Consider the following 72,089-nt stretch of genomic DNA (forward strand, 5'->3'; position numbering starts at 1 on the left):
TTCCCCTCACCCCTTTCCTACTCGATACCTCAGCTTAATTGAACTCTCTCCTCTGACATCTACCCTTATCTCTAACCTCTCCTCACTTTCTGCTTAAACTAACTATCTTGTTAACTTTTACAATGCTATCATCTCCTCCTCCTCCCTCCTCCTCCTCCCTCCTCCATCATATATATGCCCCTTCTAGGCTCTGACACACTCATCCCTCTAAGGCCATGATTATCATGGGCACATGCTTGGTCATCCACAGTGTGTGCGAGCGATGCAGAGCCGCCTCGGACCTCAGTGCAGGGATTGCTGCATACCCCCAGCATCTGTCACCCACAAACAATACACACACTAATACTCCCCACAATACACACTATAATACCTCCTCAATACTAATCTCCCCAATAATATTATAGCTCCAAACACAATATACACAACACCCTTACACAAGATACACAATCTAGTACTCTCCTCTGCACCTCTACACACAATATAATACTCCCACACACACAATATACACACTACCCTCCTACCCCCATAAAATACAACCAATAATACACACACACTTTGTGGATGTTGGGACCAGCTCCCGGCATGCACCAGTGAAAGAGAGAGGCCCGCAGAAGCTCGGAAGAACTCCCTCCATCCGTGCCTTCCTCCGTTTCACATCTTCTCCCTGTCTCTCTCTCTCCCTCCCTTTCCTTGCATCTCCCTGCGTCTTTACGTATACCCAGTCAGTGACGGCTCTGGTCACGTGATGCCTTAATATGGGCTTATCCATATATGTTCATCCACGTCACTAATGTGATGCCCGCACTGTTGCGGAGCTGGTACTTACGACGGGCACTTATTGTTTTATCAGTACTGCGTACCTGACTCTACCGGCCTACTTTCAACACTAGTACAATATGTGCTTCACTACGAGTGAGTGGGGAATATTGGCATCACACAGTCACTGTTGAATATGCCATTCAATCCATTTTGAAAATAGTAATGCAATGTGGTTTTGTTTTGTTTGCTTTTTGCAGTAATGAAGAATGGAAAAGTTATATTAAAATTAAATTGGAGGGGGACTAGATTCAGCATTTCATCATGAACTCTGCACTTGTGAGAATTTAACTTCTTGAATACCCTGACAGGTACACGCAACATTAAGACTATAATCTGCTGTGCAAGCTTTCGTGCTATACCTCCCCCTCAGGTTTTGATTTATACATTTGCTCCCTCAATTCATGTCCTCTAATATTTGAAAGCTCTCTCCTAGCATTTTCTCTTTACCACAGAACGTCATCCCAATGTAACCTCTCTCTTGTTCTTTCTGCTTGCTGTTTCCTCACTCCTCTGTTAAACTTTTCTAATTTCTCTAACTTCCACACTCCTGCTTTTATCCACATGTTCTCCTCTTTCCTTCCCCTACCTTTGCATGTGTCTACACACTGCACCATTTGTACAGACCTCTATTGCAGCTATTTCTGCACTGCTCAATGAAAAGCACTCTTTAATATCCTATTCTCTGTGCCCCCTCTCTCTGCGCCCCCTCTTTTGGCGCCTCCTCTCTCTGCGCCCCCTCTCTCTGCGCCTATCTGTCTCATTCTCTCTACGTCCCTCTCTCTCTACATAGAGCTATCTCTGTCTCTCTCTACACCTATCTCTGTGTCTCCTTCTATGTTTGCTGATGTGTGGGATATCTCTTATAATCTTGAACCTGCTCATATACACATCGGGCCTCCCTGCCTCTGCCTCCCTGCTAAGAGTGTTAACCTATCTAATGTAATCCACATTCCTTTCCTTACTTTTCTCTTCCCTTCTCCTATGCCATCTGGAATGTCCGTTCTCTGACTAACAAGGCTCTAGTTGTACATGACCTCTTCTGCTCTCATCATTCACAATCAGTCATTCCCCTCACCCCATCTTACCTGTCCCACTGATTTGCCTCTGCTTAATTAAACTCTCCTCTGACATCTACTCTAACCTCTCTGCTCTCTCTCTCTTTCCGCTTAAACTAACAATCTTATTAACTCTTACAATGCTATCCTCCTATCTATATGCCCCCTCTAGGCTCTGACACACTTGTCCCTCTAGCCCACACCCTTGGCTAAATTCCCAAACATGTTCATCACACTTCCACTCGCTGTTCTTAATGCCTATGAAGGAAATCACACAATTGATATTTGATTTTTCTACAGTAAAAATGTCTCCAGTCCTGTATAAAGCTGCTCTCTGTGGCCAAACCACACTACTTTTTTTTCACATTCATCAACACTCAAATTTAATTTACGCTGTCTTTTTTTCCCTGTATTTGACTCCCTCCACTAACCTTCTCCTCACACTTGCCATCCTTCCTTCACTTCTCCTCAAGCATTTGACTACTTCAGAGGCAAGGTGGATGCCACCCACAAGGAGATTCCTTCTGTCCCTTCCCCCTTCTCTCCTTCTACCTAATTCTCCTTCTGCATTTGACTCCTTTTCTTCTCTTACAGAGCTGGAAGCTAATCATCTTCTCTTCTCCCTCTACCACATGCCCTCTAGATCGTATCCCCTCACACCTTACTGCATCTCTTAGTCCCCACTCTCACCCACATCTTCAATTCCTCCCTATTCTCTGGCTCTTTACCCTCTTACTTTAAGCCTGTAGTGGTCACCCTTTTCTCAGAAACAACCTACACCCTATGTGCCTTACTAACTACCGCCCTGTATCCCTCCTGCTGTTTGTCTCCTAATTGCTAGAATGTCAACATTCTTAAATCACATTCCCTCCTGGATCCTTTACAACCTGCCTTTCGTACAGCTCGTTCTACAGACTGTGCTTAAAGCAAATTCCCAAGGTCACTTTTCCCTACTAATCCTACTTGATCTATCTGCTGCGTTTGATGCTCTCAATCACTCTCCTCCTTCATATTCTAAACTCTCTCTTGGTATCCGTAACACAGTTCTATCCTGGTTTTCATCATAACTTTCCTGTCACACATTCTCCATCTCTGTTGCTAACATGTCTTCGTCTTCTATTGATCTGTCTGTGGGTATACATCAGGGCTCTGTTCTGAGATCTCTCTTTCTCTCTACATACTATCATTTGGTGACCTCATCAACTCTTTGTGACAATCCTATAAATAACAAATACAAATATCAGGTCATGGGAATAAGTGATTTGGACATAAAAGTAACATTTCGGAAGTGTGGACAACTAATACATCTTGTAGATTGCCTTTACAGTGTGATGTCATTGATTCAGTAGATTGTGTGCAGACCAGGACTGCAGTACAGTGTCACTCACATGGATGACTTGCGTGGTAGAAGCTCAAGAACAAGGATGTCAAACTCCAGTCCTCGAGGGCAGCAAACAGGCCAGGTTTTCAGGATATCCCTACTGAAAACCTGGCCTGTTTGGGACCCTCGAGGACTGGAGTTTGACATGCATGCTCTAGAAGGAGCACCGCTGTGGGTGGGAGGTGGATTTGCTTTGCATCAAATGGTTTGGAGCAAGGTTTATTGTATGTATTATCATAATAACAATGCAATGCTTAACTTTTATTTCAGGAGGGATGACTGCAGAACAGAAGTGAATATTGAAGCCATGTGTTCCTTTTCTTGCAAAAGAGAAAATTTGAAGGACAGTTGAAGAGAAGGAAAATTACTACACCGAGACAGATAAGCAATGTGTATATTTCTCATTTACCATTTAGTATTTGTCGTTTTATTGACTCCACACAATCCGGCTGCTACGGGTTTCACATTGAATATTTTCATCTCTACTCTACCCCTTCCTGTGATCTGAACCATGCAAGTTTTCGTTGATTCAATACATCATGAGTAGAGGGTGGCTACAGTATGAAGTAAAGACCCAAGGACCACATCTACTACCATTCATAACAAGAACATGTGCAGTAGCGCACAGCTGCAGTTCTATGTGATTGTTATGAAAGGTTGAGGTGGTTCAATTCTATGAATCTGGAGTGGGATGGATCCTGTTTGCATCATATGGTTTCATCTAGGCCAGTAGATTATATAACTCTCAGTACAGGTTACACATGGCATCAGTATTAGTGATTTAAAGAGGAGGAAAGCTTCAATGTGGAGAACAAAGCCAAGTAATGTTGAAGTTACTCCTTTTACCATTTACTTGGTCAGTCTGTACTGTCTACTCCCCACACAGCTGCTAAGGGTCTTCCATTTTAAATACTTTCACCTCCTATTCTGCACTGCTTTGCTGCCCATTATTCAGAGATGCGTTCCAGTCATGTTTACCACTCTGAATCTCTCTGCAGTCATTGGTTCAGCACATCATGGGTAGAGCATGGCTACAGATACAGCAAGCTATTATTATTTTACCGGCTGATCATCCATAATATTGCATTAAAACATAGAATATCACTTAATTTCCAAAAGATTCAGTGATGCTGATAATGCAGAATCTCACAACATTTCCCATCATAATGCCATAATGCACCAGAGGAAGAAATAATCCTTGCTATATCTGTACATTGTGTGACGTATTACCTCCATGACCATTGATAGCAAGTACATCTTCTGTATAGAGCGGCTGTGTTATGATGTAGTTATTGATCATCATTGACATAATCACAAGAATCTTATGCAAAGGGAAATTGTCCGCAGCGAAGTGAGATTTCAGCCCCCAAACGTCTGTAATATTAATGCAATGTCTTACTTTTGTTGCAGTGAACACTGAAGAGATGGATCTACTACAACACTGCACAGGACGAGCATACACTACAAGCAGCAAAATGATCTTGCAGTTGACAGTATGTTGTTCTGGTAATGTGCACAATTATTATTTATGGGCTACACACCACAGTGCTGGACATATTCTGTTAACTTCAACTCTACCCCTAACATGGAGATGTCTTCCTGGTGTTACTGATTCAGTACATCATATGCACAATGTGGCTATGATATGATGGATTGATTTAATGAACCCACCAACAACTGATGACATCTGCATCATCTTCTGTAAAGTGCAGCTACAGCATGATATTATCAGCATTTGGTGCGGTATAATCAGAGGTATCTATGTGCTTTTGTGCCTGGTTTAAGTCCTCCAGATTAACGCCCCTACACCTCCCACTCCACAGGCATACTTACTTATGCATACACTGTCATCTGGCATACCTACACACACCCCAGGGCCACTTCCTTCCCCTGATGTCAGGGAGAGGATGGGCATGCAGAGTGCAGTAAGTCTCCACATTACTCTGGCCAACAGTCTTGGCCTACCCCCAGCATCTGTCACCCACAACATCTGTTCCCTCCTTGTAAAGTGCTGAACTATCTCACCTGGGTCAGTGCTATAGCTGGTCACAGTGCCCGATCATGATGTCACTGTGACAGGCAGCAGTGCAGATTGACCGGTCAATCAATGCAGTGCCGCAACATATGCACTAAATGAGATTTCCGTGCCCCCAGTCAGGTTACTCCCTGGGCAGTGACCCTGCTCACACCCTCCCCTAGTTCCACCTCTGATCACAATTATCTCTCTTGGAGAGTGTAGCAAATTGGAGTTGGGGGAATCTCACCTCTGCCATGCATGGTCACAATCTGGGCACAGGACCCAAATAGTGGGCAATGTGGCACTTCTTACAGTAGAGAATAAGTAACTATATTCTTTACTTGTGTATTAAGGACCTTATTTGCATTAAATTCAGTCCACATGGGACCAAGACTTTCTGGCTTACTGAACAAAGTGGAATTGTTTCGTAGAGGGTGGAGAATTGTATTTTATCTGAAATTACCCCCTCTGCACAAAATACAAACAATTATACCCATACAAGTACCTTGTGGAAGTTGTTGCCCTCTATCTTCCTGTGGTCTCTCCCTGTTTCTCACCGTGCCTCCTCCCATTTCCTTGCACCTCTGCGTCTCCGCATATATCCCTATACTCAGAGCCGGCTCCGGTCAGTGACATGGGATGCCCAAATATGAGCATACCCATATATGGGCATCCATGCCACTGACCGGAGCCCGCTCTGTTGCGGATATGGAGAGAGACTGGGAGATTTACATCCCCTTATAATTCATATGGTGCATAGTACCGGCACGTATTGTTTTACCGGTACTGTGTACCTTCCTACTTTCACACTGGTACAGTATATGCTGCAGTGGGACTGAGAGGGATATATTGGTAACACATAGTCATTGTTGGGGGAACTCAATCCATTTTGAAAATAGTAATGCAATGTTTTTTACTTTTCTTTTTTTTCAGTCATGAAGAATGAAAAATTTCTGTTAAAATTGAATTGGAGGTGAACTGGATTCATCATCAACTCTGCACCAGTGTGAATTGATGTTCTTTAATGTTCTGATAAGGTACATGCAACATCTCTTCCTCAACCCCTGCACCACTCTCTGCCTCTTGCCTCTCTCTCTCCACCTCCCTGCTAAGCGTATTAACCCATCTAATGTAATCCACATTCCATGTCTCACTTTACTCTTCACTTCTCACGTGCCCTCTGGAATGTCTGCTCTCTGACTAACAAGGTCTATTTGTACATGACCTCTTCTGCTCTCATCATCCACCACCTCTCATTCCCCTCACCCCTGTCCTACTCGATACCTCAGCTTAATTGAACTCTCTCCTCTGACATCTACCCTTATCTCTAACCTCTCCTCACTTTCTGCTTAAACTAACTATCTTGTTAACTTTTACAATGCTATCATCTCCTCCCTCCTCCATCATATATATGCCCCTTCTAGGCTCTGACACACTCATCCCTCTAAGGCCATGATTATCATGGGCACATGCTTGGTCGTCCACAGTGTGTGCGAGCGATGCAGAGCCGCCTCGGACCTCAGTGCAGGGATTGCTGCATACCCCCAGCATCTGTCACCCACAAACAATACACACACTAATACTCCCCACAATACACACTATAATACCTCCTCAATACTAATCTCCCCAATAATATTATAGCTCCAAACACAATATACACAACACCCTTACACAATATACACAATCTAGTACTCTCCTCTGCACCTCTACACACAATATAATACTCCCACACACACAATATACACACTACCCTCCTACCCCCATAAAATACAACCAATAATACACACACACTTTGTGGATGTTGGGACCAGCTCCCAGCATGCACCAGTGAAAGAGAGAGGCCCGCAGAAGCTCGGAAGAACTCCCTCTCTCCATCCGTGCCTTCCTCCGTTTCACATCTTCTCCCTGTCTCTCTCCCTCCCTTTCCTTGCATCTCCCTGCGTCTTTACGTATACCCAGTCAGTGACGGCTCTGGTCACGTGATGCCTTAATATGGGCTTATCCATATATGTTCATCCACGTCACTAATGTGATGCCCGCACTGTTGCGGAGCTGGTACTTACGACGGGCACTTATTGTTTTATCAGTACTGCATACCTGACTCTACCGGCCTTCTTTCAACACTAGTACAATATGTGCTTCACTACGAGTGAGTGGGGAATATTGGCATCACACAATCACTGTAGAATATGCCATTCAATCCATTTTGAAAATAGTAATGCAATGTGGTTTTGTTTTGTTTGCTTTTTGCAGTAATGAAGAATGGAAAAGTTATATTAAAATTAAATTGGAGGGGAACTAGATTCAGCATTTCATCATGAACTCTGCACTTGTGAGAATTTAACTTCTTGAATACCCTGACAGGTACACGCAACATTAAGACTATAATCTGCTGTGCAAGCTTTCGTGCTATACCTCCCCCTCAGGTTTTGATTTATACATTTGCTCCCTCAATTCATGTCCTCTAATATTTGAAAGCTCTCTCCTAGCATTTTCTCTTTACCACAGAACGTCATCCCAATGTAACCTCTCTCTTGTTCTTTCTGCTTGCTGTTTCCTCACTCCTCTGTTAAACTTTTCTAATTTCTCTAACTTCCACACTCCTGCTTTTATCCACATGTTCTCCTCTTTCCTTCCCCTACCTTTGCATGTGTCTTCACACTGCACCATTTGTACAGACCTCTATTGCAGCTATTTCTGCACTGCTCAATGAAAAGCACTCATGTACATCCTATTCTCTGCGCCCCCTCTCTCTGCGCCCCCTCTCTCTCTGCGCCCCCTCTCTCTCTGCGCCCCCTCTCTCTCTGCGCCCCCTCTCTCTCTGCGCCCCCTCTCTCTCTGCGCCCCCTCTCTCTCTGCGCCCCCTCTCTCTCTGCGCCCCCTCTCTCTCTGCGCCCCCTCTCTCTCTGCGCCCCCTCTTTCTGCGCCCCCTCTCTCTGCGCCCCCTTTCTCTGCGCCTATCTGTCTCATTCTCTCTACGTCCCTCTCTCTCTACATAGAGCTATCTCTGGCTCTCTCTACACCTATCTCTGTGTCTCCTTCTATGTTTGCTGATGTGTGGGATATCTCTTATAATCTTGAACCTGCTCATATACACATCGGGTCTCCCTGCCTCTGCCTCCCTGCTAAGAGTGTTAACCTATCTAATGTAATCCACATTCCTTTCCTTACTTTTCTCTTCCCTTCTCCTGTGCCCTCTGGAATGTCCGTTCTCTGACTAACAAGGCTCTAGTTGTACATGACCTCTTCTGCTCTCATCATTCACAATCAGTCATTCCCCTCACCCCATCTTACCTGTCCCACTGATTTTCCTCTGCTTAATTAAACTCTCCTCTGACATCTACTCTAACCTCTCTGCTCTCTCTCTCTCTCTTTCTGCTTAAACTGACAATCTTATTAACTCTTACAATGCTATCCTCTATATGCCCCTTCAAGCTCTGACACACTCGTCCCTCTAACCCACACCCTTGGCTAAATTCCCAAACATGTTCATCACACTTCCACTCGCTGTTCTTAATGCCTATGAAGGAAATCTCACACTTGATGTTTGATTTTTCTACAGTAAAAATGTCTCCAGTCCTGTATAAAGCTGCTCTCTTGGGCCAAACCACACTACTTTTTTTTCCACATTCATCAACACACAAATTTAATTTACGCTGTCTTTTTTCCCCTGTATTTGACTCCCTCCACTAACCTTCTTCTCACACTTGCCATCCTTCCTTCACTTCTCCTCAAGCATTTGACTACTTCAGAGGCAAGGTGGATGCCACCCACAAGGAGATTCCTTCTGTCCCTTCCCCCTTCTCTCCTTCTACCTAATTCTCCTTCTGCATTTGACTCCTTTTCTTCTCTTACAGAGCTGGAAGCTAATCATCTTCTCTTCTCCCTCTACCACATGCCCTCTAGATCGTATCCCCTCACACCTTACTGCATCTCTTAGTCCCCACTCTCACCCACATCTTCAAGTCCTCCCTATTCTCTGGCTCTTTACCCTCTTACTTTAAGCCTGTAGTGGTCACCCTTTTCTCAGAAACAACCTACACCCTATGTGCCTTACTAACTACCGCCCTATATCCCTCCTGCTGTTTGTCTCCTAATTGCTAGAATGTCAACATTCTTAAATCACATGCCCTCCTGGATCCTTTACAACCTGCCTTTCGTACAGCTCGTTCTACAGACTGTGCTTAAAGCAAATTCCCAAGGTCACTTTTCCCTACTAATCCTACTTGATCTATCTGCTGCGTTTGATGCTCTCAATCACTCTCCTCCTTCATATTCTAAACTCTCTCTTGGTATCCGTAACACAGTTCTATCCTGGTTTTCATCATAACTTTCCTGTCACACATTCTCCATCTCTGTTGCTAACATGTCTTCGTCTTCTATTGATCTGTCTGTGGGTATACATCAGGGCTCTGTTCTGAGATCTCTCTTTCTCTCTACATACTATCATTTGGTGACCTCATCAACTCTTTGTGACAATCCTATAAATAACAAATACAAATATCAGGTCATGGGAATAAGTGATTTGGACATAAAAGTAACATTTCGGAAGTGTGGACAACTAATACATCTTGTAGATTGCCTTTACAGTGTGATGTCATTGATTCAGTAGATTGTGTGCAGACCAGGACTGCAGTACAGTGTCACTCACATGGATGACTTGCGTGGTAGAAGCTCAAGAACAAGGATGTCAAACTCCAGTCCTCGAGGGCAGCAAACAGGCCAGGTTTTCAGGATATCCCTACTGAAAACCTGGCCTGTTTGGGACCCTCGAGGACTGGAGTTTGACATGCATGCTCTAGAAGGAGCACAGCTGTGGGTGGGAGGTGGATTTGCTTTGCATCAAATGGTTTGGAGCAAGGTTTATTGTATGTATTATCATAATAACAATGCAATGCTTAACTTTTATTTCAGGAGGGATGACTGCAGAACAGAAGTGAATATTGAAGCCATGTGTTCCTTTTCTTGCAAAAGAGAAAATTTGAAGGACAGTTGAAGAGAAGGAAAATTACTACACAGAGACAGATAAGCAATGTGTATATTTCTCATTTACCATTTAGTATTTGTCGTTTTATTGACTCCACACAATCCGGCTGCTACGGGTTTCACATTGAATATTTTCATCTCTACTCTACCCCTTCCTGTGATCTGAACCATGCAAGTTTTCGTTGATTCAATACATCATGAGTAGAGGGTGGCTACAGTATGAAGTAAAGACCCAAGGACCACATCTACTACCATTCATAACAAGAACATGTGCAGTAGCGCACAGCTGCAGTTCTATGTGATTGTTATGAAAGGTTGAGGTGGTTCAATTCTATGAATCTGGAGTGGGATGGATCCTGTTTGCATCATATGGTTTCATCTAGGCCAGTAGATTATATAACTCTCAGTACAGGTTACACATGGCATCAGTATTAGTGATTTAAAGAGGAGGAAAGCTTCAATGTGGAGAACAAAGCCAAGTAATGTTGAAGTTACTCCTTTTACCGTTTACTTGGTCAGTCTGTACTGTCTACTCCCCACACAGCTGCTAAGGATCTTCCATTTTAAATACTTTCACCTCCTATTCTGCACTGCTTTGCTGCCCATTATTCAGAGATGCGTTCCAGTCATGTTTACCACTCTGAATCTCTCTGCAGTCATTGGTTCAGCACATCATGGGTAGAGCATGGCTACAGATACAGCAAGCTATTATTATTTTACCGGCTGATCATCCATAATATTGCATTAAAACATAGAATATCACTTAATTTCCAAAAGATTCAGTGATGCTGATAATGCAGAATCTCACAACATTTCCCATCATAATGCCATAATGCACCAGTGGGAGAAATAATCCTTGCTATATCTGTACATTGTGTGACGTATTACCTCCATGACCATTGAGAGCAAGTACATCTTCTGTATAGAGCGGCTGTGTTATGATGCAGTTATTGATCATCATTGACATAATCACAAGAATCTTATGCAAAGGGAAATTGTCCGCAGCGAAGTGAGATTTCAGCCCCCAAACGTCTGTAATATTAATGCAATGTCTTACTTTTGTTGCAGTGAACACTGAAGAGACGGATCTACTACAACACTGTACAGGATGAGCATACGCTACAAGCAGCAAAATGATCTTGCAGTTGACAGTATGTTGTTCTGGTAATATGCACAATTATTATTTATGGGCTACACACCACAGTGCTGGACATATTCTGTTAACTTCAACTCTACTCCTAACATGGAGATGTCTTCCTGGTGTTACTGATTCAGTACATCATATGCACAGTGTGGTTATGATATGATGGATTGATTTAATGAACCCACCAACCAATGATGACATCTGCATCATCTTCTGTAAAGTGCAGCTACAGCATGATATTATCAGCATTTGGTGCGGTATAATCAGAGGTATCTATGTGCTTTTGTGCCTGTTTTAAGTCCTCCAGCTTAACGCCCCTACACCTCCCACTACACAGGCATACTTACTTATGCATACACTGACATCTGGCATACCTACACACACCCCAGGGCCACTTCCTTCCCCTGATGTCAGGGAGAGGATGGGCATGCAGAGTGCAGTAAGTCTCCACGTTACTCTGGCCAACAGTCTTGGCCTACCTCCAGCATCTGTCACCCACAACATCTGTTCCCTCCTTGTAAAGTGCTGAACTATCTCACCTGGGTCAGTGCTATAGCTGATCACAGTGCCCGATCAGGATGTCACTGTGACAGGCAGCAGTGCAGATTGACCGGTCAATCAATGCAGTGCCGCAACATATGCACTAAATGAGATTTCCGTGCCCCCAGTCAGGTTACTCCCTGGGCAGTGACCCTGCTCACACCCTCCCCTAGTTCCACCTCTGATCACAATTATCTCTCTTGGAGAGTGTAGCAAATTGGAGTTGGGGGAATCTCACCTCTGCCATGCATGGTCACAATCTGGGCACAGGACCCAAATAGTGGGCAATGTGGCACTTCTTACAGTAGAGAATAAGTAACTTTATTCTTTACTTGTGTATTAAGGACCTTATTTGCATTAAATTCAGTCCACATGGGACCAAGACTTTCTGGCTTACTGAACAAAGTGGAATTGTTTCGTAGAGGGTGGAGAATTGTATTTTATCTGAAATTACCCCCTCTGCACAAAATACAAACAATTATACCCATACAAGTACCTTGTGGAAGTTGTTGCCCTCTATCTTCCTGTGGTCTCTCCCTGTTTCTCACCGTGCCTCCTCCCATTTCCTTGCACCTCTGCGTCTCCGCATATATCCCTATACTCAGAGCCGGCTCCGGTCAGTGACATGGGATGCCCAAATATGAGCATACCCATATATGGGCATCCATGCCACTGACCGGAGCCCGCTCTGTTGCGGATATGGAGAGAGACTGGGAGATTTACATCCCCTTATAATTCATATGGTGCATAGTACCGGCACGTATTGTTTTACCGGTACTGTGTACCTTCCTACTTTCACACTGGTACAGTATATGCTGCAGTGGGACTGAGAGGGATATATTGGTAACACATAGTCATTGTTGGGGGAATTCAATCCATTTTGAAAATAGTAATGAAATGTTTTTTACTTTTCTTTTTTTTCAGTAATGAAGAATGAAACATTTCTGTTAAAATTGAATTGGAGGTGAACTGGATTCATCATCAACTCTGCACCAGTGTGAATTGATGTTCTTTAATGTTCTGATAAGGTACATGCAACATCTCTTCCTCAACCCCTGCACCACTCTCTGCCTCTTGCCTCTCTCTCTCCACCTCCCTGCTAAGCGTATTAACCCATCTAATGTAATCCACATTCCATGTCTCACTTTACTCTTCACTTCTCACGTGCCCTCTGGAATGACTGCTCTCTGACTAACAAGGTCTATTTGTACATGACCTCTTCTGCTCTCATCATCCACCACCTCTCATTCCCCTCACCCCTGTCCTACTCGATACCTCAGCTTAATTGAACTCTCTCCTCTGACATCTACCCTTATCTCTAACCTCTCCTCACTTTCTGCTTAAACTAACTATCTTGTTAACTTTTACAATGCTATCATCTCCTCCTCCCTCCTCCTCCTTCCTCCTCCCTCCTCCATTATATATATACCCCTTCTAGGCTCTGACACACTCATCCCTCTAAGGCCATGATTATCATGGGCACATGCTTGGTCGTCCACAGTGCGTGCGAGCGATGCAGAGCCGCCTCGGACCTCAGTGCAGGGATTGCTGCATACCCCCAGCATCTGTCACCCACAAACAATACACACACTAATACTCCCCACAATACACACTATAATACCTCCTCAATACTAATCTCCCCAATAATATTATAGCTCCAAACACAATATACACAACACCCTTACACAAGATACACAATCTAGTACTCTCCTCTGCACCTCTACACACAATATAATACTCCCACACACACAATATACACACTACCCTCCTACCCCCATAAAATACAACCAATAATACACACACACTTTGTGGATGTTGGGACCAGCTCCCGGCATGCACCAGTGAAAGAGAGAGGCCCGCAGAAGCTCGGAAGAACTCCCTCCATCCGTGCCTTCCTCCGTTTCACATCTTCTCCCTGTCTCTCTCTCTCCCTCCCTTTCCTTGCATCTCCCTGCGTCTTTACGTATACCCAGTCAGTGACGGCTCTGGTCACGTGATGCCTTAATATGGGCTTATCCATATATGTTCATCCACGTCACTAATGTGATGCCCGCACTGTTGCGGAGCTGGTACTTACGACGGGCACTTATTGTTTTATCAGTACTGCGTACCTGACTCTACCGGCCTACTTTCAACACTAGTACAATATGTGCTTCACTACGAGTGAGTGGGGAATATTGGCATCACACAGTCACTGTTGAATATGCCATTCAATCCATTTTGAAAATAGTAATGCAATGTGGTTTTGTTTTGTTTGCTTTTTGCAGTAATGAAGAATGGAAAAGTTATATTAAAATTAAATTGGAGGGGGACTAGATTCAGCATTTCATCATGAACTCTGCACTTGTGAGAATTTAACTTCTTGAATACCCTGACAGGTACACGCAACATTAAGACTATAATCTGCTGTGCAAGCTTTCGTGCTATACCTCCCCCTCAGGTTTTGATTTATACATTTGCTCCCTCAATTCATGTCCTCTAATATTTGAAAGCTCTCTCCTAGCATTTTCTCTTTACCACAGAACGTCATCCCAATGTAACCTCTCTCTTGTTCTTTCTGCTTGCTGTTTCCTCACTCCTCTGTTAAACTTTTCTAATTTCTCTAACTTCCACACTCCTGCTTTTATCCACATGTTCTCCTCTTTCCTTCCCCTACCTTTGCATGTGTCTACACACTGCACCATTTGTACAGACCTCTATTGCAGCTATTTCTGCACTGCTCAATGAAAAGCACTCTTTAATATCCTATTCTCTGTGCCCCCTCTCTCTGCGCCCCCTCTTTTGGCGCCTCCTCTTTCTGCGCCCCCTCTCTCTGCGCCCCCTCTCTCTGCGCCTATCTGTCTCATTCTCTCTACGTCCCTCTCTCTCTACATAGAGCTATCTCTGTCTCTCTCTACACCTATCTCTGTGTCTCCTTCTATGTTTGCTGATGTGTGGGATATCTCTTATAATCTTGAACCTGCTCATATACACATCGGGCCTCCCTGCCTCTGCCTCCCTGCTAAGAGTGTTAACCTATCTAATGTAATCCACATTCCTTTCCTTACTTTTCTCTTCCCTTCTCCTATGCCATCTGGAATGTCCGTTCTCTGACTAACAAGGCTCTAGTTGTACATGACCTCTTCTGCTCTCATCATTCACAATCAGTCATTCCCCTCACCCCATCTTACCTGTCCCACTGATTTGCCTCTGCTTAATTAAACTCTCCTCTGACATCTACTCTAACCTCTCTGCTCTCTCTCTCTTTCCGCTTAAACTAACAATCTTATTAACTCTTACAATGCTATCCTCCTATCTATATGCCCCCTCTAGGCTCTGACACACTTGTCCCTCTAGCCCACACCCTTGGCTAAATTCCCAAACATGTTCATCACACTTCCACTCGCTGTTCTTAATGCCTATGAAGGAAATCACACAATTGATATTTGATTTTTCTACAGTAAAAATGTCTCCAGTCCTGTATAAAGCTGCTCTCTGGGGCCAAACCACACTACTTTTTTTTCACATTCATCAACACTCAAATTTAATTTACGCTGTCTTTTTTTCCCTGTATTTGACTCCCTCCACTAACCTTCTCCTCACACTTGCCATCCTTCCTTCACTTCTCCTCAAGCATTTGACTACTTCAGAGGCAAGGTGGATGCCACCCACAAGGAGATTCCTTCTGCCCCTTCCCCCTTCTCTCCTTCTACCTAATTCTCCTTCTGCATTTGACTCCTTTTCTTCTCTTACAGAGCTGGAAGCTAATCATCTTCTCTTCTCCCTCTACCACATGCCCTCTAGATCGTATCCCCTCACACCTTACTGCATCTCTTAGTCCCCACTCTCACCCACATCTTCAATTCCTCCCTATTCTCTGGCTCTTTACCCTCTTACTTTAAGCCTGTAGTGGTCACCCTTTTCTCAGAAACAACCTACACCCTATGTGCCTTACTAACTACCGCCCTGTATCCCTCCTGCTGTTTGTCTCCTAATTGCTAGAATGTCAACATTCTTAAATCACATTCCCTCCTGGATCCTTTACAACCTGCCTTTCGTACAGCTCGTTCTACAGACTGTGCTTAAAGCAAATTCCCAAGGTCACTTTTCTCTACTAATCCTACTTGATCTATCTGCTGCGTTTGATGCTCTCAATCACTCTCCTCCTTCATATTCTAAACTCTCTCTTGGTATCCGTAACACAGTTCTATCCTGGTTTTCATCATAACTTTCCTGTCACACATTCTCCATCTCTGTTGCTAACATGTCTTCGTCTTCTATTGATCTGTCTGTGGGTATACATCAGGGCTCTGTTCTGAGATCTCTCTTTCTCTCTACATACTATCATTTGGTGACCTCATCAACTCTTTGTGACAATCCTATAAATAACAAATACAAATATCAGGTCATGGGAATAAGTGATTTGGACATAAAAGTAACATTTCGGAAGTGTGGACAACTAATACATCTTGTAGATTGCCTTTACAGTGTGATGTCATTGATTCAGTAGATTGTGTGCAGACCAGGACTGCAGTACAGTGTCACTCACATGGATGACTTGCGTGGTAGAAGCTCAAGAACAAGGATGTCAAACTCCAGTCCTCGAGGGCAGCAAACAGGCCAGGTTTTCAGGATATCCCTACTGAAAACCTGGCCTGTTTGGGACCCTCGAGGACTGGAGTTTGACATGCATGCTCTAGAAGGAGCACAGCTGTGGGTGGGAGGTGGATTTGCTTTGCATCAAATGGTTTGGAGCAAGGTTTATTGTATGTATTATCATAATAACAATGCAATGCTTAACTTTTATTTCAGGAGGGATGACTGCAGAACAGAAGTGAATATTGAAGCCATGTGTTCCTTTTCTTGCAAAAGAGAAAATTTGAAGGACAGTTGAAGAGAAGGAAAATTACTACACAGAGACAGATAAGCAATGTGTATATTTCTCATTTACCATTTAGTATTTGTCGTTTTATTGACTCCACACAATCCGGCTGCTACGGGTTTCACATTGAATATTTTCATCTCTACTCTACCCCTTCCTGTGATCTGAACCATGCAAGTTTTCGTTGATTCAATACATCATGAGTAGAGGGTGGCTACAGTATGAAGTAAAGACCCAAGGACCACATCTACTACCATTCATAACAAGAACATGTGCAGTAGCGCACAGCTGCAGTTCTATGTGATTGTTATGAAAGGTTGAGGTGGTTCAATTCTATGAATCTGGAGTGGGATGGATCCTGTTTGCATCATATGGTTTCATCTAGGCCAGTAGATTATATAACTCTCAGTACAGGTTACACATGGCATCAGTATTAGTGATTTAAAGAGGAGGAAAGCTTCAATGTGGAGAACAAAGCCAAGTAATGTTGAAGTTACTCCTTTTACCATTTACTTGGTCAGTCTGTACTGTCTACTCCCCACACAGCTGCTAAGGATCTTCCATTTTAAATACTTTCACCTCCTATTCTGCACTGCTTTGCTGCCCATTATTCAGAGATGCGTTCCAGTCATGTTTACCACTCTGAATCTCTCTGCAGTCATTGGTTCAGCACATCATGGGTAGAGCATGGCTACAGATACAGCAAGCTATTATTATTTTACCGGCTGATCATCCATAATATTGCATTAAAACATAGAATATCACTTAATTTCCAAAAGATTCAGTGATGCTGATAATGCAGAATCTCACAACATTTCCCATCATAATGCCATAATGCACCAGTGGGAGAAATAATCCTTGCTATATCTGTACATTGTGTGACGTATTACCTCCATGACCATTGAGAGCAAGTACATCTTCTGTATAGAGCGGCTGTGTTATGATGCAGTTATTGATCATCATTGACATAATCACAAGAATCTTATGCAAAGGGAAATTGTCCGCAGCGAAGTGAGATTTCAGCCCCCAAACGTCTGTAATATTAATGCAATGTCTTACTTTTGTTGCAGTGAACACTGAAGAGACGGATCTACTACAACACTGTACAGGATGAGCATACGCTACAAGCAGCAAAATGATCTTGCAGTTGACAGTATGTTGTTCTGGTAATGTGCACAATTATTATTTATGGGCTACACACCACAGTGCTGGACATATTCTGTTAACTTCAACTCTACTCCTAACATGGAGATGTCTTCCTGGTGTTACTGATTCAGTACATCATATGCACAGTGTGGTTATGATATGATGGATTGATTTAATGAACCCACCAACCAATGATGACATCTGCATCATCTTCTGTAAAGTGCAGCTACAGCATGATATTATCAGCATTTGGTGCGGTATAATCAGAGGTATCTATGTGCTTTTGTGCCTGTTTTAAGTCCTCCAGCTTAACGCCCCTACACCTCCCACTACACAGGCATACTTACTTATGCATACACTGACATCTGGCATACCTACACACACCCCAGGGCCACTTCCTTCCCCTGATGTCAGGGAGAGGATGGGCATGCAGAGTGCAGTAAGTCTCCACGTTACTCTGGCCAACAGTCTTGGCCTACCTCCAGCATCTGTCACCCACAACATCTGTTCCCTCCTTGTAAAGTGCTGAACTATCTCACCTGGGTCAGTGCTATAGCTGATCACAGTGCCCGATCAGGATGTCACTGTGACAGGCAGCAGTGCAGATTGACCGGTCAATCAATGCAGTGCCGCAACATATGCACTAAATGAGATTTCCGTGCCCCCAGTCAGGTTACTCCCTGGGCAGTGACCCTGCTCACACCCTCCCCTAGTTCCACCTCTGATCACAATTATCTCTCTTGGAGAGTGTAGCAAATTGGAGTTGGGGGAATCTCACCTCTGCCATGCATGGTCACAATCTGGGCACAGGACCCAAATAGTGGGCAATGTGGCACTTCTTACAGTAGAGAATAAGTAACTTTATTCTTTACTTGTGTATTAAGGACCTTATTTGCATTAAATTCAGTCCACATGGGACCAAGACTTTCTGGCTTACTGAACAAAGTGGAATTGTTTCGTAGAGGGTGGAGAATTGTATTTTATCTGAAATTACCCCCTCTGCACAAAATACAAACAATTATACCCATACAAGTACCTTGTGGAAGTTGTTGCCCTCTATCTTCCTGTGGTCTCTCCCTGTTTCTCACCGTGCCTCCTCCCATTTCCTTGCACCTCTGCGTCTCCGCATATATCCCTATACTCAGAGCCGGCTCCGGTCAGTGACATGGGATGCCCAAATATGAGCATACCCATATATGGGCATCCATGCCACTGACCGGAGCCCGCTCTGTTGCGGATATGGAGAGAGACTGGGAGATTTACATCCCCTTATAATTCATATGGTGCATAGTACCGGCACGTATTGTTTTACCGGTACTGTGTACCTTCCTACTTTCACACTGGTACAGTATATGCTGCAGTGGGACTGAGAGGGATATATTGGTAACACATAGTCATTGTTGGGGGGAATTCAATCCATTTTGAAAATAGTAATGAAATGTTTTTTACTTTTCTTTTTTTTCAGTAATGAAGAATGAAACATTTCTGTTAAAATTGAATTGGAGGTGAACTGGATTCATCATCAACTCTGCACCAGTGTGAATTGATGTTCTTTAATGTTCTGATAAGGTACATGCAACATCTCTTCCTCAACCCCTGCACCACTCTCTGCCTCTTGCCTCTCTCTCTCCACCTCCCTGCTAAGCGTATTAACCCATCTAATGTAATCCACATTCCATGTCTCACTTTACTCTTCACTTCTCACGTGCCCTCTGGAATGACTGCTCTCTGACTAACAAGGTCTATTTGTACATGACCTCTTCTGCTCTCATCCACCACCTCTCATTCCCCTCACCCCTTTCCTACTCGATACCTCAGCTTAATTGAACTCTCTCCTCTGACATCTACCCTTATCTCTAACCTCTCCTCACTTTCTGCTTAAACTAACTATCTTGTTAACTTTTACAATGCTATCATCTCCTCCTCCTCCCTCCTCCTCCTCCCTCCTCCATCATATATATGCCCCTTCTAGGCTCTGACACACTCATCCCTCTAAGGCCATGATTATCATGGGCACATGCTTGGTCATCCACAGTGTGTGCGAGCGATGCAGAGCCGCCTCGGACCTCAGTGCAGGGATTGCTGCATACCCCCAGCATCTGTCACCCACAAACAATACACACACTAATACTCCCCACAATACACACTATAATACCTCCTCAATACTAATCTCCCCAATAATATTATAGCTCCAAACACAATATACACAACACCCTTACACAAGATACACAATCTAGTACTCTCCTCTGCACCTCTACACACAATATAATACTCCCACACACACAATATACACACTACCCTCCTACCCCCATAAAATACAACCAATAATACACACACACTTTGTGGATGTTGGGACCAGCTCCCGGCATGCACCAGTGAAAGAGAGAGGCCCGCAGAAGCTCGGAAGAACTCCCTCCATCCGTGCCTTCCTCCGTTTCACATCTTCTCCCTGTCTCTCTCCCTCCCTTTCCTTGCATCTCCCTGCGTCTTTACGTATACCCAGTCAGTGACGGCTCTGGTCACGTGATGCCTTAATATGGGCTTATCCATATATGTTCATCCACGTCACTAATGTGATGCCCGCACTGTTGCGGAGCTGGTACTTACGACGGGCACTTATTGTTTTATCAGTACTGCGTACCTGACTCTACCGGCCTACTTTCAACACTAGTACAATATGTGCTTCACTACGAGTGAGTGGGGAATATTGGCATCACACAGTCACTGTTGAATATGCCATTCAATCCATTTTGAAAATAGTAATGCAATGTGGTTTTGTTTTGTTTGCTTTTTGCAGTAATGAAGAATGGAAAAGTTATATTAAAATTAAATTGGAGGGGGACTAGATTCAGCATTTCATCATGAACTCTGCACTTGTGAGAATTTAACTTCTTGAATACCCTGACAGGTACACGCAACATTAAGACTATAATCTGCTGTGCAAGCTTTCGTGCTATACCTCCCCCTCAGGTTTTGATTTATACATTTGCTCCCTCAATTCATGTCCTCTAATATTTGAAAGCTCTCTCCTAGCATTTTCTCTTTACCACAGAACGTCATCCCAATGTAACTTCTCTCTTGTTCTTTCTGCTTGCTGTTTCCTCACTCCTCTGTTAAACTTTTCTAATTTCTCTAACTTCCACACTCCTGCTTTTATCCACATGTTCTCCTCTTTCCTTCCCCTACCTTTGCATGTGTCTACACACTGCACCATTTGTACAGACCTCTATTGCAGCTATTTCTGCACTGCTCAATGAAAAGCACTCTTTAATATCCTATTCTCTGTGCCCCCTCTCTCTGCGCCCCCTCTTTTGGCGCCTCCTCTCTCTGCGCCCCCTCTCTCTGCGCCTATCTGTCTCATTCTCTCTACGTCCCTCTCTCTCTACATAGAGCTATCTCTGTCTCTCTCTACACCTATCTCTGTGTCTCCTTCTATGTTTGCTGATGTGTGGGATATCTCTTATAATCTTGAACCTGCTCATATACACATCGGGCCTCCCTGCCTCTGCCTCCCTGCTAAGAGTGTTAACCTATCTAATGTAATCCACATTCCTTTCCTTACTTTTCTCTTCCCTTCTCCTATGCCATCTGGAATGTCCGTTCTCTGACTAACAAGGCTCTAGTTGTACATGACCTCTTCTGCTCTCATCATTCACAATCAGTCATTCCCCTCACCCCATCTTACCTGTCCCACTGATTTGCCTCTGCTTAATTAAACTCTCCTCTGACATCTACTCTAACCTCTCTGCTCTCTCTCTCTTTCCGCTTAAACTAACAATCTTATTAACTCTTACAATGCTATCCTCCTATCTATATGCCCCCTCTAGGCTCTGACACGCTTGTCCCTCTAGCCCACACCCTTGGCTAAATTCCCAAACATGTTCATCACACTTCCACTCGCTGTTCTTAATGCCTATGAAGGAAATCACACAATTGATATTTGATTTTTCTACAGTAAAAATGTCTCCAGTCCTGTATAAAGCTGCTCTCTGGGGCCAAACCACACTACTTTTTTTTCACATTCATCAACACTCAAATGTAATTTACGCTGTCTTTTTTTCCCTGTATTTGACTCCCTCCACTAACCTTCTCCTCACACTTGCCATCCTTCCTTCACTTCTCCTCAAGCATTTGACTACTTCAGAGGCAAGGTGGATGCCACCCACAAGGAGATTCCTTCTGTCCCTTCCCCCTTCTCTCCTTCTACCTAATTCTCCTTCTGCATTTGACTCCTTTTCTTCTCTTACAGAGCTGGAAGCTAATCATCTTCTCTTCTCCCTCTACCACATGCCCTCTAGATCGTATCCCCTCACACCTTACTGCATCTCTTAGTCCCCACTCTCACCCACATCTTCAATTCCTCCCTATTCTCTGGCTCTTTACCCTCTTACTTTAAGCCTGTAGTGGTCACCCTTTTCTCAGAAACAACCTACACCCTATGTGCCTTACTAACTACCGCCCTGTATCCCTCCTGCTGTTTGTCTCCTAATTGCTAGAATGTCAACATTCTTAAATCACATTCCCTCCTGGATCCTTTACAACCTGCCTTTCGTACAGCTCGTTCTACAGACTGTGCTTAAAGCAAATTCCCAAGGTCACTTTTCCCTACTAATCCTACTTGATCTATCTGCTGCGTTTTGATGCTCTCAATCACTCTCCTCCTTCATATTCTAAACTCTCTCTTGGTATCCGTAACACAGTTCTATCCTGGTTTTCATCATAACTTTCCTGTCACACATTCTCCATCTCTGTTGCTAACATGTCTTCGTCTTCTATTGATCTGTCTGTGGGTATACATCAGGGCTCTGTTCTGAGATCTCTCTTTCTCTCTACATACTATCATTTGGTGACCTCATCAACTCTTTGTGACAATCCTATAAATAACAAATACAAATATCAGGTCATGGGAATAAGTGATTTGGACATAAAAGTAACATTTCGGAAGTGTGGACAACTAATACATCTTGTAGATTGCCTTTACAGTGTGATGTCATTGATTCAGTAGATTGTGTGCAGACCAGGACTGCAGTACAGTGTCACTCACATGGATGACTTGCGTGGTAGAAGCTCAAGAACAAGGATGTCAAACTCCAGTCCTCGAGGGCAGCAAACAGGCCAGGTTTTCAGGATATCCCTACTGAAAACCTGGCCTGTTTGGGACCCTCGAGGACTGGAGTTTGACATGCATGCTCTAGAAGGAGCACAGCTGTGGGTGGGAGGTGGATTTGCTTTGCATCAAATGGTTTGGAGCAAGGTTTATTGTATGTAGTAACATAATAACAATGCAATGCTTAACTTTTATTTCAGGAGGGATGACTGCAGAACAGAAGTGAATATTGAAGCCATGTGTTCCTTTTCTTGCAAAAGAGAAAATTTGAAGGACAGTTGAAGAGAAGGAAAATTACTACACAGAGACAGATAAGCAATGTGTATATTTCTCATTTACCATTTAGTATTTGTCGTTTTATTGACTCCACACAATCCGGCTGCTACGGGTTTCACATTGAATATTTTCATCTCTACTCTACCCCTTCCTGTGATCTGAACCATGCAAGTTTTCGTTGATTCAATACATCATGAGTAGAGGGTGGCTACAGTATGAAGTAAAGACCCAAGGACCACATCTACTACCATTCATAACAAGAACATGTGCAGTAGCGCACAGCTGCAGTTCTATGTGATTGTTATGAAAGATTGAGGTGGTTCAATTCTATGAATCTGGAGTGGGATGGATCCTGTTTGCATCATATGGTTTCATCTAGGCCAGTAGATTATATAACTCTCAGTACAGGTTACACATGGCATCAGTATTAGTGATTTAAAGAGGAGGAAAGCTTCAATGTGGAGAACAAAGCCAAGTAATGTTGAAGTTACTCCTTTTACCATTTACTTGGTCAGTCTGTACTGTCTACTCCCCACACAGCTGCTAAGGATCTTCCATTTTAAATACTTTCACCTCCTATTCTGCACTGCTTTGCTGCCCATTATTCAGAGATGCGTTCCAGTCATGTTTACCACTCTGAATCTCTCTGCAGTCATTGGTTCAGCACATCATGGGTAGAGCATGGCTACAGATACAGCAAGCTATTATTATTTTACCGGCTGATCATCCATAATATTGCATTAAAACATAGAATATCACTTAATTTCCAAAAGATTCAGTGATGCTGATAATGCAGAATCTCACAACATTTCCCATCATAATGCCATAATGCACCAGTGGGAGAAATAATCCTTGCTATATCTGTACATTGTGTGACGTATTACCTCCATGACCATTGAGAGCAAGTACATCTTCTGTATAGAGCGGCTGTGTTATGATGCAGTTATTGATCATCATTGACATAATCACAAGAATCTTATGCAAAGGGAAATTGTCCGCAGCGAAGTGAGATTTCAGCCCCCAAACGTCTGTAATATTAATGCAATGTCTTACTTTTGTTGCAGTGAACACTGAAGAGACGGATCTACTACAACACTGTACAGGATGAGCATACGCTACAAGCAGCAAAATGATCTTGCAGTTGACAGTATGTTGTTCTGGTAATGTGCACAATTATTATTTATGGGCTACACACCACAGTGCTGGACATATTCTGTTAACTTCAACTCTACTCCTAACATGGAGATGTCTTCCTGGTGTTACTGATTCAGTACATCATATGCACAGTGTGGTTATGATATGATGGATTGATTTAATGAACCCACCAACCAATGATGACATCTGCATCATCTTCTGTAAAGTGCAGCTACAGCATGATATTATCAGCATTTGGTGCGGTATAATCAGAGGTATCTATGTGCTTTTGTGCCTGTTTTAAGTCCTCCAGCTTAACGCCCCTACACCTCCCACTACACAGGCATACTTACTTATGCATACACTGACATCTGGCATACCTACACACACCCCAGGGCCACTTCCTTCCCCTGATGTCAGGGAGAGGATGGGCATGCAGAGTGCAGTAAGTCTCCACGTTACTCTGGCCAACAGTCTTGGCCTACCTCCAGCATCTGTCACCCACAACATCTGTTCCCTCCTTGTAAAGTGCTGAACTATCTCACCTGGGTCAGTGCTATAGCTGATCACAGTGCCCGATCAGGATGTCACTGTGACAGGCAGCAGTGCAGATTGACCGGTCAATCAATGCAGTGCCGCAACATATGCACTAAATGAGATTTCCGTGCCCCCAGTCAGGTTACTCCCTGGGCAGTGACCCTGCTCACACCCTCCCCTAGTTCCACCTCTGATCACAATTATCTCTCTTGGAGAGTGTAGCAAATTGGAGTTGGGGGAATCTCACCTCTGCCATGCATGGTCACAATCTGGGCACAGGACCCAAATAGTGGGCAATGTGGCACTTCTTACAGTAGAGAATAAGTAATTTTATTCTTTACTTGTGTATTAAGGACCTTATTTGCATTCAATTCAGTCCACATGGGACCAAGACTTTCTGGCTTACTGAACAAAGTGGAATTGTTTCGTAGAGGGTGGAGAATTGTATTTTATCTGAAATTACCCCCTCTGCACAAAATACAAACAATTATACCCATACAAGTACCTTGTGGAAGTTGTTGCCCTCTATCTTCCTGTGGTCTCTCCCTGTTTCTCACCGTGCCTCCTCCCATTTCCTTGCACCTCTGCGTCTCCGCATATATCCCTATACTCAGAGCCGGCTCCGGTCAGTGACATGGGATGCCCAAATATGAGCATACCCATATATGGGCATCCATGCCACTGACCGGAGCCCGCTCTGTTGCGGATATGGAGAGAGACTGGGAGATTTACATCCCCTTATAATTCATATGGTGCATAGTACCGGCACGTATTGTTTTACCGGTACTGTGTACCTTCCTACCTTCCTACTTTCACACTGGTACAGTATATGCTGCAGTGGGACTGAGAGGGATATATTGGTAACACATAGTCATTGTTGGGGGAATTCAATCCATTTTGAAAATAGTAATGAAATGTTTTTTACTTTTCTTTTTTTTCAGTAATGAAGAATGAAACATTTCTGTTAAAATTGAATTGGAGGTGAACTGGATTCATCATCAACTCTGCACCAGTGTGAATTGATGTTCTTTAATGTTCTGATAAGGTACATGCAACATCTCTTCCTCAACCCCTGCACCACTCTCTGCCTCTTGCCTCTCTCTCTCCACCTCCCTGCTAAGCGTATTAACCCATCTAATGTAATCCACATTCCATGTCTCACTTTACTCTTCACTTCTCACGTGCCCTCTGGAATGACTGCTCTCTGACTAACAAGGTCTATTTGTACATGACCTCTTCTGCTCTCATCATCCACCACCTCTCATTCCCCTCACCCCTGTCCTACTCGATACCTCAGCTTAATTGAACTCTCTCCTCTGACATCTACCCTTATCTCTAACCTCTCCTCACTTTCTGCTTAAACTAACTATCTTGTTAACTTTTACAATGCTATCATCTCCTCCTCCTCCTCCTTCCTCCTCCCTCCTCCATTATATATATACCCCTTCTAGGCTCTGACACACTCATCCCTCTAAGGCCATGATTATCATGGGCACATGCTTGGTCGTCCACAGTGCGTGCGAGCGATGCAGAGCCGCCTCGGACCTCAGTGCAGGGATTGCTGCATACCCCCAGCATCTGTCACCCACAAACAATACACACACTAATACTCCCCACAATACACACTATAATACCTCCTCAATACTAATCTCCCCAATAATATTATAGCTCCAAACACAATATACACAACACCCTTACACAAGATACACAATCTAGTACTCTCCTCTGCACCTCTACACACAATATAATACTCCCACACACACAATATACACACTACCCTCCTACCCCCATAAAATACAACCAATAATACACACACACTTTGTGGATGTTGGGACCAGCTCCCGGCATGCACCAGTGAAAGAGAGAGGCCCGCAGAAGCTCGGAAGAACTCCCTCCATCCGTGCCTTCCTCCGTTTCACATCTTCTCCCTGTCTCTCTCCCTCCCTTTCCTTGCATCTCCCTGCGTCTTTACGTATACCCAGTCAGTGACGGCTCTGGTCACGTGATGCCTTAATATGGGCTTATCCATATATGTTCATCCACGTCACTAATGTGATGCCCGCACTGTTGCGGAGCTGGTACTTACGACGGGCACTTATTGTTTTATCAGTACTGCGTACCTGACTCTACCGGCCTACTTTCAACACTAGTACAATATGTGCTTCACTACGAGTGAGTGGGGAATATTGGCATCACACAGTCACTGTTGAATATGCCATTCAATCCATTTTGAAAATAGTAATGCAATGTGGTTTTGTTTTGTTTGCTTTTTGCAGTAATGAAGAATGGAAAAGTTATATTAAAATTAAATTGGAGGGGGACTAGATTCAGCATTTCATCATGAACTCTGCACTTGTGAGAATTTAACTTCTTGAATACCCTGACAGGTACACGCAACATTAAGACTATAATCTGCTGTGCAAGCTTTCGTGCTATACCTCCCCCTCAGGTTTTGATTTATACATTTGCTGCCTCAATTCATGTCCTCTAATATTTGAAAGCTCTCTCCTAGCATTTTCTCTTTACCACAGAACGTCATCCCAATGTAACCTCTCTCTTGTTCTTTCTGCTTGCTGTTTCCTCACTCCTCTGTTAAACTTTTCTAATTTCTCTAACTTCCACACTCCTGCTTTTATCCACATGTTCTCCTCTTTCCTTCCCCTACCTTTGCATGTGTCTACACACTGCACCATTTGTACAGACCTCTATTGCAGCTATTTCTGCACTGCTCAATGAAAAGCACTCTTTAATATCCTATTCTCTGTGCCCCCTCTCTCTGCGCCCCCTCTTTTGGCGCCTCCTCTCTCTGCGCCCCCTCTCTCTGCGCCTATCTGTCTCATTCTCTCTACGTCCCTCTCTCTCTACATAGAGCTATCTCTGTCTCTCTCTACACCTATCTCTGTGTCTCCTTCTATGTTTGCTGATGTGTGGGATATCTCTTATAATCTTGAACCTGCTCATATACACATCGGGCCTCCCTGCCTCTGCCTCCCTGCTAAGAGTGTTAACCTATCTAATGTAATCCACATTCCTTTCCTTACTTTTCTCTTCCCTTCTCCTATGCCATCTGGAATGTCCGTTCTCTGACTAACAAGGCTCTAGTTGTACATGACCTCTTCTGCTCTCATCATTCACAATCAGTCATTCCCCTCACCCCATCTTACCTGTCCCACTGATTTGCCTCTGCTTAATTAAACTCTCCTCTGACATCTACTCTAACCTCTCTGCTCTCTCTCTCTTTCCGCTTAAACTAACAATCTTATTAACTCTTACAATGCTATCCTCCTATCTATATGCCCCCTCTAGGCTCTGACACACTTGTCCCTCTAGCCCACACCCTTGGCTAAATTCCCAAACATGTTCATCACACTTCCACTCACTGTTCTTAATGCCTATGAAGGAAATCTCACACTTGATGTTTGATTTTTCTACAGTAAAAATGTCTCCAGTCCTGTATAAAGCTGCTCTCTGGGGCCAAACCACACTACTTTTTTTTCCACATTCATCAACACACAAATTTAATTTACGCTGTCTTTTTTTCCCCTGTATTTGACTCCCTCCACTAACCTTCTTCTCACACTTGCCATCCTTCCTTCACTTCTCCTCAAGCATTTGACTACTTCAGAGGCAAGGTGGATGCCACCCACAAGGAGATTCCTTCTGTCCCTTCCCCCTTCTCTCCTTCTACCTAATTCTCCTTCTGCATTTGACTCCTTTTCTTCTCTTACAGAGCTGGAAGCTAATCATCTTCTCTTCTCCCTCTACCACATGCCCTCTAGATCGTATCCCCTCACACCTTACTGCATCTCTTAGTCCCCACTCTCACCCACATCTTCAAGTCCTCCCTATTCTCTGGCTCTTTACCCTCTTACTTTAAGCCTGTAGTGGTCACCCTTTTCTCAGAAACAACCTACACCCTATGTGCCTTACTAACTACCGCCCTATATCCCTCCTGCTGTTTGTCTCCTAATTGCTAGAATGTCAACATTCTTAAATCACATGCCCTCCTGGATCCTTTACAACCTGCCTTTCGTACAGCTCGTTCTACAGACTGTGCTTAAAGCAAATTCCCAAGGTCACTTTTCCCTACTAATCCTACTTGATCTATCTGCTGCGTTTGATGCTCTCAATCACTCTCCTCCTTCATATTCTAAACTCTCTCTTGGTATCCGTAACACAGTTCTATCCTGGTTTTCATCATAACTTTCCTGTCACACATTCTCCATCTCTGTTGCTAACATGTCTTCGTCTTCTATTGATCTGTCTGTGGGTATACATCAGGGCTCTGTTCTGAGATCTCTCTTTCTCTCTACATACTATCATTTGGTGACCTCATCAACTCTTTGTGACAATCCTATAAATAACAAATACAAATATCAGGTCATGGGAATAAGTGATTTGGACATAAAAGTAACATTTCGGAAGTGTGGACAACTAATACATCTTGTAGATTGCCTTTACAGTGTGATGTCATTGATTCAGTAGATTGTGTGCAGACCAGGACTGCAGTACAGTGTCACTCACATGGATGACTTGCGTGGTAGAAGCTCAAGAACAAGGATGTCAAACTCCAGTCCTCGAGGGCAGCAAACAGGCCAGGTTTTCAGGATATCCCTACTGAAAACCTGGCCTGTTTGGGACCCTCGAGGACTGGAGTTTGACATGCATGCTCTAGAAGGAGCACAGCTGTGGGTGGGAGGTGGATTTGCTTTGCATCAAATGGTTTGGAGCAAGGTTTATTGTATGTAGTAACATAATAACAATGCAATGCTTAACTTTTATTTCAGGAGGGATGACTGCAGAACAGAAGTGAATATTGAAGCCATGTGTTCCTTTTCTTGCAAAAGAGAAAATTTGAAGGACAGTTGAAGAGAAGGAAAATTACTACACAGAGACAGATAAGCAATGTGTATATTTCTCATTTACCATTTAGTATTTGTCGTTTTATTGACTCCACACAATCCGGCTGCTACGGGTTTCACATTGAATATTTTCATCTCTACTCTACCCCTTCCTGTGATCTGAACCATGCAAGTTTTCGTTGATTCAATACATCATGAGTAGAGGGTGGCTACAGTATGAAGTAAAGACCCAAGGACCACATCTACTACCATTCATAACAAGAACATGTGCAGTAGCGCACAGCTGCAGTTCTATGTGATTGTTATGAAAGGTTGAGGTGGTTCAATTCTATGAATCTGGAGTGGGATGGATCCTGTTTGCATCATATGGTTTCATCTAGGCCAGTAGATTATATAACTCTCAGTACAGGTTACACATGGCATCAGTATTAGTGATTTAAAGAGGAGGAAAGCTTCAATGTGGAGAACAAAGCCAAGTAATGTTGAAGTTACTCCTTTTACCATTTACTTGGTCAGTCTGTACTGTCTACTCCCCACACAGCTGCTAAGGATCTTCCATTTTAAATACTTTCACCTCCTATTCTGCACTGCTTTGCTGCCCATTATTCAGAGATGCGTTCCAGTCATGTTTACCACTCTGAATCTCTCTGCAGTCATTGGTTCAGCACATCATGGGTAGAGCATGGCTACAGATACAGCAAGCTATTATTATTTTACCGGCTGATCATCCATAATATTGCATTAAAACATAGAATATCACTTAATTTCCAAAAGATTCAGTGATGCTGATAATGCAGAATCTCACAACATTTCCCATCATAATGCCATAATGCACCAGTGGGAGAAATAATCCTTGCTATATCTGTACATTGTGTGACGTATTACCTCCATGACCATTGAGAGCAAGTACATCTTCTGTATAGAGCGGCTGTGTTATGATGCAGTTATTGATCATCATTGACATAATCACAAGAATCTTATGCAAAGGGAAATTGTCCGCAGCGAAGTGAGATTTCAGCCCCCAAACGTCTGTAATATTAATGCAATGTCTTACTTTTGTTGCAGTGAACACTGAAGAGACGGATCTACTACAACACTGTACAGGATGAGCATACGCTACAAGCAGCAAAATGATCTTGCAGTTGACAGTATGTTGTTCTGGTAATGTGCACAATTATTATTTATGGGCTACACACCACAGTGCTGGACATATTCTGTTAACTTCAACTCTACTCCTAACATGGAGATGTCTTCCTGGTGTTACTGATTCAGTACATCATATGCACAGTGTGGTTATGATATGATGGATTGATTTAATGAACCCACCAACCAATGATGACATCTGCATCATCTTCTGTAAAGTGCAGCTACAGCATGATATTATCAGCATTTGGTGCGGTATAATCAGAGGTATCTATGTGCTTTTGTGCCTGTTTTAAGTCCTCCAGCTTAACGCCCCTACACCTCCCACTACACAGGCATACTTACTTATGCATACACTGACATCTGGCATACCTACACACACCCCAGGGCCACTTCCTTCCCCTGATGTCAGGGAGAGGATGGGCATGCAGAGTGCAGTAAGTCTCCACGTTACTCTGGCCAACAGTCTTGGCCTACCTCCAGCATCTGTCACCCACAACATCTGTTCCCTCCTTGTAAAGTGCTGAACTATCTCACCTGGGTCAGTGCTATAGCTGATCACAGTGCCCGATCAGGATGTCACTGTGACAGGCAGCAGTGCAGATTGACCGGTCAATCAATGCAGTGCCGCAACATATGCACTAAATGAGATTTCCGTGCCCCCAGTCAGGTTACTCCCTGGGCAGTGACCCTGCTCACACCCTCCCCTAGTTCCACCTCTGATCACAATTATCTCTCTTGGAGAGTGTAGCAAATTGGAGTTGGGGGAATCTCACCTCTGCCATGCATGGTCACAATCTGGGCACAGGACCCAAATAGTGGGCAATGTGGCACTTCTTACAGTAGAGAATAAGTAACTTTATTCTTTACTTGTGTATTAAGGACCTTATTTGCATTAAATTCAGTCCACATGGGACCAAGACTTTCTGGCTTACTGAACAAAGTGGAATTGTTTCGTAGAGGGTGGAGAATTGTATTTTATCTGAAATTACCCCCCCTGCACAAAATACAAACAATTATACCCATACAAGTACCTTGTGGAAGTTGTTGCCCTCTATCTTCCTGTGGTCTCTCCCTGTTTCTCACCGTGCCTCCTCCCATTTCCTTGCACCTCTGCGTCTCCGCATATATCCCTATACTCAGAGCCGGCTCCGGTCAGTGACATGGGATGCCCAAATATGAGCATACCCATATATGGGCATCCATGCCACTGACCGGAGCCCGCTCTGTTGCGGATATGGAGAGAGACTGGGAGATTTACATCCCCTTATAATTCATATGGTGCATAGTACCGGCACGTATTGTTTTACCGGTACTGTGTACCTTCCTACTTTCACACTGGTACAGTATATGCTGCAGTGGGACTGAGAGGGATATATTGGTAACACATAGTCATTGTTGGGGGAATTCAATCCATTTTGAAAATAGTAATGAAATGTTTTTTACTTTTCTTTTTTTTCAGTAATGAAGAATGAAACATTTCTGTTAAAATTGAATTGGAGGTGAACTGGATTCATCATCAACTCTGCACCAGTGTGAATTGATGTTCTTTAATGTTCTGATAAGGTACATGCAACATCTCTTCCTCAACCCCTGCACCACTCTCTGCCTCTTGCCTCTCTCTCTCCACCTCCCTGCTAAGCGTATTAACCCATCTAATGTAATCCACATTCCATGTCTCACTTTACTCTTCACTTCTCACGTGCCCTCTGGAATGACTGCTCTCTGACTAACAAGGTCTATTTGTACATGACCTCTTCTGCTCTCATCATCCACCACCTCTCATTCCCCTCACCCCTGTCCTACTCGATACCTCAGCTTAATTGAACTCTCTCCTCTGACATCTACCCTTATCTCTAACCTCTCCTCACTTTCTGCTTAAACTAACTATCTTGTTAACTTTTACAATGCTATCATCTCCTCCCTCCTCCCTCCTCCTCCCTCCTCCATCATATATATGCCCCTTCTAGGCTCTGACACACTCATCCCTCTAAGGCCATGATTATCATGGGCACATGCTTGGTCATCCACAGTGTGTGCGAGCGATGCAGAGCCGCCTCGGACCTCAGTGCAGGGATTGCTGCATACCCCCAGCATCTGTCACCCGCAAACAATACACACACTAATACTCCCCACAATACACACTATAATACCTCCTCAATACTAATCTCCCCAATAATATTATAGCTCCAAACACAATATACACAACACCCTTACACAAGATACACAATCTAGTACTCTCCTCTGCACCTCTACACACAATATAATACTCCCACACACACAATATACACACTACCCTCCTACCCCCATAAAATACAACCAATAATACACACACACTTTGTGGATGTTGGGACCAGCTCCCGGCATGCACCAGTGAAAGAGAGAGGCCCGCAGAAGCTCGGAAGAACTCCCTCCATCCGTGCCTTCCTCCGTTTCACATCTTCTCCCTGTCTCTCTCCCTCCCTTTCCTTGCATCTCCCTGCGTCTTTACGTATACCCAGTCAGTGACGGCTCTGGTCACGTGATGCCTTAATATGGGCTTATCCATATATGTTCATCCACGTCACTAATGTGATGCCCGCACTGTTGCGGAGCTGGTACTTACGACGGGCACTTATTGTTTTATCAGTACTGCGTACCTGACTCTACCGGCCTACTTTCAACACTAGTACAATATGTGCTTCACTACGAGTGAGTGGGGAATATTGGCATCACACAGTCACTGTTGAATATGCCATTCAATCCATTTTGAAAATAGTAATGCAATGTGGTTTTGTTTTGTTTGCTTTTTGCAGTAATGAAGAATGGAAAAGTTATATTAAAATTAAATTGGAGGGGAACTAGATTCAGCATTTCATCATGAACTCTGCACTTGTGAGAATTTAACTTCTTGAATACCCTGACAGGTACACGCAACATTAAGACTATAATCTGCTGTGCAAGCTTTCGTGCTATACCTCCCCCTCAGGTTTTGATTTATACATTTGCTCCCTCAATTCATGTCCTCTAATATTTGAAAGCTCTCTCCTAGCATTTTCTCTTTACCACAGAACGTCATCCCAATGTAACCTCTCTCTTGTTCTTTCTGCTTGCTGTTTCCTCACTCCTCTGTTAAACTTTTCTAATTTCTCTAACTTCCACACTCCTGCTTTTATCCACATGTTCTCCTCTTTCCTTCCCCTACCTTTGCATGTGTCTACACACTGCACCATTTGTACAGACCTCTATTGCAGCTATTTCTGCACTGCTCAATGAAAAGCACTCTTTAATATCCTATTCTCTGTGCCCCCTCTCTCTGCGCCCCCTCTTTTGGCGCCTCCTCTCTCTGCGCCCCCTCTCTCTGCGCCTATCTGTCTCATTCTCTCTACGTCCCTCTCTCTCTACATAGAGCTATCTCTGTCTCTCTCTACACCTATCTCTGTGTCTCCTTCTATGTTTGCTGATGTGTGGGATATCTCTTATAATCTTGAACCTGCTCATATACACATCGGGCCTCCCTGCCTCTGCCTCCCTGCTAAGAGTGTTAACCTATCTAATGTAATCCACATTCCTTTCCTTACTTTTCTCTTCCCTTCTCCTATGCCATCTGGAATGTCCGTTCTCTGACTAACAAGGCTCTAGTTGTACATGACCTCTTCTGCTCTCATCATTCACAATCAGTCATTCCCCTCACCCCATCTTACCTGTCCCACTGATTTGCCTCTGCTTAATTAAACTCTCCTCTGACATCTACTCTAACCTCTCTGCTCTCTCTCTCTTTCCGCTTAAACTAACAATCTTATTAACTCTTACAATGCTATCCTCCTATCTATATGCCCCCTCTAGGCTCTGACACACTTGTCCCTCTAGCCCACACCCTTGGCTAAATTCCCAAACATGTTCATCACACTTCCACTCGCTGTTCTTAATGCCTATGAAGGAAATCACACAATTGATATTTGATTTTTCTACAGTAAAAATGTCTCCAGTCCTGTATAAAGCTGCTCTCTGGGGCCAAACCACACTACTTTTTTTTCACATTCATCAACACTCAAATTTAATTTACGCTGTCTTTTTTTCCCTGTATTTGACTGACTCCACTAACCTTCTCCTCACACTTGCCATCCTTCCTTCACTTCTCCTCAAGCATTTGACTACTTCAGAGGCAAGGTGGATGCCACCCACAAGGAGATTCCTTCTGCCCCTTCCCCCTTCTCTCCTTCTACCTAATTCTCCTTCTGCATTTGACTCCTTTTCTTCTCTTACAGAGCTGGAAGCTAATCATCTTCTCTTCTCCCTCTACCACATGCCCTCTAGATCGTATCCCCTCACACCTTACTGCATCTCTTAGTCCCCACTCTCACCCACATCTTCAATTCCTCCCTATTCTCTGGCTCTTTACCCTCTTACTTTAAGCCTGTAGTGGTCACCCTTTTCTCAGAAACAACCTACACCCTATGTGCCTTACTAACTACCGCCCTGTATCCCTCCTGCTGTTTGTCTCCTAATTGCTAGAATGTCAACATTCTTAAATCACATTCCCTCCTGGATCCTTTACAACCTGCCTTTCGTACAGCTCGTTCTACAGACTGTGCTTAAAGCAAATTCCCAAGGTCACTTTTCCCTACTAATCCTACTTGATCTATCTGCTGCGTTTGATGCTCTCAATCACTCTCCTCCTTCATATTCTAAACTCTCTCTTGGTATCCGTAACACAGTTCTATCCTGGTTTTCATCATAACTTTCCTGTCACACATTCTCCATCTCTGTTGCTAACATGTCTTCGTCTTCTATTGATCTGTCTGTGGGTATACATCAGGGCTCTGTTCTGAGATCTCTCTTTCTCTCTACATACTATCATTTGGTGACCTCATCAACTCTTTGTGACAATCCTATAAATAACAAATACAAATATCAGGTCATGGGAATAAGTGATTTGGACATAAAAGTAACATTTCGGAAGTGTGGACAACTAATACATCTTGTAGATTGCCTTTACAGTGTGATGTCATTGATTCAGTAGATTGTGTGCAGACCAGGACTGCAGTACAATGTCACTCACATGGATGACTTGCGTGGTAGAAGCTCAAGAACAAGGATGTCAAACTCCAGTCCTCGAGGGCAGCAAACAGGCCAGGTTTTCAGGATATCCCTACTGAAAACCTGGCCTGTTTGGGACCCTCGAGGACTGGAGTTTGACATGCATGCTCTAGAAGGAGCACAGCTGTGGGTGGGAGGTGGATTTGCTTTGCATCAAATGGTTTGGAGCAAGGTTTATTGTATGTATTATCATAATAACAATGCAATGCTTAACTTTTATTTCAGGAGGGATGACTGCAGAACAGAAGTGAATATTGAAGCCATGTGTTCCTTTTCTTGCAAAAGAGAAAATTTGAAGGACAGTTGAAGAGAAGGAAAATTACTACACAGAGACAGATAAGCAATGTGTATATTTCTCATTTACCATTTAGTATTTGTCGTTTTATTGACTCCACACAATCCGGCTGCTACGGGTTTCACATTGAATATTTTCATCTCTACTCTACCCCTTCCTGTGATCTGAACCATGCAAGTTTTCGTTGATTCAATACATCATGAGTAGAGGGTGGCTACAGTATGAAGTAAAGACCCAAGGACCACATCTACTACCATTCATAACAAGAACATGTGCAGTAGCGCACAGCTGCAGTTCTATGTGATTGTTATGAAAGGTTGAGGTGGTTCAATTCTATGAATCTGGAGTGGGATGGATCCTGTTTGCATCATATGGTTTCATCTAGGCCAGTAGATTATATAACTCTCAGTACAGGTTACACATGGCATCAGTATTAGTGATTTAAAGAGGAGGAAAGCTTCAATGTGGAGAACAAAGCCAAGTAATGTTGAAGTTACTCCTTTTACCATTTACTTGGTCAGTCTGTACTGTCTACTCTCCACACAGCTGCTAAGGATCTTCCATTTTAAATACTTTCACCTCCTATTCTGCACTGCTTTGCTGCCCATTATTCAGAGATGCGTTCCAGTCATGTTTAGCACTCTGAATCTCTCTGCAGTCATTGGTTCAGCACATCATGGGTAGAGCATGGCTACAGATACAGCAAGCTATTATTATTTTACCGGCTGATCACCCATAATATTGCATTAAAACATAGAATATCACTTAATTTCCAAAAGATTCAGTGATGCTGATAATGCAGAATCTCACAACATTTCCCATCATAATGCCATAATGCACAAGTGGGAGAAATAATCCTTGCTATATCTGTACATTGTGTGACGTATTACCTCAATGACCAATGAGAGCAAGTACATCTTCTGTATAGAGCGGCTGTGTTATGATGCAGTTATTGATCATCATTGACATAATCACAAGAATCTTATGCAAAGGGAAATTGTCCGCAGCGAAGTGAGATTTCAGCCCCCAAACGTCTGTAATATTAATGCAATGTCTTACTTTTGTTGCAGTGAACACTGAAGAGACGGATCTACTACAACACTGTACAGGATGAGCATACGCTACAAGCAGCAAAATGATCTTGCAGTTGACAGTATGTTGTTCTGGTAATGTGCACAATTATTATTTATGGGCTACACACCACAGTGCTGGACATATTCTGTTAACTTCAACTCTACTCCTAACATGGAGATGTCTTCCTGGTGTTACTGATTCAGTACATCATATGCACAGTGTGGTTATGATATGATGGATTGATTTAATGAACCCACCAACCAATGATGACATCTGCATCATCTTCTGTAAAGTGCAGCTACAGCATGATATTATCAGCATTTGGTGCGGTATAATCAGAGGTATCTATGTGCTTTTGTGCCTGTTTTAAGTCCTCCAGCTTAACGCCCCTACACCTCCCACTACACAGGCATACTTACTTATGCATACACTGACATCTGGCATACCTACACACACCCCAGGGCCACTTCCTTCCCCTGATGTCAGGGAGAGGATGGGCATGCAGAGTGCAGTAAGTCTCCACGTTACTCTGGCCAACAGTCTTGGCCTACCTCCAGCATCTGTCACCCACAACATCTGTTCCCTCCTTGTAAAGTGCTGAACTATCTCACCTGGGTCAGTGCTATAGCTGATCACAGTGCCCGATCAGGATGTCACTGTGACAGGCAGCAGTGCAGATTGACCGGTCAATCAATGCAGTGCCGCAACATATGCACTAAATGAGATTTCCGTGCCCCCAGTCAGGTTACTCCCTGGGCAGTGACCCTGCTCACACCCTCCCCTAGTTCCACCTCTGATCACAATTATCTCTCTTGGAGAGTGTAGCAAATTGGAGTTGGGGGAATCTCACCTCTGCCATGCATGGTCACAATCTGGGCACAGGACCCAAATAGTGGGCAATGTGGCACTTCTTACAGTAGAGAATAAGTAACTTTATTCTTTACTTGTGTATTAAGGACCTTATTTGCATTAAATTCAGTCCACATGGGACCAAGACTTTCTGGCTTACTGAACAAAGTGGAATTGTTTCGTAGAGGGTGGAGAATTGTATTTTATCTGAAATTACCCCCTCTGCACAAAATACAAACAATTATACCCATACAAGTACCTTGTGGAAGTTGTTGCCCTCTATCTTCCTGTGGTCTCTCCCTGTTTCTCACCGTGCCTCCTCCCATTTCCTTGCACCTCTGCGTCTCCGCATATATCCCTATACTCAGAGCCGGCTCCGGTCAGTGACATGGGATGCCCAAATATGAGCATACCCATATATGGGCATCCATGCCACTGACCGGAGCCCGCTCTGTTGCGGATATGGAGAGAGACTGGGAGATTTACATCCCCTTATAATTCATATGGTGCATAGTACCGGCACGTATTGTTTTACCGGTACTGTGTACCTTCCTACTTTCACACTGGTACAGTATATGCTGCAGTGGGACTGAGAGGGATATATTGGTAACACATAGTCATTGTTGGGGGAATTCAATCCATTTTGAAAATAGTAATGAAATGTTTTTTACTTTTCTTTTTTTTCAGTAATGAAGAATGAAACATTTCTGTTAAAATTGAATTGGAGGTGAACTGGATTCATCATCAACTCTGCACCAGTGTGAATTGATGTTCTTTAATGTTCTGATAAGGTACATGCAACATCTCTTCCTCAACCCCTGCACCACTCTCTGCCTCTTGCCTCTCTCTCTCCACCTCCCTGCTAAGCGTATTAACCCATCTAATGTAATCCACATTCCATGTCTCACTTTACTCTTCACTTCTCACGTGCCCTCTGGAATGACTGCTCTCTGACTAACAAGGTCTATTTGTACATGACCTCTTCTGCTCTCATCATCCACCACCTCTCATTCCCCTCACCCCTGTCCTACTCGATACCTCAGCTTAATTGAACTCTCTCCTCTGACATCTACCCTTATCTCTAACCTCTCCTCACTTTCTGCTTAAACTAACTATCTTGTTAACTTTTACAATGCTATCATCTCCTCCCTCCTCCCTCCTCCTCCCTCCTCCATCATATATATGCCCCTTCTAGGCTCTGACACACTCATCCCTCTAAGGCCATGATTATCATGGGCACATGCTTGGTCATCCACAGTGTGTGCGAGCGATGCAGAGCCGCCTCGGACCTCAGTGCAGGGATTGCTGCATACCCCCAGCATCTGTCACCCGCAAACAATACACACACTAATACTCCCCACAATACACACTATAATACCTCCTCAATACTAATCTCCCCAATAATATTATAGCTCCAAACACAATATACACAACACCCTTACACAAGATACACAATCTAGTACTCTCCTCTGCACCTCTACACACAATATAATACTCCCACACACACAATATACACACTACCCTCCTACCCCCATAAAATACAACCAATAATACACACACACTTTGTGGATGTTGGGACCAGCTCCCGGCATGCACCAGTGAAAGAGAGAGGCCCGCAGAAGCTCGGAAGAACTCCCTCCATCCGTGCCTTCCTCCGTTTCACATCTTCTCCCTGTCTCTCTCCCTCCCTTTCCTTGCATCTCCCTGCGTCTTTACGTATACCCAGTCAGTGACGGCTCTGGTCACGTGATGCCTTAATATGGGCTTATCCATATATGTTCATCCACGTCACTAATGTGATGCCCGCACTGTTGCGGAGCTGGTACTTACGACGGGCACTTATTGTTTTATCAGTACTGCGTACCTGACTCTACCGGCCTACTTTCAACACTAGTACAATATGTGCTTCACTACGAGTGAGTGGGGAATATTGGCATCACACAGTCACTGTTGAATATGCCATTCAATCCATTTTGAAAATAGTAATGCAATGTGGTTTTGTTTTGTTTGCTTTTTGCAGTAATGAAGAATGGAAAAGTTATATTAAAATTAAATTGGAGGGGGACTAGATTCAGCATTTCATCATGAACTCTGCACTTGTGAGAATTTAACTTCTTGAATTAACTCTGTACCCTGACAGGTACACGCAACATTAAGACTATAATCTGCTGTGCAAGCTTTCGTGCTATACCTCCCCCTCAGGTTTTGATTTATACATTTGCTCCCTCAATTCATGTCCTCTAATATTTGAAAGCTCTCTCCTAGCATTTTCTCTTTACCACAGAACGTCATCCCAATGTAACCTCTCTCTTGTTCTTTCTGCTTGCTGTTTCCTCACTCCTCTGTTAAACTTTTCTAATTTCTCTAACTTCCACACTCCTGCTTTTATCCACATGTTCTCCTCTTTCCTTCCCCTACCTTTGCATGTGTCTACAAACTGCACCATTTGTACAGACCTCTATTGCAGCTATTTCTGCACTGCTCAATGAAAAGCACTCTTTAATATCCTATTCTCTGTGCCCCCTCTCTCTGCGCCCCCTCTTTTGGCGCCTCCTCTCTCTGCGCCCCCTCTCTCTGCGCCTATCTGTCTCATTCTCTCTACGTCCCTCTCTCTCTACATAGAGCTATCTCTGTCTCTCTCTACACCTATCTCTGTGTGTCCTTCTATGTTTGCTGATGTGTGGGATATCTCTTATAATCTTGAACCTGCTCATATACACATCGGGCCTCCCTGCCTCTGCCTCCCTGCTAAGAGTGTTAACCTATCTAATGTAATCCACATTCCTTTCCTTACTTTTCTCTTCCCTTCTCCTATGCCATCTGGAATGTCCGTTCTCTGACTAACAAGGCTCTAGTTGTACATGACCTCTTCTGCTCTCATCATTCACAATCAGTCATTCCCCTCACCCCATCTTACCTGTCCCACTGATTTTCCACTGCTTAATTAAACTCTCCTCTGACATCTACTCTAACCTCTCTCTCTCTTTCCGCTTAAACTAACAATCTTATTAACTCTTACAATGCTATCCTCCTATCTATATGCCCCCTCTAGGCTCTGACACACTTGTCCCTCTAGCCCACACCCTTGGCTAAATTCCCAAACATGTTCATCACACTTCCACTCGCTGTTCTTAATGCCTATGAAGGAAATCACACAATTGATATTTGATTTTTCTACAGTAAAAATGTCTCCAGTCCTGTATAAAGCTGCTCTCTGGGGCCAAACCACACTACTTTTTTTTCCACATTCATCAACACACAAATTTAATTTACGCTGTCTTTTTTCCCCTGTATTTGACTCCCTCCACTAACCTTCTTCTCACACTTGCCATCCTTCCTTCACTTCTCCTCAAGCATTTGACTACTTCAGAGGCAAGGTGGATGCCACCCACAAGGAGATTCCTTCTGTCCCTTCCCCCTTCTCTCCTTCTACCTAATTCTCCTTCTGCATTTGACTCCTTTTCTTCTCTTACAGAGCTGGAAGCTAATCATCTTCTCTTCTCCCTCTACCACATGCCCTCTAGATCGTATCCCCTCACACCTTACTGCATCTCTTAGTCCCCACTCTCACCCACATCTTCAATTCCTCCCTATTCTCTGGCTCTTTACCCTCTTACTTTAAGCCTGTAGTGGTCACCCTTTTCTCAGAAACAACCTACACCCTATGTGCCTTACTAACTACCGCCCTGTATCCCTCCTGCTGTTTGTCTCCTAATTGCTAGAATGTCAACATTCTTAAATCACATTCCCTCCTGGATCCTTTACAACCTGCCTTTCGTACAGCTCGTTCTACAGACTGTGCTTAAAGCAAATTCCCAAGGTCACTTTTCCCTACTAATCCTACTTGATCTATCTGCTGCGTTTGATGCTCTCAATCACTCTCCTCCTTCATATTCTAAACTCTCTCTTGGTATCCGTAACACAGTTCTATCCTGGTTTTCATCATAACTTTCCTGTCACACATTCTCCATCTCTGTTGCTAACATGTCTTCGTCTTCTATTGATCTGTCTGTGGGTATACATCAGGGCTCTGTTCTGAGATCTCTCTTTCTCTCTACATACTATCACTTGGTGACCTCATCAACTCTTTGTGACAATCCTATAAATAACAAATACAAATATCAGGTCATGGGAATAAGTGATTTGGACATAAAAGTAACATTTCGGAAGTGTGGACAACTAATACATCTTGTAGATTGCCTTTACAGTGTGATGTCATTGATTCAGTAGATTGTGTGCAGACCAGGACTGCAGTACAGTGTCACTCACATGGATGACTTGCGTGGTAGAAGCTCAAGAACAAGGATGTCAAACTCCAGTCCTCGAGGGCAGCAAACAGGCCAGGTTTTCAGGATATCCCTACTGAAAACCTGGCCTGTTTGGGACCCTCGAGGACTGGAGTTTGACATGCATGCTCTAGAAGGAGCACAGCTGTGGGTGGGAGGTGGATTTGCTTTGCATCAAATGGTTTGGAGCAAGGTTTATTGTATGTATTATCATAATAACAATGCAATGCTTAACTTTTATTTCAGGAGGGATGACTGCAGAACAGAAGTGAATATTGAAGCCATGTGTTCCTTTTCTTGCAAAAGAGAAAATTTGAAGGACAGTTGAAGAGAAGGAAAATTACTACACAGAGACAGATAAGCAATGTGTATATTTCTCATTTACCATTTAGTATTTGTCGTTTTATTGACTCCACACAATCCGGCTGCTACGGGTTTCACATTGAATATTTTCATCTCTACTCTACCCCTTCCTGTGATCTGAACCATGCAAGTTTTCGTTGATTCAATACATCATGAGTAGAGGGTGGCTACAGTATGAAGTAAAGACCCAAGGACCACATCTACTACCATTCATAACAAGAACATGTGCAGTAGCGCACAGCTGCAGTTCTATGTGATTGTTATGAAAGGTTGAGGTGGTTCAATTCTATGAATCTGGAGTGGGATGGATCCTGTTTGCATCATATGGTTTCATCTAGGCCAGTAGATTATATAACTCTCAGTACAGGTTACACATGGCATCAGTATTAGTGATTTAAAGAGGAGGAAAGCTTCAATGTGGAGAACAAAGCCAAGTAATGTTGAAGTTACTCCTTTTACCATTTACTTGGTCAGTCTGTACTGTCTACTCTCCACACAGCTGCTAAGGATCTTCCATTTTAAATACTTTCACCTCCTATTCTGCACTGCTTTGCTGCCCATTATTCAGAGATGCGTTCCAGTCATGTTTACCACTCTGAATCTCTCTGCAGTCATTGGTTCAGCACATCATGGGTAGAGCATGGCTACAGATACAGCAAGCTATTATTATTTTACCGGCTGATCACCCATAATATTGCATTAAAACATAGAATATCACTTAATTTCCAAAAGATTCAGTGATGCTGATAATGCAGAATCTCACAACATTTCCCATCATAATGCCATAATGCACAAGTGGGAGAAATAATCCTTGCTATATCTGTACATTGTGTGACGTATTACCTCAATGACCAATGAGAGCAAGTACATCTTCTGTATAGAGCGGCTGTGTTATGATGCAGTTATTGATCATCATTGACATAATCACAAGAATCTTATGCAAAGGGAAATTGTCCGCAGCGAAGTGAGATTTCAGCCCCCAAACGTCTGTAATATTAATGCAATGTCTTACTTTTGTTGCAGTGAACACTGAAGAGACGGATCTACTACAACACTGTACAGGATGAGCATACGCTACAAGCAGCAAAATGATCTTGCAGTTGACAGTATGTTGTTCTGGTAATGTGCACAATTATTATTTATGGGCTACACACCACAGTGCTGGACATATTCTGTTAACTTCAACTCTACTCCTAACATGGAGATGTCTTCCTGGTGTTACTGATTCAGTACATCATATGCACAGTGTGGTTATGATATGATGGATTGATTTAATGAACCCACCAACCAATGATGACATCTGCATCATCTTCTGTAAAGTGCAGCTACAGCATGATATTATCAGCATTTGGTGCGGTATAATCAGAGGTATCTATGTGCTTTTGTGCCTGTTTTAAGTCCTCCAGCTTAACGCCCCTACACCTCCCACTACACAGGCATACTTACTTATGCATACACTGACATCTGGCATACCTACACACACCCCAGGGCCACTTCCTTCCCCTGATGTCAGGGAGAGGATGGGCATGCAGAGTGCAGTAAGTCTCCACGTTACTCTGGCCAACAGTCTTGGCCTACCTCCAGCATCTGTCACCCACAACATCTGTTCCCTCCTTGTAAAGTGCTGAACTATCTCACCTGGGTCAGTGCTATAGCTGATCACAGTGCCCGATCAGGATGTCACTGTGACAGGCAGCAGTGCAGATTGACCGGTCAATCAATGCAGTGCCGCAACATATGCACTAAATGAGATTTCCGTGCCCCCAGTCAGGTTACTCCCTGGGCAGTGACCCTGCTCACACCCTCCCCTAGTTCCACCTCTGATCACAATTATCTCTCTTGGAGAGTGTAGCAAATTGGAGTTGGGGGAATCTCACCTCTGCCATGCATGGTCACAATCTGGGCACAGGACCCAAATAGTGGGCAATGTGGCACTTCTTACAGTAGAGAATAAGTAACTTTATTCTTTACTTGTGTATTAAGGACCTTATTTGCATTAAATTCAGTCCACATGGGACCAAGACTTTCTGGCTTACTGAACAAAGTGGAATTGTTTCGTAGAGGGTGGAGAATTGTATTTTATCTGAAATTACCCCCTCTGCACAAAATACAAACAATTATACCCATACAAGTACCTTGTGGAAGTTGTTGCCCTCTATCTTCCTGTGGTCTCTCCCTGTTTCTCACCGTGCCTCCTCCCATTTCCTTGCACCTCTGCGTCTCCGCATATATCCCTATACTCAGAGCCGGCTCCGGTCAGTGACATGGGATGCCCAAATATGAGCATACCCATATATGGGCATCCATGCCACTGACCGGAGCCCGCTCTGTTGCGGATATGGAGAGAGACTGGGAGATTTACATCCCCTTATAATTCATATGGTGCATAGTACCGGCACGTACTGCTGCGGCACAGTTTATTCGAGCATTTGCCCGTTCTGTGCCGCAGCAGTAGCCTGGCGCGCGCCCGAGTGTGACGGGCGCGCGCCGAAGCAGCGGAAGAGCGCCCTCCGATCGGGGCGCTCTCCCTACCGCTGCTGGGTCCGCCGGGTCCCCCGGAACCCCCTGCCGCTGTCCCGCGATCGCGGGACACCAGGGCTCCCTCGGGGAGCCCTGGACGCGCGTGCAGGGGGCGCAGGCTCCCGAAGACGCGTGACCGCGCGTCTATGACGCGCGGCACGCCGAGGGGCGGCCACTAGCAAGCCGGGAAATCTCCCGGCTTGCGGATCTGGCCGCACTGCGATAAAGTGTGTCGCCAGTGTATTGTTTTACCGGTACTGTGTACCTTCTTACTTTCACACTGGTACAGTATGTGCTGCAGTGGGACTGAGAGGGATATATTGGTAACACATAGTCATTGGTGGGGGAATTCAATCCATTTTGAAAATAGTAATGCATTGTTTTTTACTTTTTTTTTTGCAGTAATGAAGAATGAAAAAGTTCTGTTAAAATTGAATTGGACGTGAACTGGATTCAGCATTTCATCATCAACTCTGCACCAGTGTGAATTGACGTTCTTTAATGTTCTGACAAGGTACATGCAACATCTCTTCCTCTACCCCTACACCACCCTCTGCCTCTTGCCTCTCTCTCCACCTCCCTGCTAAGCGTATTAACCCATCTAATGTAATCCACATTCCTTGTCTCACTTTACTCTTCCCTTCTCACGTGCCCTCTGGAATGTCTGCTCTACGACTAACATGGTCTATTTGTACATGACCTCTTCTGCTCTCATCATCCACCACTTCTCATTCCCCTCACCCCTGTCCTACTCGATACCTCAGCTTAATTGAACTCTCTCCTCTGACATCTACCCTTATCTCTAACCTCTCCTCACTTTCTGCTTAAACTAACTATCTTGTTAACTCTTACAATGCTATCATCTCCTCCTCCCTCCTCCTCCATCATCTATATGCCCCTTCTAGGCTCTGACACACTCATCCCTCTAAGGCCGTGATTATCATGGGCACACGCTTGGTCGTCCACAGTGCGTGCGAGCGATGCAGGGCCTCCCCGTCGCCTCGGACCTCAGTGCGGGGATTGCTGGAGCGACAGGCATGCGCTAACTTTGCCTTCTGTTGTGTGCTTACTATAGACGCAGCCTAAACCATGCATTGGTTTAATTCACAAGCACGCTCTCATCACACTTCATCACATCACACTGCTGCTCTTAACACCTATGGAGGAAATCTCACAGTCTGATTTTCTACACTAAACCTTTGTCCTGTTCTGTAAAACTCTGCTCCTTTTTTTAAGGTCAAACACTACTTTTTCCTCACTCATCAACACTCCAATTTCATTCACACTGTCTTCTATGTATTTGAGTCCCACCACTGACTTTCTCCTCCCACTTAACATCCATCCTTTATTTCTCCTCAAGCCTTTGCTCACTTGAGGCAAGGTGGATGCCATCCACAAGTAGATTCGTTCTCTCCCTTCCCCCTCTCTCTTTTTCTATCTAGATCTCATTGCACTCTTGACTCCTTTTCTCCTGTCACAAAGCTGGAACCTGATCTTCTCTTCTCCCTCTACCACATGCCCTCTCAATCCTATATTCTCACTCTCACCCACATCTTCAATTCCTCCATATCCTTTGGCTCTTTCAACTCTTCCTTTTAAGCATGCAGTGGTCACCCCTATTCTCAAAAATAACCTTGACCTTGTGTGAATTTCTAACTATCGCCCTGTATCCGTCCTACCATTTGCCTCCTAATTGCTAGAACGTCTTGTGATCTCCCGTTTGATCAACATTCTTAAATCACATGCTCCTCTGGGCCCTTCACAATCTGCCTTTCCCAATGTAACCAATTATGTACATAAAGAAAATTCCCAAGGTCCATTTTACTTACTAATCCTGCTTGATCTCTCTTCTGCTTTTGATACTGTCAATCACTCTTCTCATTCATATTCTAAACTCTTTCTTCGTATCCGCAGCAAACTTATATCCTGGTTTTCATCATACTTCTCCATCACACATTCTCCATCTCTGTTGCTAACGTGTCTTTGTCTCCTGTTGTTTTGTCTGTTGGTATACCTCAGGACTCTGTTCTGGGACCTCTCTCACTACATACTATCACTAGTTGACCTTATCAACTATTTTGGCCCTTGATATCATCTCTATGCAGATGATACACACACCTATCCACCCTACCGTCACTCCTGCCATTTAGTTCCTAGTTTCGGGTCGCCTCCTGGCTATATCCTCCATGGATGACACTCTTCTGCCTTAAACCTAATGTCTAAAACTGAGCTCCTCATATTTCCCCCTAAATCTGGCCTAATATCACCTTTCTCCATCGCAGTAAACAGTACTACCATCATCCTGTCATGAAAGCACATTGCCTAGGAGTAACATTTGACTCTTCCCTTTCCATCTTCATTCACGACACTGGCTAAAGTTTGTCGATTCTTTCTCTGTAATATTTCCAAGATTTGCCCTTTTCTCTGTCAATCTACTGCTAAAACGCCAATGCATGCCCTTATCGTATGGGTTAACATACTGCTAACAGGGCTCCCTGCTTCACAACTTTCTCATTTGCAATCTATCCAAAACTCTGCTGCTTGAATAATTTCCCTTTCTCCCACAACAGTATCTGCTCATCTCCTCCTCCTCCTTAAATCCCTCTCCTTGCTTCCCATCAAGTTTCAGATCACCTACAAAGTTCTCCTCCTTACCTTTTTGTTAAGGTTCTCTATTAGTGGTGTACCGAGTACCCGGCGTTACCCGACACATTTCCAGCTACCCGGACATTACTCGAAACCGGCCACTGAGAAGTGGACTTGGCCGGGTAATACCCGGCGTCGGGTAATGTCAGGGCAGCTGGAAATAATCTTTTATACTTACCTTTCCTAAGACATCTAGGATCAGCAGCAGCAGTCCTCTGATGTTGGCAGCATCAGAGGTGTCTTCACCTGGCGGGGGGAGCTGCAGGAATCACTTCCACAGCACCGAAGCAGGTAAGCTGTGTCTGTGAGCCTGCAGCTCCCCCGCCGGCTGAAGACACCACAGATGCTGCCACCGTCACAGGACTGCTGCTGATCCTAGATGTCACCGCCACCCGGAAGGTAAGTGCCAAACCGTGTACCCGACCGGGTAGAACCTTTCATTTTGGCCGGGTACCCGTTACCCATTTTTTTATAGTTGAGGACCCAGTCCAACACTATTCTCTATTCATCTGCTCCTTCCTACATATCATCTTTGGTCTCGTTATGCCCTTCCTCGTCTCCTAAGCTCTACTAATAACTGTCTCCATTATACTTCTTACACCTCTACTGCGCACTCGCTCTCTTGCCTGAAACCCTTTCCCATCAATTTACCTGTGAAACTCACACACACTCAGTATATGCCAACATACCCTCTTCCACCCACATTTAAGATCAACCTTAAAATTCACAACTTAAATGAAGCATTTCAATAGCTTTTACTCGTTGCTACTGTCACTCATTCAGTCACTAACTATTGTTCCCAAGAAGTGCTTTATACTACAAGTACCCACCATTAAGGACAAGCATTGTCATCTACTGCACTTGTTCCCCCACCTGTTGTCTCTCTGTAAGTCTCCTTACATTTCTCTTAGATTGTAAACTACCCAGGACAGGGATTTACTTTCCTATTGTCTGTTTTTGTTTGTTGAACTTATTGTATAATAATTTCCTGTACTTTTTGGTCTCTCTTGTAAAGCGCTGAGTACACAATGGGTGGTATATAAATAGAGATATTTGCAGAGTCTAGAGACAAGGCACACGTGTATAGGTAGCTACAGTTTATCCGGGACCGTATGCATCCTTGAAGTGCCTGTCCCAGTTATTTTCTATTGATTGCAATGTAGGAGTGTCTGTCCTGTCTTATTTTTTTTATTATTATTATTATTATTATTATTATATATACAAAGATATATACAAAGATTGTTTCCTGTCGTTAGCATGACATTGTGTGACACAGTGTGATGTCATTGATTCAGTAGATTGTGTGCAGACCGGGACTGCAGTACAGTTTCACTGACATGAATAACTTGTGTGGTAGAAGCTCTAGAAGGAGCACAGCTGTGGGAGGGAGGTGGATTTGCTTTGTATCACATGGTTTGGAGCAAGGTTCATTGTATGTATCGTCAATAATAATTATAATAATAATAATGCAATGCTTAACTTTTTTATTTCAAGAGGAAAGACTGCAGAACAGAAGTGAATATTGAAGCCATGTGTTCATTTTCTTGCAAAATAGAAAATTGAAGGACAGTTGAAGAGGAGGAAAATGACTACACAGAGACAGATAAGCAATGTGTATATTTCTCATTTAGTATTTGTCGTTTTATTGACTCCAAAAAATCCGGCTGCTAAGGGTTTCGCATTGGACATATTCACCTCTACTCCACCCCTTCCTGTGATCTGTACCATGCAGATTTTTGTTGATTCAATACATCATGAATAGAGTGTGGCTACAGTATGAAGTACTGACCCAAGGACCACATCTACTACCATTCATAACAAGAACATGTGCAGTAGCGCACTGCTGCAGTTCTATGTTATTGCTATGAAAGGTTGAGGTGGTGCAATCATATGAATCTTGAGTGGGAGGGATCCTGTTTGCATCATTTAATTTGATCTAGGCCAGTAGAGTATATAACTCTCAGTACAGGTTACATATGGCATCAGTATTAGTGATTTAAAGAACAGAAAAACAGGAGTGGAGAACAAAACCAAGTAATGTTGAAGTTACTACTTTTTACTATTTACTTGGTCAGTCTGTACTGTCTACTCCCCACACAGCTGCTAAGGGTTTCCATTTGAGATACATTCACCTTCTACTCTGCACTACTGTGCTACCCTCTATTCAGAGATGAGTTCAAGTCATGTTTACCACTCTAAATCGCTCTGCAGTCATTGATTCAGCACATCATGGGTAGAGCATGGCTATAGATACAGCAAGCTTTATTTTACCCTAATATTGCATTAAAAAATAGAATATCACTCAGTTTCCTACAGATTTACTGATGCTGATAATGCAGAATCTCACCCTCCCATCATAATACACCAGAGGAAGAAATAATCCTTGCTATATATGTACATTGTGTGACATATTGCCTCCATGACCATTGATGGCAAATACATATTCTGTATAGAGCAGCTGTGTTATGATGTAGTTGTTATTGATCATCATTGAGATATAATCACAAGAATCTTATGCAAAGGGAAACTGTCATTAGCATAGTGGGATTTCAGCCCCCAAACTTCTGTAATATTAATGCAATGTCTTACTTTTATTGCAGTGAACACCGAAGAGACGGATCTACTACAACACTGCACAGGACAAGAGTATACACTACAAGCAGCAAAATGATCATGCAGTTGACAATATGTTGTTCTGGTAATGTGCACAATTATTATGTATGGGCTCCACACCACAGTGCTGGACATATTTTGTTAACTTCAACACTACCCCTACCATGGAGATGTCTTCCTGTGATTGGTGTTACTGATTCAGTACATCATATGCACAGTGTGGCTATTATATGATGGATTGATTTAATGAACCCACCAAACACTGATGACATCTGTATCATCTTCTGTAAAGTGCATCTACAGCAGGATATTATCAGCATTTGGGGTGATATAATCAGAGGCATCTATGTGCTTTTGTGCTGGGTAAAGTCCTCCAGCTGAACCGCCCCCCGCCCCCCACCCCCCTACACCTCCTGCACACAGGCAAACTTACTTACACACACAGCACACTTACTTATGCACACTGACACTTGGCATACCTACACACACACACCCCACAGCCACTGGCATGCATGCAGAGTCCTGGGCATGCAGGATGGGCATGCAGAGTACAGAATATCTCCACCTTGCTCTGGCCCGTACTCTTGGCCTACCCCCAGCATCTGTCACCCACAACCTCTGTTCCCTCCCTGTAAATTGCTGCACTAACACACCTTGGTCAGCGCTGCAACCGATCACAGCACCGGATCATGTCACTGTGATAGGAAGCAGTGCTAATTGACCGGTCAATCAATGCCACGTGGCAACATACGCACCAAAAGAGATTTCCATGCCCCCTGACAGGCTACTCCCTGGGCAGTGACCCTGCTCATCTTCCACCTCTGATCACAATATTCTCTCTTGGAGAGTGTAGCAAATTGGAGTTGGGGGAATTTCACCTCTGCAGTACATGTAGAGTCCTGTATGCAGAGTACAGAAAGTCTCCACCTTAGTCTGGCCCGTACTCTTGGCCTACCCACAGCATCTGTCACCCACAAATAATACATACACTAATACTCCCCACAATACACACTTTAATACCTCCTCAATAATAATCTCCCCAATAATATTATAGTCTTAAACACAATATACACAATACCCCCTAACACAAGATACCCAATCTAACACTCTCCTCTGCACCTCAACATAATATACACACTATAATACCCTACACACAATATAATACTCCCACACACACACAATATACACACTATCCTCCTACCGCCATAAAACACAACCAATAATACACACACACTTTGTGGATGTTGGGACCAGCTCCTTGCATGCACCAGTGAAAGAGAGAGGCCTGCCATCCGTGCCTCCCTCCGTTTCCCATCTTCTCCCTGTCTCTCTCCCTCCCTTTCTTTGCATCTCCCTGCATCTTTGCGTATACCCAGTCAGTGACGGCTCCGGTCACGTGATGCCTTAATATGGGCTTATCCATATATCTGTTGCAGAGATGGAGAGAGACCTGGAGATTTTACATTTCCTTATAATTCATATTGGTACTTAGTACGGGCACTTATTGTTTTATCAGTACTGGGTACCTGACCGTACTGGCCTACGAGTGAGAAGGCAATATTGGCATCACACAGTTACTGTTGAATATGTCATTCAATCCATTTTGAAAATAGTAATGCAATGTGGTTTTGTTTTGTTTGCTTTTTGCAGTAATGAAGAATGAAAAAGTTATATTAAAATTAAATTGGAGGGGAACTGGATTCAGCATTTCTTCATGAACTCTGCACTTGTGAGCATTGACCTTCTTGAGTGCCCTGACAGGTACACGCAACATTAAGACTATAATCTTCATCAACTGCTGTGCAAGCTTTCGTGCTATACCTCCCCCTCCGGTTTTGATTTATACATTTGCTCTCTCAATTCATGTCCTCTAATATCTGGAGGCTCTCTCCTAGCATTTCTCTCTACCACAGCACGTCATCCCAATGTAACCTCTCTCTTGTTCTTTCTGTTTACTGTTTCCTCACTCCTCTGTAAAACTTTTCTAATTTCTCTAACTTCCACACTCCTGCTTTTATCCACATGTTCTATACACTTTCCTTCCCCTACCTTTGCATGTGTCTACACAAAGCACCATTTGTACAGACCTCTATTGCAGCTATTTCTGCACTGCTCAATGAAATGCACTCCTGCACATCCTATTCTCTTCCACCTTCCCTCATTCTCTACGCCCCCCTCTCAAAGCCCCCTCTCTCTATGTCTCCTCTCTCTACGCCTATCTGTCTCATTCTCTTGACGCCCTTCTCTCTCTACATATCCCTATCTCTGTCTCTCTCTACACCTATCTCTGTGTCTCCTTCTATGCTCGCTGATGTTGGGGGATATCTCTTATAATCTTGGACCGGCTCATATACACATCAGGCCTCCCTACTAAGAGTGTTAACCTATCTAATGTAATCCACATTCCTTTCCTTACTTTTCTCTTCCCTTCTCCTGTGCCCTCTGGAATGTCCACTCTTACTAACAAGGCTCTAGTTGTACATAACCTCTTCTGCTCTCATCAGTCACAATCAGTCATTCCCCTCACCGCATCTTACCTGTCCCACTGATTTGCCTCTGCTTAATTAAACTCTCCTCTGACATCTACTCTAACCTCTCTTCTCTCTTCTCTCTCTTTCTTTCTGCTTAAACTAACAATCTTATTAACTCTTACAATGCTATCCTCCTATCTATATGCCCCCTATAGGCTCTGACACACTCATCCCTCTAACCCACACCTTTGGCTAAATTCCCAAACACACTCATCACACTTCCACTCGCTGTTCTTAATACCTACGGAGGAAATCTCACACTTTGTTTGATTTTTCTACAGTAAAAATGTCTCCTGTCCTGTATAAAGCTGCTCTCTAGGGCTAAATACACTACTTTTTTCCACACTCATCAACACTCAAATTTAATTTACGCTGTTTTTTTTCTCTGTATTTGACTCCCTCCACTGATCTTCTCCTCCCACTTGCCATCCTTCCTTCACTTCTCCTCAAGCATTTGACTACTTCAGAGGCAAGGTGGATGCCACCCAAAAGGAGATTCCTTCTGTCCCTTCCCCCTTCTCTCCTTCTACCCAAATCTCCTTCTGCACTTGACTCCTTTTCTTCTCTTACAGAGCTGGAAGCTAATCATCTTCTATTCTCCCTCTACCACATGCCCTCTAGATCGTATCCCCTCACACCTTACTGCATCTCTTAGACCCCACTCTCACCCACATCTTCAATTTCTCCCTATTCTCTGGATTTTTGCCCTCTTACTTTAAGCCTGTAGCGGTCACCCTTTTGTCAGAAACAAACTACACCCTATGTGCCTTACTAACTACCGCTCTGTATCCCTCATGCTGTTTGCCTTCTAATTGCTAGTGTCAACATTCTTAAATCACATGCCCTCCTGGATCCTTTACAACCTGCCTTTCGTACAGCACGTTCTACAGACTGTGCTTAAAGCTAATTCCCAAGGTTTTTCCCTACTAATCCTACTTGATCTATCGGCTGCGTTTGATGCTCTCAATCACTCTCCTCCTTCATATTCTAAACTCTCTCTTGGTATCAGTAACGAAGTTCTATCCTGGTTTTCATCATAACTTTCCTGTCACACATTCTCCATCTCTGTTGCTAACATGTCTTCGTCTTCTATTGATCTGTCTGTGGGTATACATCAGGGCTCTGTTCTGAGATCTCTCTTTCTCTCTACATACTATCATTTGGTGACTTCATCAATGCTTTTGGCCTTAGATATAATCTCTATGCGGATGATACACACACAAATCTATCCACCCCTGTTCTCACTCCTGCAATCCAGTCCCTACTCTTGGGTTGTCTCCTGGCTATATGCTCATGGATGGCACTCCACTGCCTTAAACTTAATGTCTAACACTGGGCTCATATTATCCCCTTTCTCCATCACAGTAAACAGTACTACCATCTATCTTGTCATCAAACATGTTGCATAGGAGTAACATTTGGCTCTTCAATTCCATCTCCATTCACATGCACGGCTATGGGTAAAATGTGTTGCCTCTTTCTCTCTAATATTGCCAAGATCTTCCCTTTCCCCTCTCAACCTACTGCTAAAACTCCAATGTATACTGTTATCCTATAGGTTATTTTAACATACTACTAACAGGCCTCCATGCTTCACAACTTTCTCCTATGCAAAACTCTGCTGCTTGAGTTATCTCACTTTCTCCCACAACAGTCTCTGCTCATCTCCTTAAATCCCTGTCCTGGCATCCCATCAAGTTTTTGTATCACCTACAAAGTTCTCCTCCTTACCTTTTTGTTAAGGCTCTCCATTAATCTGCTCCTTCTTGCATATCATCTTTGATCTCTCGTTATGCCCTTGCTTGTCTCTTGCACTATAACCATAACTGTCTCCTGTAAACTTCTTTCACCTCTACTGTTCTCTCACTTGCCTGAAACCATTTTCCATCACTGCACCGTACATGTGAAACTTCCTCACACTCAGTATATGCCAACATAACCTCTTCCACCCACATGTAAGACCAATCTTAAAATTCACGACTTAAATCAAGCATTTAAAAAACTTTGACTCGTGGCTACTGTCCCACACCCACAGTCACTGCTAACAACTATTGTTCCCAAGATGTGCTTTCTACTAATTGTACCCACCATTAAGGACAAGCATTGTCATCTACTGCACTTCTTCCCCCAACTGCTGCCTCTCTTTAAGTCTTCTAACATTTCTATTAGATTGTAAAGTTCCCAGGGCAAGGATTTACTTTCCTATAATCTGTTTTTATTTGTCGCACTTATTTTTTAATTATTTTTCCCCTCTCCCCTAATGATATACATATAGGTTTTCCTGTCATTTGCATGACAGAGTTATTATGGTTAACTATTGCATCATGTAGACTGCCTTTTCAGTGTGATGTAATTGATTCAGTACTTTGTGTGCAGACTGTGACTGCAGTACAGTGTCACGAACATTAATGACTTGTGTGGTAGAAGCTCTAGAAGGAACACAGCTATGGGAGGGAGGTGGATTTACTTTGGATCACATGGTTTGGCGCAAGGTTCATTGTATGTATGATCATAACCATGCAATGCTTAACTTTTATTTCAGGAGGGAAGAACAGTGAATATTGAAGCCATGTGTTTCTTTTCTGTCAGAAGAGAAATTTTGAAAGACAGTTGAAGAGGAGGAAAATGACTACACAGAGACAGATAAGCAATGTGTATATTTCTCATTTAGTATTTGTCGTTTTGTTGACTCCACACAATCCAGCTGCTAAGGGTTTCGCATTGGACATATTCCCCTCTACTCTACCCTTCCTGTGATCTGTACCATGCAGGTTTTTGTTGATTCAATACATCATGAGTAGAGTGTGGCTGCTGTATGAAGTATTGACCCAAGGACCACATCTACTACCATTCATAACAAGAACATGTGCAGTAGCGCACTGCTGTAGTTCTATGTGTTTTATTAAAGGTTGAAGTGGTGCAATCATATGAATCTGGAGTGGGATGAATCCTGTTTGCATCATATGGTTTCATCTAGGCCAGTAGAGTATATCTCTCAGTACAGGTTACACATGGCATCAGTAGTAGTGATTTAAAGAACAGAAAAAACAAGGGAAACTTCAATGTTGATAACAAAGCCAAGTAATGTTGAAGATACTCCTTTAACTATTTATTTGATCAGTCTGTACTGTCTACTCCCCACACAGCTACTAAGTCTTCCATTTGAGATACATTCACCTCCTACTCTGCACTGCTGTTCTGTCCTCTATTCAGAGATGAGTTCCAGTCATGTTTACCACTCTGAATCACTCTGCAGTCATTGATTCAGCACATCATGGGTAGAGCATGGCTACAGATACAGTAAGCTTTATTTTACCGGCTGATCATCCATAATATTGCATTAAAACATAGAATATTACTCAGTTTCCAAAAGATTCAGTGATGCTAATAATGCAGAATCTTACAACACATCCCATCATATTGCACCAGAGGAAGAAATAATCCTTGCTACACTACCGACACGTTTTATTGAAGCACGGCTAGCACCGCAAGCCGGGGGATGCCCCGGCGTGCTAGCCGCACTCCCTCAGCGTGCCGCGCATCACCGATGCACGGTCACGCGTCATCGGGTGCCTGCGCCCCCTGCACGCGCGTCCAGGGCTCCCCGAGGGAGCACTGGTGTCCCGCGATGTGGGGGACAGCGGCAGGGGGTTCCGGGGGACCCGACGGACCCGGCAGCGGAAGGGAGAAAGCCCCGATCGGAGGGCGCTCCTCCGCTGCTTCGGCGTGCGCCCGGCACCCTCCGGCGCGTGCCAGGTTACTGCTGCGGCCAAGAACGGGCAAATGCTCGAATAAACTCGGCCGCAGCAGTATATCTGTACATTGTGTGACGTTTGGCCTCCATGACCATTGATAGCAAATACATATTTTGTATTGAGCGGCTGTGTTATGATGTAGTTGTTATTGATCATCATTGAGATATAATCACAAGAATCTTATGCAAAGGGAAAATGTCTGCAGCATAGTGGGATTTCAGCTCCCAAACTTCTGTAATATTAATGCAATGTCTTACTTTTATTGCAGTGAACACTGAAGAGACGGATCTACGACAACACTGCACAGGACAAGAGCAAACACTACAAGCAGCAAAATGATCTTGCAGTTGCAAGTATGTTCTGTAATGTGCACAATTATTATTTATGGGCTACACACCACAGTGCTGGACATATTCTGTTAACTTCTACCCCTACCATGGAGATGTCTTCCTGTGATTGATTCAGTACATCATATGCACAGTGTGGCTATGATATGATGGATGGATTTAATGAACCCACCACCCACTGACATCTGCATCATCTTCTGTAAAGTGCAGCAGGATATTATCAGCATTTGGGGTGGTATAATCTGGGGCATCTATGTGCTTTTGTGCCTGGATAAGTTCCTCCAGCTGAACCACCCCCCTATACCTGCCACACAGGCATACTTACAGAGCACACTTACTTATGCACACTGACACTTGGAATACACACACACACACACACACAGACACTGTCATGCATGCAGTGTCCTGTATGCAGAGTACAGAAAGTCTCCACCTTACTCTGGCCCGTACTCATGGCCTATCCCCAGCATCTGTCATCCACAACCTCTGTTCCCTCCCTGTAAAGTGCTGCACTAACACACCTGGGTCAGCGCTGCAGCTGATCACAGTGCCGGATCATGATGTCAATGGGATAGGCAGCAGAGCTGATTGACAAGTCAATCAATGCAGCTCCGCAATATATGCACCAAAAGAGATTTCTGTACCCCCTGTCAGGCTACTCCCTGGGCAGCGACCCTTCTCACCCCTCTCATTCCACCTCTGATCACAATAATCTCTCTTGGAGTGTGTAGCAAATTGGAGTTGGGGGAATCTCACCTCTGTAGTGCATGGTCACAATCTGGGCACTGTACCCAAATATTGGGCAATGTGGCACGTCTTACAGTAGAGAATAGAATAAGTAACTATATTCTTTACTTGTGTATTAAGGAACTTATTTGCAATAAAAATTCAGTCCACCTGGGACCAAGACTTTCTGGTTTTCTGAACAAAGTGGAATTGTTTTCCTATAATTTTATATTCTCTGAAATGTAACATCACAATAAAGTACTCCTATTTTTTTCCTTTGTGCTTTTTTATGGACTATTCCTTTATGTATTTCACTTAATGGGACTAATTACCTTACGATTAGATTTCACTTGTATTTTCTTGGGTTACTCTTTGGAATTTCTCTCTGTGTTCATTTATACTATCTTATTTAGAGCAGTCTTTGCCATTGGACCCCATTTCTTGCCAGAGAGATCTGTAACACAGAGTATTGAAGAGAGTACAGAACAGTGGTGAAGTAGATTTTTATGCTTCTAGGCAGCCTCCCTTCTCACCATGTATTCTGCCCCCGACGGTCTCTTGCACTGCTCCCTCCTACACCCACTCTCCTCACTCTTCCCTCCCCTCCCCGCTATCACTCAATGACCCCCTCTCATTCAATCCTGCTCCCTTACTCCCCCCTCACTCATTCTTCCTTCTGCACACACAATCCTCCCGAATATCACTCCCAAACAACACACACACTAATTCTCCCCACAATACACACTATAATACCTCCTTGTGACGATAGCTTCCACAGGCTTATTAATATTACACAAAAATAATTGGGTTTGAACTGAACGAGGCTTAAGATATAATAAATTGTATTTATTCCTTAGAATATAGGTGAACACAACAGATAATACAGTAACGAACAAGAAGTACACTTACTTAAGGGTTGGGGAATGAGAAGTATGATGTAGCATTTCTTTCAGCAGTGAGGAAATCATTCAGGTGATATCAGGTAACCATATCAGCAAACGAAGACAAAGGATATATGGGTGGACAGCAGTTTATAAACCATTCTCCTTCTATTCTTAACCTTAAGCACAGGGGATTGGTTTACAATTACCTCCAGCCACTCACTAACGTGGGAAAGCATTCTGACCCATGCCCCCCTGCTAGTTGGCACATGCGCAGTAGAACTCTGGGGGTCTCATTTCTGAAGCCCCACATTTACGTCAGGAATGCCAGACAGTCTACCATTTGGAGTTCTGGCAGGAAAACCTTTGTTGAAAGGTGTTAACTGGAACACTTAAGACCTGCCCTGGTTTGGGCTTCGGATAAACAGTGAGGGTGATAAAACTCTTTGAACAGCACTTAAATCCTAGACATAGCGGCGTCCCCAGGGCCATCTGCTACCTTATGGCCCAAAAGAATCTCTTCTGGGTCTTTGTCCATACCTTAAGATACACTATTAAGCATAATACATAAACATATTAAAATATCCGGTTCCGTTAGGTTTAGCAGGTCCAAACTTCCCAGTTCGCATTGCCAGAACTGGGACACCATATGGTCCAAAAAGCGACTTGCTACGACCTAAGAAACCGGAGTTACACCAATGCACATTAAATCATTTTAATACAAAAATCTCCATTGAAAAAGAAATCTCAGCTTTTCACTAAATCCCCATTGAAAACAACGGGCAGCTCCGCCATAGACTTTCAATGGTAAATCGCCGCCATTGAAGTCAATGGGGGTTTTCTGCCATTGAAGTTTATGGGAAAAGTCCCGAACTTCAAGGGGGTCCATACTCCGTCGGGTTGGTCCAAGCGGGTCAAGGATGGTTCTGCAGCGATGCCGGAGCAGTGGCTACAGATACCCCAAACCCTGATCCGCTGAACCCTCCGGAACCGGAGATATGGATTCCTAAAATTCAGCATTTCTCACTTAGTCATTTTTCTGAGCCGTTTCTGCCACCGCCGGAAAAGCCTATGGCGCGACCCGCTCTATCTGGTTCGACCCTTATCGGGGGTCCAGGATTCGGGGACCCGGTGGTGGTCGAGTGGGGGGACGCTTAGGAACTAGGGGCAAAAAGAATTTTATCCCTAGGTGCCCTAAAACAGTTTATTTCCCCGCTAATTGACGTTGAACTTGACCCAGTGATTTTAGCTCTTTTGAAGGACATTGTATCCGCTTTGCGGTTTGCGGTCTGGACGGCAGCCAACTAGGTTACCTCGAGGCATCTCCATTGAAGTCAATGAGCCCATTGACTTTCAATGGGAAACCGCCGCTCTCCCTCTCGGACGCCACCTGCTGGTCACTACAGGAAACAGGACGAAAACAGCACAAATTCCTATTGAAATGCATTGAGCCCTAATGGCGGCCAATGGGGACCTGCAAAATGGTGCCCGAAAAGGCGGGAAACTTACACAAAGAGCTATAATCATTAAAGAATTATTAACCCTTGTGCTCCCGGATGGATTCTAGTGTGTGTGTGATGCAAACACTGAGTAACCAGACATTACAATGGAACAGGGGAAAATACATTTACATGTATTACATCAAGGGTTACAACAAGGGTTACATCACATTTCTGGACCTCAGCCCAGTTAACCCCTTGTCTCCCTGGTGCGGTCAGGGGTGGCCAAATGGGGTGCAACCCCTTTAATACCGGGCCACCCCCTCTCTCCCTCTACACCTCCCCTTCTTAATGCGTGTCCTGTGGCCCACTGGCCCTGACGGGGAGTGGGGCACTGCTGGCACCATTAATGAATTCAGTCTCAGAGGGATAGTCCTGGCGTGAAAGTCCATCAGCATTGCTGTTTTCACTACCCTTTTTGTGCTGAATGGTGAATTCAAATTCTTGCAAAGCCAAGCTCCATCTCAGCAGTTTGGCATTTTCCCCTGATACCCTCTGTAGCCAGCTCAGGGGATTGTGGTCGGTAATGACCGTGAAAGCCCTCCCATAGACATAGGGCTGGAGCTTTTTGAGTGCCCACACAATGGCCAAGCACTCCTTTTCAATGGTGGCATATGCCACCTCCCTGGGGAGCAGTTTGCGACTGAGATACACCACAGGGTGCTCTTTGCCGTCGTCCCCCACCTGGCTCAACACAGCCCCCACACCAAAGTCTGAGGCATCAGTCTGAATAAGAAAATGCTTGGTATAATCTGGGGCAGCCAGGATGGGGGCCTCAGCAAGCGCAGCTTTCAGTGCCTGGAAAGCAGTTTCACAGCAGGAGACCAGGTAATAAGCACAGGCAGTTGCTTCTTAGTCAGATCAGTCAGGGGTTTGGCCACGGCGCTGTACTGTGGGACAAATTTCCTGTAGTACCCTGCGGTGCCCAAAAAGGCCATGACCTGTTTCTTGGTTTTTGGAACAGGCCACTGAACTATGGCTTCTACCTTGGCTGGCTCTGGCTTGAAATGCCCTCCACCCACCCTGTGCCCTAAGTACAGGACTTCTGCCATACCTACCATACACTTAGTGGGTTTTAAGGTAAGCCCAGCCTCCCTGATTCTATCCAGCACTGCAGCTACATGTCCTATGTGGGATTCCCAGGAATTACTAAAGACAGCAATGTCATCTAAGTAAGCCCTGGCATAGCTCTGCATCCCTTCCAGTAACCTATTGACCAGGCGTTGGAAGGTAGCCGGGGCATTCTTCATCCCAAATGGCATCACCAAAAACTCATAGAGGCCACTTGGAGTGAAGAATGCTGACTTCTCCCTAGCCTCCAGGGTCAGGGGAATCTGCCAGTAGCCTTTGCTCAGATCCATGGTGGTCAGATACTTTGCCCCCGCGAGTTCATCTAGTAACTCATCCATGCGGGGCATGGGGTAAGCATCTGACACCGTCCCAGCGTTGAGCAACCGGTAGTACACACAAAACCGGGTGGTTTTGTCCTTCTTAGGCACTAGGACTACTGGACTTGCCCAAGGGCTCTGGGACGGAGTAATTACCCCTAGGGTCAGCATCTCCTCAATCTCTCTCTCCATACTTATCTTGACCTCTGCTGACACTCTATAAGCGTGCTTATGCAGAGGCTGCAGGTCCCCTGTGTGTACTGGGTGTTTGGTGAGATGTGTGGTCCCTGGCATGTCAGTGAAGAGGGCGCTATACTGAGCTAGCATGTCCCTGGCTTCTCCCTTCTGCCTAGCACTCAACTGTGCCCCGATCTCTACCTGCTCAACAGTGTTTCCTTGCTTTGCCTCCCCTAGGAGATCAGGCAGAGCATTGCTCGCCGGATCCTCCAGCAGTGGGCTACAAATGGCCATTACTGCTCCCATACTCGGTGCTCTGTATTCCTTTAACATATTAATGTGATATGTCTTGTGCCTCTCAGGCGCTACCTGTACAACATAGTTGCACTCATTCACCTTTCGGATAACCGGGTACGGTCCCGACCAGGCAGCCATCAGCTTGTTCTCCCGAGTGGGTTTGAGAACAAGCACCTGCTGTCCTGGGATGAATTCTCTGCTACGGCCTGCTGGTCATACCATTGCTTCTGCTTGGTCTGAGCAGCCCTGAGGTGGTCCTGGGCCACCCCCATAAGCATCTCTAACCGGTCTCTGAGATCTACTACATACTGGATCACTGAAGCATCAGTAGCAGTAGTCTTCCCCTCCCATCCCTCACGGAAGAGGTCCAGAGGTCCACGTACCCTGCGGCCATATAGTAGCTCGAAGGGGGAGAAGCCTGTAGATTCTTGCGGTACCTCTCGGTATGCAAACAGCAAGTGCTGCAGGTGAATCTCCCAGTCTTTCCCCTCCGCCTCTATAAAGGTCCGAAGCATCTGCTTCAGGGTACCATTAAACCTCTCACATAATCCGTTTGTTTGGGGATGGTAAGGGGTAGTGCGCTGGTGCTGTACACCGCAGGCATCCCAGAGACAATGTAACAGTTCACTCATGAACTGCGACCCCTGATCAGTTAGGATCTCACTAGGGAAACCTACCCTAGCAAAAATGTTCAGCAAAGCTGCTGCCACTGTCTTGGCACTTATGGTGCCCAGCGCTACCGCCTCAGGGTACCGGGTGGCAAAATCCACCACCGTGAGGATGTAGCACTTCCCTGACCTGCTAGGAATCATGAGGGGTCCTATCAGGTCCATCGCTACCTTCTGGAAGGGTTCCCCTATTATCGGTAGGGGTCTCAGGGGTGCCTTCACACGGTCGCCCGCCTTACCTACTCGCTGGCAGGCATCACAGGAGCGGCAGAAATCAGCCGCATCCCTGGATGCCCCCGGCCAGAAATAACGCTGCAATAACCGGGCTCGCGTTCTGGTGACCCCCTGATGTCCCGCTAACGGAATAGAGTGAGCTACCCATAACAATTGCTGTCGGTACCCCTGGGGTACTACTAGCTGTCGCTTACCGGTCAATCCTTTCTCTATTCTCGGGTTCCCTTCTTCTCTGTATAGGAGTCCCTTATGCCATAGGCAGCGCTCAGTGCCCTCCCCTGCCTGAGATTCGGACGCCCGAAGTCTCACACCGGCCAGGGTAGGGTCTGCCTTCACTGCCTCCCTAAACTGGGCTCCTAAATCTGCCCCCCCCCCCCAGTCATGTCATTGTCAGGGGAAGGGGACACGGTAAGGGGGAACAGTAAGTCAGCCTGTGGTTGCAACTGATCCTGGCTTACCTCCCTGGGCTCCTCTGTGCCCTCCGCTAACGTTGGTCCCAAAGGCTGGGGGACTGGGGTGGCCACCGCCGACATTGCCGCGGTCTGGCTCCGGGTAACCGCCGCCACTGCAGCGGGCTGGGGCACACGGTCGTAGGTGCAGGTCATCGGTCCCAGGTCATTGCCCAAAAGAATTTCAGCATCCAAACCTGGTAAAACCCCCACCTCCCGCACACCCTTGCCCACCCCCCAATCCAAAAAAATGCGGGCCACCTGCAGGAAACGTGGCTCTCCGTCAGCCACAGTGATCTGTATCCCAGGGCCTGGGATCAATTCCTCTGGCCGGACCATATCAGGTCGGACCAGGGTCACTGCAGCTCCTGAATCAAGTAAGCCAACTGCTTGCCGGTCACCGACTGTGACCGGGGTGAGATGCTTGCTCCTGCCGTCCGTCTGCTGCAGGTCTGCGCTGTGATGTCCTCCGCTCCTGGCTGTAGGCACTGAAGAAACCGGGGTAGGGGTGACATGGGACGTCTCGCTGGGAGTTGTTTCCATGACCGGTCCTGGTTCTTTGGTGGAAGCCACCCGCACGCGGGCTACCGGCTTTGCAGCTGGGGTGCGTTGCCCTCGATAGGGTCCGTTGGAACGCAGGGGTTCCGGGCAATCTGGTCTGATGTGACCAGTGCTGTTGCAATTGTAGCACCGGCGCTCATGCCGGAGCTCTCCCGCCTTCTGTGACCCGCTGCCCGCAGGCGGCTTTTGGGTCCACTGGGGGGTACTCACAGCTTTCTTGGCCGGCGCCGGTGGGGTTACCGCTTTGGCTGGTACCTTGGCGGTCATCTGGGACCGGCTGACCACATAGTCATCTGCCATCCTCGCCGCCTCGGTGTAGGTCTTGGGCTTTTTATCATACACAAAAGCCCTCACCGCCGGCGGGCACTGCTGCATGAGCTGCTCCTGAAAGATGAGGTCCAGCAGGCGTTGGTAAGTCTTGGCCTCAGAGCCCTCCACCCAGTGTAACCCATACAAAGCCATGCGGGTCACATAAGTGACATAGGTCTCCTGAGGGTGCCTCTCCTCCAGCCGGAACTTACCCCGGTAAGCTTCAGGGGTAAAACCATGCTGAAACAGCAAAAGTTCTTTCAGGTGGTCATAGTCATCAGCAAACTCCTCTGTAAGCGCCATCAAAGTCTGTTTAGCCAAGCTGGAGAGTAGCGGGTCCAGGCGTGCAACCCTATGCTGGGGAAGCACCCCGTACCGCCGGCACTGCATTTCAAAGTTCCTTAGAAACATGTCAATCCGATCAGTGCCCTCCACATACTTGGTGAGACTGTGCTTGTCCAGTTGGAGTCCATCTCTGGGGGGTCGGACCGGGGGGCAATAAGCGGGTCTGTTCATTGCCATAGAGATAAACGTTAGGGTTAGGGTTAGGGTTATAGGGGAATACGAAAATTTAGGAATGTGACTCATTTGGGTACTAACCAATCAGAGAAGAGTTAGGGTTGAAAGTTAGGGTTGAAAGTTAGGGTTGACACTTAGGATTATTTTTCTATTTTTGTTTGGCCCAGGGTTATAGGGGAATACGAAAATTTAGGTATGTGACTCATTTGGGTACTAACCAATCAGAGAAGAGTTAGGGTTGAAAGTTAGGGTTGAAAGTTAGGGTTGAAAGTTAGGGTTGAAAGTTAGGATTATTTTTCTATTTTTGTTTGGCCCAGGGTTATAGGGGAATACGAAAATTTAGGTATGTGACTCATTTGGGTACTAACCAATCAGAGAAGAGTTAGGGTTGAAAGTTAGGGTTGAAAGTTAGGGTTGAAAGTTAGGGTTGAAAGTTAGGGTTGACACTTAGGATTATTTTTCTATTTTTGTTTGGCCCAGGGTTATAGGGGAATACGAAAATTTAGGTATGTGACTCATTTGGGTACTAACCAATCAGAGAAGAGTTAGGGTTGAAAGTTAGGGTTGAAAGTTAGGGTTGAAAGTTAGGGTTGAAAGTTAGGGTTGACACTTAGGATTATTTTTCTATTTTTGTTTGGCCCAGGGTTATAGGGGAATACGAAAATTTAGGTATGTGACTCATTTGGGTACTAACCAATCAGAGAAGAGTTAGGGTTGAAAGTTAGGGTTGAAAGTTAGGGTTGAAAGTTAGGGTTGACACTTAGGATTATTTTTCTATTTTTGTTTGGCCCAGGGTTATAGGGGAATACGAAAATTTAGGTATGTGACTCATTTGGGTACTAACCAATCAGAGAAGAGTTAGGGTTGAAAGTTAGGGTTGAAAGTTAGGGTTGAAAGTTAGGGTTGACACTTAGGATTATTTTTCTATTTTTGTTTGGCCCAGGGTTATAGGGGAATACGAAAATTTAGGTATGTGACTCATTTGGGTACTAACCAATCAGAGAAGAGTTAGGGTTGAAAGTTAGGGTTGAAAGTTAGGGTTGAAAGTTAGGGTTGAAAGTTAGGGTTGAAAGTTAGGGTTGAAAGTTAGGGTTGACACTTAGGATTATTTTTCTATTTTTGTTTGGCCCAGGGTTATAGGGGAATACGAAAATTTAGGTATGTGACTCATTTGGGTACTAACCAATCAGAGAAGAGTTAGGGTTGAAAGTTAGGGTTGAAAGTTAGGGTTGAAAGTTAGGGTTGAAAGTTAGGGTTGACACTTAGGATTATTTTTCTATTTTTGTTTGGCCCAGGGTTATAGGGGAATACGAAAATTTAGGTATGTGACTCATTTGGGTACTAACCAATCAGAGAAGAGTTAGGGTTGAAAGTTAGGGTTGAAAGTTAGGGTTGAAAGTTAGGGTTGACACTTAGGGTTGACACTTAGGGTTGACACTTAGGATTATTTTTCTATTTTTGTTTGGCCCAGGGTTATAGGGGAATACGAAAATTTAGGTATGTGACTCATTTGGGTACTAACCAATCAGAGAAGAGTTAGGGTTGAAAGTTAGGGTTGAAAGTTAGGGTTGAAAGTTAGGGTTGAAAGTTAGGATTATTTTTCTATTTTTGTTTGGCCCAGGGTTATAGGGGAATACGAAAATTTAGGTATGTGACTCATTTGGGTACTAACCAATCAGAGAAGAGTTAGGGTTGAAAGTTAGGGTTGAAAGTTAGGGTTGAAAGTTAGGGTTGAAAGTTAGGGTTGACACTTAGGATTATTTTTCTATTTTTGTTTGGCCCAGGGTTATAGGGGAATACGAAAATTTAGGTATGTGACTCATTTGGGTACTAACCAATCAGAGAAGAGTTAGGGTTGAAAGTTAGGGTTGAAAGTTAGGGTTGAAAGTTAGGATTATTTTTCTATTTTTGTTTGGCCCAGGGTTATAGGGGAATACGAAAATTTAGGTATGTGACTCATTTGGGTACTAACCAATCAGAGAAGAGTTAGGGTTGAAAGTTAGGGTTGAAAGTTAGGGTTGAAAGTTAGGGTTGAAAGTTAGGGTTGAAAGTTAGGGTTGACACTTAGGATTATTTTTCTATTTTTGTTTGGCCCAGGGTTATAGGGGAATACGAAAATTTAGGTATGTGACTCATTTGGGTACTAACCAATCAGAGAAGAGTTAGGGTTGAAAGTTAGGGTTGAAAGTTAGGGTTGAAAGTTAGGGTTGAAAGTTAGGGTTGACACTTAGGATTATTTTTCTATTTTTGTTTGGCCCAGGGTTATAGGGGAATACGAAAATTTAGGTATGTGACTCATTTGGGTACTAACCAATCAGAGAAGAGTTAGGGTTGAAAGTTAGGGTTGAAAGTTAGGGTTGAAAGTTAGGGTTGAAAGTTAGGGTTGACACTTAGGATTATTTTTCTATTTTTGTTTGGCCCAGGGTTATAGGGGAATACGAAAATTTAGGTATGTGACTCATTTGGGTACTAACCAATCAGAGAAGAGTTAGGGTTGAAAGTTAGGGTTGAAAGTTAGGGTTGAAAGTTAGGGTTGACACTTAGGATTATTTTTCTATTTTTGTTTGGCCCAGGGTTATAGGGGAATACGAAAATTTAGGTATGTGACTCATTTGGGTACTAACCAATCAGAGAAGAGTTAGGGTTGAAAGTTAGGGTTGAAAGTTAGGGTTGAAAGTTAGGGTTGACACTTAGGATTATTTTTCTATTTTTGTTTGGCCCAGGGTTATAGGGGAATACGAAAATTTAGGTATGTGACTCATTTGGGTACTAACCAATCAGAGAAGAGTTAGGGTTGAAAGTTAGGGTTGAAAGTTAGGGTTGAAAGTTAGGGTTGAAAGTTAGGGTTGACACTTAGGATTATTTTTCTATTTTTGTTTGGCCCAGGGTTATAGGGGAATACGAAAATTTAGGTATGTGACTCATTTGGGTACTAACCAATCAGAGAAGAGTTAGGGTTGAAAGTTAGGGTTGAAAGTTAGGGTTGAAAGTTAGGGTTGAAAGTTAGGGTTGACACTTAGGATTATTTTTCTATTTTTGTTTGGCCCAGGGTTATAGGGGAATACGAAAATTTAGGTATGTGACTCATTTGGGTACTAACCAATCAGAGAAGAGTTAGGGTTGAAAGTTAGGGTTGAAAGTTAGGGTTGAAAGTTAGGGTTGAAAGTTAGGGTTGAAAGTTAGGGTTGACAATTAGGATTATTTTTCTATTTTTGTTTGGCCCAGGGTTATAGGGGAATACGAAAATTTAGGTATGTGACTCATTTGGGTACTAACCAATCAGAGAAGAGTTAGGGTTGAAAGTTAGGGTTGAAAGTTAGGGTTGACACTTAGGATTATTTTTCTATTTTTGTTTGGCCCAGGGTTATAGGGGAATACGAAAATGTAGGTATGTGACTCATTTGGGTACTAACCAATCAGAGAAGAGTTAGGGTTGAAAGTTAGGGTTGAAAGTTAGGGTTGAAAGTTAGGGTTGAAAGTTAGGGTTGACACTTAGGATTATTTTTCTATTTTTGTTTGGCCCAGGGTTATAGGGGAATACGAAAATGTAGGTATGTGACTCATTTGGGTACTAACCAATCAGAGAAGAGTTAGGGTTGAAAGTTAGGGTTGAAAGTTAGGGTTGAAAGTTAGGGTTGAAAATTAGGGTTGACACTTAGGATTATTTTTCTATTTTTGTTTGGCCCAGGGTTATAGGGGAATACGAAAATTTAGGTATGTGACTCATTTGGGTACTAACCAATCAGAGAAGAGTTAGGGTTGAAAGTTAGGGTTGAAAGTTAGGGTTAGGGTTAGGGTTAGGGTTAGGGTTAGGGTTATAGGGGAATACGAAAATTTAGGTATGTGACTCATTTGGGTACTAACCAATCAGAGAAGAGTTAGGGTTGAAAGTTAGGGTTGAAAGTTAGGGTTGAAAGTTAGGGTTGAAAGTTAGGGTTGAAAGTTAGGGTTGACACTTAGGATTATTTTTCTATTTTTGTTTGGCCCAGGGTTATAGGGGAATACGAAAATTTAGGTATGTGACTCATTTGGGTACTAACCAATCAGAGAAGAGTTAGGGTTGAAAGTTAGGGTTGAAAGTTAGGATTGAAAGTTAGGGTTGAAAGTTAGGGTTGAAAGTTAGGGTTGAAAGTTAGGGTTGACACTTAGGATTATTTTTCTATTTTTGTTTGGCCCAGGGTTATAGGGGAATACGAAAATTTAGGTATGTGACTCATTTGGGTACTAACCAATCAGAGAAGAGTTAGGGTTGAAAGTTAGGGTTGAAAGTTAGGGTTGAAAGTTAGGGTTGAAAGTTAGGGTTGACACTTAGGATTATTTGTCTATTTTTGTTTGGCCCAGGGTTATAGGGGAATACGAAAATTTAGGTATGTGACTCATTTGGGTACTAACCAATCAGAGAAGAGTTAGGGTTGAAAGTTAGGGTTGAAAGTTAGGGTTGAAAGTTAGGGTTGAAAGTTAGGGTTGACACTTAGGATTATTTTTCTATTTTTGGGTTAGGGTTAGGGTTAGGGTTAGGGTTAGGGTTAGGGTTATAGGGGAATACGAAAATTTAGGTATGTGACTCATTTGGGTACTAACCAATCAGAGAAGAGTTAGGGTTGAAAGTTAGGGGTGAAAGTTAGGGTTGAAAGTTAGGGTTGACACTTAGGATTATTTGGGTTAGGGTTAGGGTTAGGGTTAGGGTTAGGGTTAGGGTTAGGGTTAAGGGTTAAGGGTTAAGGGTTAAGGGTTAAGGTTAGGGTTAGGGTTAGGGTTAGGGTTAGGGTTAGGGTTAGGGTTATAGGGGAATACGAAAATTTAGGTATGTGACTCATTTGGGTACTAACCAATCAGAGAAGAGTTAGGGTTGAAAGTTAGGGTTGAAAGTTAGGGTTGAAAGTTAGGGTTGACACTTAGGATTATTTTTCTATTTTTATTTGGCCCAGGGTTATAGGGGAATACGAAAATTTAGGTATGTGACTCATTTGGGTACTAACCAATCAGAGAAGAGTTAGGGTTGAAAGTTAGGGTTGAAAGTTAGGGTTGAAAGTTAGGGTTGACACTTAGGATTATTTTTCTATTTTTGTTTGGCCCAGGGTTATAGGGGAATACGAAAATTTAGGTATGTGACTCATTTGGGTACTAACCAATCAGAGAAGAGTTAGGGTTGAAAGTTAGGGTTGAAAGTTAGGGTTGAAAGTTAGGGTTGACATTTAGGATTATTTTTCTATTTTTGTTTGGCCCAGGGTTATAGGGGAATACGAAAATTTAGGTATGTGACTCATTTGGGTACTAACCAATCAGAGAAGAGTTAGGGTTGAAAGTTAGGGTTGAAAGTTAGGGTTGAAAGTTAGGGTTGAAAGTTAGGGTTGACACTTAGGATTATTTTTCTATTTTTGTTTGGCCCAGGGTTATAGGGGAATACGAAAATTTAGGTATGTGACTCATTTGGGTACTAACCAATCAGAGAAGAGTTAGGGTTGAAAGTTAGGGTTGAAAGTTAGGGTTGAAAGTTAGGGTTGAAAGTTAGGATTATTTTTCTATTTTTGTTTGGCCCAGGGTTATAGGGGAATACGAAAATTTAGGTATGTGACTCATTTGGGTACTAACCAATCAGAGAAGAGTTAGGGTTGAAAGTTAGGGTTGAAAGTTAGGGTTGAAAGTTAGGGTTGAAAGTTAGGGTTGAAAGTTAGGATTATTTTTCGATTTTTGTTTGGCCCAGGGTTATAGGGGAATACGAAAATTTAGGTATGTGACTCATTTGGGTACTAACCAATCAGAGAAGAGTTAGGGTTGAAAGTTAGGGTTGAAAGTTAGGGTTGAAAGTTAGGGTTGACAGTTAGGATTATTTTTCTATTTTTGTTTGGCCCAGGGTTATAGGGGAATACGAAAATTTAGGTATGTGACTCATTTGGGTACTAACCAATCAGAGAAGAGTTAGGGTTAGGGTTAGGGTTAGGGTATTAGGGTTAGGGTTAGGGTTAGGGTTAGGGTTAGGGTATTAGGGTTAGGGTTAGGGTTAGGGTTAGGGTAAGGGTTAGGGTTAGGGTTAGGGTTAGGGTTAGGGTTAGGGTTAGGGTTAGGGTTAGGGTTAGGGTTAGGGTTAGGGTTAGGGTTAGGGTTAGGGTTAGGGTTAGGGTTAGGGTTAGGGTTAGGGTTAGGGTTAGGGTTAGGGTTAGGGTTAGGGTTAGGGTTAGGGTTAGGGTTAGGGTTAGGGTTAGGGTTAGGGTTAGGGTTAGGGTTAGGGTTAGGGTTAGGGTTAGGGTTAGGGTTAGGGTTAGGGTTAGGGTTAGGGTTATAGGGGAATACGAAAATTTAGGTATGTGACTCATTTGGGTACTAACCAATCAGAGAAGAGTTAGGGTTGAAAGTTAGGGTTGAAAGTTAGGGTTGAAAGTTAGGGTTGAAAGTTAGGATTATTTTTCTATTTTTGTTTGGCCCAGGGTTATAGGGGAATACGAAAATTTAGGTATGTGACTCATTTGGGTACTAACCAATCAGAGAAGAGTTAGGGTTGAAAGTTAGGGTTGAAAGTTAGGGTTGAAAGTTAGGGTTGAAAGTTAGGGTTGACACTTAGGATTATTTTTCGATTTTTGTTTGGCCCAGGGTTATAGGGGAATACGAAAATTTAGGTATGTGACTCATTTGGGTACTAACCAATCAGAGAAGAGTTAGGGTTGAAAGTTAGGGTTGAAAGTTAGGGTTGAAAGTTAGGGTTGACAGTTAGGATTATTTTTCTATTTTTGTTTGGCCCAGGGTTATAGGGGAATACGAAAATTTAGGTATGTGACTCATTTGGGTACTAACCAATCAGAGAAGAGTTAGGGTTAGGGTTAGGGTTAGGGTTAGGGTTAGGGTTAGGGTATTAGGGTTAGGGTTAGGGTTAGGGTTAGGGTTAGGGTTAGGGTATTAGGGTTAGGGTTAGGGTATTAGGGTTAGGGTTAGGGTTAGGGTATTAGGGTTAGGGTTAGGGTTAGGGTTAGGGTATTAGGGTATTAGGGTATTAGGGTTAGGGTTAGGGTTAGGGTTAGGG

At 43.9% G+C, this 72,089-nt stretch overlaps 5 long non-coding RNA genes across 5 annotated transcripts; all 5 read left to right on the plus strand.

Moving 5' to 3' along the window:
* Positions 1-1,014: 1,014 nt before the first annotated feature.
* Positions 1,015-4,840, plus strand: LOC142485952 (uncharacterized). Its single transcript, XR_012798743.1, has 3 exons — positions 1,015-1,127; positions 3,526-3,647; positions 4,666-4,840. It is a non-coding gene; the product is annotated as an uncharacterized LOC142485952 (long non-coding RNA).
* A 6,123-nt stretch (positions 4,841-10,963) lies between these two features.
* LOC142485958 (uncharacterized) lies at positions 10,964-17,053 on the plus strand. Its single transcript, XR_012798748.1, has 4 exons — positions 10,964-11,422; positions 12,867-12,970; positions 14,210-14,320; positions 16,734-17,053. It is a non-coding gene; the product is annotated as an uncharacterized LOC142485958 (long non-coding RNA).
* Positions 17,054-17,896: 843 nt separating this feature from the next.
* On the plus strand, positions 17,897-23,552 carry LOC142485951 (uncharacterized). Its single transcript, XR_012798742.1, has 4 exons — positions 17,897-17,969; positions 19,415-19,518; positions 20,747-20,857; positions 23,257-23,552. It is a non-coding gene; the product is annotated as an uncharacterized LOC142485951 (long non-coding RNA).
* An 867-nt stretch (positions 23,553-24,419) lies between these two features.
* LOC142485950 (uncharacterized) lies at positions 24,420-30,110 on the plus strand. The gene is made up of 4 exons (XR_012798741.1): positions 24,420-24,492; positions 25,945-26,048; positions 27,280-27,390; positions 29,791-30,110. It is a non-coding gene; the product is annotated as an uncharacterized LOC142485950 (long non-coding RNA).
* A 7,348-nt stretch (positions 30,111-37,458) lies between these two features.
* On the plus strand, positions 37,459-58,242 carry LOC142485953 (uncharacterized). Its single transcript, XR_012798744.1, has 11 exons — positions 37,459-37,548; positions 38,993-39,096; positions 40,326-40,445; positions 42,838-42,957; positions 43,978-44,073; positions 45,877-45,988; positions 49,615-49,734; positions 50,721-50,818; positions 52,384-52,494; positions 55,807-55,916; positions 57,288-58,242. It is a non-coding gene; the product is annotated as an uncharacterized LOC142485953 (long non-coding RNA).
* The last annotated feature ends 13,847 nt before the right edge of the window (positions 58,243-72,089 follow it).

The sequence above is a fragment of the Ascaphus truei genome, unplaced genomic scaffold, assembly GCF_040206685.1.
Source record: "Ascaphus truei isolate aAscTru1 unplaced genomic scaffold, aAscTru1.hap1 HAP1_SCAFFOLD_682, whole genome shotgun sequence".
In the NCBI taxonomy this organism is placed as follows: domain Eukaryota; kingdom Metazoa; phylum Chordata; class Amphibia; order Anura; family Ascaphidae; genus Ascaphus; species Ascaphus truei.